The sequence below is a fragment of the Coregonus lavaretus genome (genome assembly GCF_964263955.1).
Source record: "Coregonus lavaretus genome assembly, contig: HAP1_SCAFFOLD_102, whole genome shotgun sequence".
NCBI classification, from domain to species: Eukaryota; Metazoa; Chordata; class Actinopteri; order Salmoniformes; family Salmonidae; genus Coregonus; species Coregonus lavaretus.
The window spans coordinates 376,606-448,694 of record NW_028159396.1 but is presented as its reverse complement, the minus strand read 5'-3'; the positions used below and the strand labels follow the sequence as shown (position 1 = coordinate 448,694).

Here is a 72,089-nt window from a genome sequence, read left to right as displayed (position 1 = left end):
GATGCTTTACTGTTGGCATGACACAGGACTGATGGTAGCGCTCACCTTGTCTTCTCCGGACAAGGTTTATTCCGGATGCCCCAAAAAATCGGAAAGGGGATTCATCAGAGAAAATTACTTTACCCCAGTCCTCAGCAGTTCAATCCCTGTACCTTTTGCAGAATATCAGTCTGTCCCTGATGTTTTTCCTGGAGAGAAGTGGCTTCCTCGCTGCCCTTCTTGACACCAGGCCATCCTCCAAAGTATTTGCCTCACTGTGCGTGTAGATGCACTCACACCTGCCTGCTGCCATTCCTGAGCAAGCTCTGCACTGGTGGTGCCCCGATCCAGCAGCTGAATCAACTTTAGGAGAAGGTCCTGGCGCTTGCTGGATTTTCTTGGGCGCCCTGAAGCTTTCTTCACACAATTGAACCTCTCTCCTTGAAGTTCTGGATGATCCGATAAATGGTTGATTTAGGTGCAATCTTACTAGCAGCAATATCCTTGCCTGTGAAGCCCTTTTTGTGCAAAGCAATGATGACGGCACGTATTTCCTTGCAGGTAACCATGGTTAAAAGAGGAAGAACAATTATGATTTCAAGCACCACCCTCCTTTTAAAGCTTCCAGTCTGTTATTCTAACTCAATCAGCATGACAGGGTGATCTCCAGCCTTGTCCTCGTCAACACTCACCTCTGTTAACGAGAGAATCACTGACATGATGTCAGCTGGTCCTTTTGTGGCAGGGCTGAAATGCAGTGGAAATGTTTTTGGGGGATTAAGTTCATTTTCATGGCAAAGAGGGACTTTGCAATTAATTGCAATTCATCTGATCACTCTTCATAACATTCTGGAGTATATGCAAATTGCCATCATAAGAACTGAGGCAGCAGACTTTATGAAAATTAATATTTGTGTCATTCTCAAAACTTTTGACCACGACTTTATATTAACAGCAGGGTTTTAAACACAGTCTGTGTGCTAACCAGTTATTACATTTCATATACAGTTGAAGTCGGAAGTTTACATACACTTAGGTTGGAGTCATTAAAACTCGTTTTTCAACCACTCCACAAATGTCTTGTTAACAAACTATAGTTTTGGCAAGTCGGTTAGGACATTACTTTGTGCATGACACAAGTAATTTTGCCAACAATTGTTTACAGGCAGATTATTTCACTTATAATTCACTAAATCACAATTCCAGTGAGGTGTACCAGTGGGTGTATTTCCAGGCCTACCTTCAAACTCAGTGCCTCTTTGCTTGACATCATGGGAAAATGAAAAGAAATCAGCCAAAAAATTGTAGACCTCCACAGGTCTGGTTCATCCTAAGGAGCAATTTCGAAACACCTGAAGGTACCACGTTAATCTGTACAAACAATAGTATGCAAGTATAAACACCATGGGACCACGCAGCCGTCATACCGCTCAGGAAGGAGACACGCGTTCTGTCTCAAAGAGATTAACATACTTTGGTGCGAAAAGTGCAAATCAATCCCAGAAAAACAGCAAAGGACCTTGTGAAGATGCTGGAGGAAACGGGTACAAAAGTATCTATATCCACAGTAAAACGAGTCCTATATCAACATAACCTGAAAGGCCGCTCGGCAAGGAAGAAGCCACTGCTCCAAAACCGTCATAAAAAAAGCCAGACTACGGTTTGCAACTGCACATGGGGACAAAGATCGTACTTTTTGGAGAAATGTCCCCTGGTCTGATGAAACAAAAATAGAACTGTTTGGCCATAATGCCCATCGTTATGTTTGGAGGAAAAAGGGGGTAGGGGGGTCGCTTGCAAGCCGATGAACACCATCCCAACTGTGAAGCACGGGGGTGGCAGCATCATGCTGTGGGGGTGATTTGCTGAAGGAGGGACTGGTGCACTTCACAAAATAGATGGCATCATGAGGAAGGAACATTATGTGGCTATATTGAAGCAACATCTCAAGACATCAGTCAGGAAGTTAAAGCTTGGTCGCAAATAGGTCTTCCAAATGGACAATGACCCCAAGCATACATCCAACGTTGTGGCAAAATGGCTTAAGGACAACAAAGTCAAGGAATTTGAGTGGCCATCACAAAGCCCTGACCTCAATCCTATAGACCATTTGTGGGCAGAACTGAAAAAGCATTTTGTGTATATTATAATTAATAATAATATGCCATTTAGCAGACGCTTTTATCCAAAGCGACTTAGTCATGTGCGCATACATTTTTACATATGGGTGGTCCCGGTGATCGAACCCACTACCCTGGCGTTACAAGCGCCATGCTCTACCAATTGAGCTACAGAGGACCACTATTAACAGCAGGGTTATAAACACACAGTCTGTGTGCTTACTAGTCATATATATATGTTGTTATTCAGTTAGCTTGTTGAGATAATTAGCATTAGCGTAGTGCTAGTCTATCTCGCCCCGTACAAAAGAAGATGTGTGCTGGTTGGAGAAAGAAGCTCTGGGGCTGAACATTGTCGTGAAAGAGGAAGAGGAGGTTATCACAGTGAAAGGGGAGGAGGGGGATGGATATCTGATTAACAGCAGTGAGTTTTGTCTTGGGGAGAGGCAGAAAGCTCTGATTAGAGAAAAGGCCTGCAGTGTCACTGGCCTTTTTAACTATCCCAAAGCCTAGGACCAAGAGGCATGGAGAGGCAGCCTTTAGTTACTATGCCTCCCAGCCTCTGGAATAGCCAGAGAACCTGAGGAGGAACGAAACTGTGGCATTTAAAAAAAATAGATCTTAAAACACACCTTTTTAGTGGTGCTTTTCCTCAGAATGCTTTTTAGTCGTGCAGTTTTTATTGTAATTCTTTGGTTTTTTATCCTCTTATATTTGTGTAGTAAATATTTAGTTTTATTTTAATTGTTTTTATTAGTTTTTTTCCTGTGAAGCACATTGTGTTCCATTCCATGTCTGAAATGTGCTGTATAAATAAAGCTTGATTTGATTCTCTATGGTGTTATTAGGTCCCTAATATTGAGTTAGGCCTATAAGGTAAGATAGACTGATATGATTGAAATCTCTATGGTGTTATTGAATTTAAACAACAAGGCACTCAACCCCGTGGATTATTGTGAACAACTAATAGCTGTTCTCTAACATGAGGTGAAGAGGAGTGAATAACACAACTAAGAGCTGTTCTCTAACATGACGTGAAGAGGAGTGAATAACACAACTAAGAGCTGTTCGTATTGGATATTTTAGTTACTACTTAGACAACGTAACAAACCAATTATATGATTTATAAAAATGTTGTAGAATGAAACGCCTATATGCCCTAAATAGCCGCTAAATACTGTATATACAGTGCCTTCAGAAAGTATTTATACCCCTTCCACTTTTTCACATTTTGTTGTTACAACCCTGAATTTAAAATTGATTAAATTGAGATTAATTTAGTCACTGGCATACACACAATACCCCAAAATGTCAAAGTGGAATCATGTTTTTCGAAACAAATTAATTAAAAATGAAAAGCTGAAATGTCTTGAGTTAATAAGAATTCAACCTATTTGTTATGACAAGCCTAAGAATGTTCAGGAGTAAAAATCTTCTCAACAAGTCACATAATAAGTTGCATGGACTCACTCTGTGTGCAATAATAGTGTTTAACATGATTTTTGAATGACTACCTCATCTCCGTACCCCAGACATACTGTACAATTATCTGTACGGTCCCTCAGTCAAGCAGTGAATTTCAAACACAGATTCAACCACAAAGACCAGGGAAGTTTTCCAATGCCTCGCAAAGAAGGGCACCTATGGGTAGACGACATTGAATATCCCTTCATTCATTACATTTTGGATGGTGTATCAATATACCCAGCCTCTACAAAGATAGAGACATCCTTCCTAACTCAGTTGCCGGAGAGGAAGGAAACCGCTCAGGGATTTCACCATGAGGCGAATGCTGACTTTTAAACAGTTACAGAGTTTAATGGCTGTGATAGGAGAAAACTGAGAATGGATCAACATTGTAGTTACTCCACAATACTAACCTAAATGACAGAGTGAAAAGAAGGAAGCCTGTACAGAATAAAGTTATTCCAAAACATGCATCCTGTTTGAAACAAGGAACTAAAGTAATAATGCAAAAAAATGTGGCAAAGCAATTAACTTTTTGTCCTGAATACAAAGTGTTATGTTAGGGACAAATCCAATCCAACACATTACTGAGTACCACTCTTGAAATTTCCAAGCTTAGTGGTGGCTGCATCATGTTATGGGTATGCTTGTAATCGTTAAGGACTGGGGAGTTTTTCAGGATAAAAATTAATGGAATGGAGCTAAGCACAGGCAAAAATCCTAGAGGAAAACCTGGTTCAGTCTGCTTTCCACCAGACATTGTGAGATGCATTCACCTTTCAGCAGGACAATAACCTAAAACACAAGGCCAAATCTACGCTGGAGTTGCGTACCAAGAAGATAATGAATGTTCCTGAGTGGCCGAGTTCCAGTTTTGACTTAATTCTACTTGATAATCTATGGCAATTCCTGAAAATGGTTGTCTAGCAGTGGAGGCTCCTCTGAGTAGGAATGAGAACCATCTTCCTCAGTGAATTTCATTTTTTTTTTTAAATGTTAAAACATTGAAAACGTTATAATTTTTAGATAAAACTGTATTAAATATATTCACCTGTCACTAAATAATTGATTAAAACACACTGTTTTGCAATGAAGGTCTACAGTAGCCTCAACAGCACTCTGTACGATAGCACAACTCCCTTCCATAGACTTACACAGTAATTATGACAACTTCCGGAGGACGTCCTCTGGGATGCTATGTTAGCTAGCTGGCTAGTTTAGTTACGCAAACACCCGGCTCAAACAGAGGGATGCTATGTTAGCTAGCTGGCTAGTTTAGTTACTCAAACACCCTGCTCCAAAAGAGGGATGCTATGTTAGCTAGCTGGCTAGTTTAGTTACTCAAACACCCGGCTCAAACATAAACATATCTGAATTTGTCCATTAGAAACTCTTGTTTGCAACTGTGGGACAAATTATTCTATAAAGTATTGACTCGGGTGTGAATACTTACACTACCGTTCAAAGGTTTTAGAACACCTACTCATTCAAGGGTTTTTCTTTATTTTGACAATTTTCTACATTGTAGACTAATAGTGAAGACATCAGAACTATGAAATAACACATGTGGAATCATGTAGTAACCAAAAAAGTGTTAAACAATTCAAAACATGTTTTATATTTGAGATTCTTTAAAGTAGCCACCCTTTGCCTTGATGACAGCTTTGCACACTCTTGCCATTCTCTCTACCAGCTTCACCTGGAATGCTTTTCCAACAGTCTTGAAGGAGTTCCCACATAAGCTGAGCACTTGTTGGCTGCTTTTCCTTCACTCTGCGGTCCGACTCATCCGAAACCATCTCAATTTGTTTTAGGTCGGGGGATTGTGGATGCCAGGTCATCTGATGCAGCACTCCATCACTCTCCTTCTTGGTAACATAGCCCTTACACAGCCTGGCGGTGTGTTGGGTCATTGTCCTGTTGAAAAACAAATGATAGTCCCACTAAGCCCAAACCAGATGGGATGGCGTATCGCTGCAGAATTCTGTGGTAGCCATGTTGGTTAAGTGTGCCTTGAATTCTAAATAAATCACAGACAGTGTCACCAGCAAAGCACCTCCTCCTCCATGCTTTACGGTGGGAAATACACATGTGATCATCCGTTCACCCACACCGCGGTTGGAACCAAAAATCTCAAATTTGGACTCCAGACCAAAGGACCCATTTCCACCGGTCTAATGTCCATGGCTTGTGTTTCTTGGCCCAAGCAAGTCTTTTCTTCTTATTGGTGTCCTTTAGTAGTGGTTTCTTTGCAGCAATTCGACCATGAAGGCCTGATTCACACAGTCTTCTCTGAACAGTTGATGTTGTGATGTGTCTGTTACTTGAACTCTGTGAAGCATTTATTTGGGCTGCCATTTCTGAGGCTGGTAACTCTAATGAACGTATCCTCTGCAGCAGAAGTAACTCTGGGTCTTCCATTCTTGTGTCGGTAGTTATGAGAGCCAGTTTCATCATAGCGCTTGATGGTTTTTGCAACTGCACTTGAAGAAACTTAAAAAAATTCTTGAAATTTTCTGGAGTGACTTACCTTAATGTCTTAAAGTAATGATGGACTGTAGTTTCTCTTTGCTTATTTGAGCTGTTCTTGCCATAATATGGACTTGGTCTTTTACCAAATAAGGCTATCTTCTGTATACCCCCCCCCCACACACACACTTTTTTGGTTACTACATGATTCCATATGTGTTATTTCATAGATTTGACTTCTTCACTATTATTCTACAATGTAGAACATAGTAAAAATGAAGAAAACCCCTTGAATGAGTAGGTGTTCTAAAACATTTGACCGGTAGTGTATGTAAATGAGATATTTCTGTATTTCAATAGATTAGCATTTTTAACAACATGTTTTCACCTAGCCATCATGGGGTATTGTGTAAGGGGGGGGGGGAATAATTTAATTCATTTTGAATTCAGGCTGTAACACAACAACATGTGGAGTAAGTCTAGGGGTATGAATCCATTCGATAATAATATGCCACTTTCATCCATACATTATTTGTGTATGGGTGGTCCCGGGGGATCGAACCAACTACCCTGGCGTTACAAGCACCGTGCTCTACCAGCTGAGCTACAGAGGACCACAATTCTGAAGGCACAGTAGCTATAGATAGTACACGGAATAATGAAACAATCCCTAGTAAGCTAATGTTTCGAGGGCGTGCTGACAGTATTATTTGGCATTAATAGACTGGTTTTACGCACAACAGCGTTCTATCCAAGCTGGGCGAGAGCACGAGGAGGGTTCATGACATGCAGGTTCAGGTAGCAGCTACAGGACAGTTGTATATTATTTTAAACATCAATTGGTAGCTGATTAGTATGCATGGATAATTTATTTTAAAATCTGCAATGTTTGAATGTCCAGCTTTAATTACTGAACAAGTAATGACATTATTGCCACCAGCCAGCAGTCTAAAGAAATTGCAGCATTATGACACCGTGTATAGATTTCGTGAAACTTTAGGCCCCGTGTAGTTCAGTTGGTAGAGCATGGCGTTTGCAACGCCAGGGTTGTGGGTTCGATTCCCACGGGGGCCAGTATATACAAAAAAAATGCACTCAGTAACTGTAAGTTTTTCTGGATAAGAGCGTCTGCTAAATTACTAAAATGTAAACATGAGAAAATGACGACCAAATAGAGGCCTACCAATAAACCTTTATCCATTAGCTAAAGCAAAGCTTTACATGCTCTTGCACCACAGGAACCCTATCATCGATTAATTAGGCATGCAGCCGCATAGACATGTCGCTATTTCAGCACGATGTACAGCGATCGGTTTGTGAGTGGATATCTGGCTGAAACATTCAATGTTATTTTATATATAGAGGCCCAAAGTCCAACCTTGCGGGGTCCAGAGAAACTGCGTTAACTTTAGAAAATGAGTTACTAAAAGCAGAAGGCTTCCTACGACTGGAGTATTATTTGAATGTTGGCCGAATCCCAACGTTTCAGTTGAACGGAAGTGAAGGCGGAGCCTGGCTCTTTTCTCTTGTGACTTTCCGCTCCGTGCAGAGTAGAACACCAGACAACATGATTGAACAAAGGAGGAATGTTAAAATGATATCGGACGGTAACTTTTGAAAATGAGCTAAGCAGACTACTGCTGTATTATTATTTGTATGTTGGCGGAAGTCCTATTTTTCAGTCGAACGGAAGTGAAGGTGGAGTTACATGTTCTCTATTCTCCATTTTGTCTTTAGGCAGAGAGTCGCATGTTGAAATATACCGTCTCGGTCCTCTACCTCCCTGATCTAAAAGGTCCGTAGACTAGAGATAAACATCTAGTTAACTTCGCCTGAACTCTGCAATCGACCATAAACACACGTTTCTACAATTAATCAGGTGAGTTTAGATTAATTTAATCATTTTTATAACGGGTCTTTGTGGCCTACTTTCTGCTTTTACACTGGGCGCATTTAATGGTCCTTGATTTTTGGAAAATCATTTGTGTAGTTTAGCTAGTTACTCGTAGCCAGGCCCGGCGGCAGGATGAACTGGGCAAGGGGGCATCAGAAATGACAAAGGGGGCACAACTATTTTCGCTTGCTGATAACACAGGATAAATAATAATCGATAGTACAATTACACACAATGTATTTGCAGCCACGCACGGCTGTCTTGCAGCAAGAATACAGGATACTGCACCGCTTTACAAACATGGACAATCCATAAATAGCAATTTATGACAACGCTACACAGCTACATGCACAATACCCAACAATCCAATGCAAAACAGTTGCTAATTACCGTAATAACACTTCCTCATGCCAATACAATGCATTTCCAATCGCGGAAAGCAAACAATAATGGACAATGCACTACCAACGACTTATCGGTACAATGCAGCTTGGACGCAGCTACCAAGCTGTCTTCCCACAAGAGTGCCGTCCTACGCTGCGTGTGATAACAGATAAATTAGTATTCCATAGCTATGAGTAGTTTATTTAACATTTTTTTTTGTCATTTAGTAGATGCTGTTATCCAGAACGACAATGCTGCCGTTGTGCCCCGTCAAAGCCACTTTGTAATATCCATCATACCATCAGCTACCTACCTAACTGTTAACATTAGCTAAATTCCATCCAGATGTGCCTGAATGTTTTTCTTCTTCTTCGTAGTATGTAACTTTGAAAGTAAACCTAAACCGTCACATTTTTCAACCAGTAAAATGTGTATGACGTTTTGATGTCTTCAGTATTATTCTACAATGTAAAACCTTTTCAAAATAAAGAAAAACCCTTGAATGAGTAGGTGAGTCCAAACTTGATAAAGAAATGTGTGAGTAAGATATGACTAAAATGTCACACCCTCAGTTAAACTAATAATAGTACTAAAATGTAATACTCCTCCAATTTAGCCATGTGCAGAGTCAATGTCACGTTTGCCTCGTCAAGCTGAAAGCTATTGTAAACAATGCATTCGGAAAGTATTCAGACCCCTTGACTTTTTCCAGATTTTGTTATGTTACAGCCTTATTCTAAAATTGATATAATTATTTTTTCCCCTCATCAATCTACACAGAATACCCCATAATGACAAAGCGAAAACATAAGTATTCAGAACCTTTGCTATGAGACTAAAAATTGAGCTCAGGTGCATCCTGTTTCCATTGATCATCCTTTAGATGTTTCAACAACTTGATTGGAGTCCACCTGTGGTAAATTCAATTGATTGGACATGATTTGGAAAGGCACACACCTGTCTATATAAGGTCCCACAGTTGACAGTGCATGTCAGAGAAAGAACCAAGCCATGAGGTCGAAGGAGTTGTCCGTAGAGCTCCGAGACAGGATTGTGTCGAGGTACAGATCTGGGGAAGGTACCAAAAAAATTCTGCAGCATTGAAGGTTCCCATGAACACAGTGGCCTCCATCATTCTTAAATATAAAAAGTTTGGAACCACCAAGACTCTTCCTAGAGCTGGCAGCCCCGCCAAACTGAGCAATCAGGGGAGAAGGGCCTTGGTCAGGGAGGTGACCAAGAACCCGATGGTCACTCTGGCAGAGCTCCAGAGTTCCTCTGTGGAGATCAGAGAACCTTCCAGAAGTACAACCATCTCTGCAGCACTCCACCAATCAGGCCTTTATGGTAGAGTGGCCAGACGGAAGCCACTCCTCAGTAAAGGGCACGACAGCCCGCTTGGAGTTCTGGGCTGATTCCTCACTGTTCTCATGATCATTGCAACTCCACAAGGTGAGATCTTGCATGGAGCCCCAGGCCGAGGGAGACTGACAGTTATTTTGTGTTTCTTCCATTTGCGAATAATGGCACCAACTGTTGTCACCTTCTCACCAAGCTGCTTGGCGATGGTCTTGTAGCCCATTCCAGCCTTGTGTAGGTCTACATCTTGTCCCTGCCATCCTTGGAGAGCTCTTTGGTCTTGGCCATGGTGGAGAGTTTGGAATCTGATTGATTGCTTCTGTGGACAGGTGTCTTTTATACAGGTAACAAGCTGAGATTAGGAGCACTCCCTTTAAGAGTGTGCTCCTAATCTCAGCTCGTTACCTGTATAAAAGACACCTGGGAGCCAGAAATCTTTCTGATTGAGAGGGGGTCAAATACTTATTTCCCTCATTAAAATGCAAATCAATTTATAACATTTTTGACATGCGTTTTTCTGGATTTTTTTGTTGTTATTCTGTCTCTCACTGTTCAAATAAACCTACCATTAAAATTATAGACTGATCATTTCTTTGTCAGTGGGCAAACGTACAAAATCAGCAGGGGATCAAATACTTTTTTCCCTCACCTTACACTGTAACGTTACTGCATGATATAATAATAATAATATGCCATTTAGCAGACGCTTTTATCCAAAGCGACTTACAGTCATGCGTGCATAAATTTTTGTGTATGGGTGGTCCCGGGGATCGAACCCACTACCTTGGCGTTACAAGCGCCGTGCTCTACTAGCTGAGCTACAGAGGACCACATGATTATAGCGGGTTTACTAACGCATTAGTTTTTTCTTTTTTTTTTGGTCTTTTTTTTTTTTTGTCATTTAGCAGACGCTCTTATCCAGAGCGACTTACAGTTAGTGCATACATATTATATATATATTTTTTCATACCCCCTGTGGGAAACGAACCCACAACCCAGGCGTTGCAAACGCCATGCTCTATCTACTGAGCTACGTCCCTGCCGGCCATTCCCTCCCCTACCCTGGACGACGCTGGGCCAATTGCGCGCCGCCCCATGGGTCTCCCGGTCGCGGCCGGCTACGACAGAGCCTGGATTCGAACCAGGATCTCTAGTGGCACAGCTAGCACTGCGATGCAGTGCCTTAGACCACTGCTATGTTGACTAGGACGTTACTTTAGCTAATATGGGGACAACGATGTAGGCTGTGTGTAGCGGTAATGACATGGTTTGGCTTGGAAAGGTTTTTTAGCCTGGTCACATACAGCTGATGTTGTTCATTGAAGTCCACAAACGAAGGGAGAAGGTGAGAGGAGGAGAGTGCATAGAGGCTAGAATGAATACAACGTAGCTGCTATGAACGTAAACTCTGTTTATGCATGATCAGGGGTGTATTCATTCCGCCGATTTCTGTTGAAAAAACATTTCTTAAACGGAAGCAAACGAAACGGGGATAAACATACCTGAATTTGTCCATTAGAAACTTGTTTGCAACTATTGGACAAATGATTACACCCTAGATTAGATGCAGGCAAGAGTGTGCAAGGCGGTATTGAAAGTGTCACTGTCTGTCCATGTGTCACTGTCTGTCATCTCAAATGTTTCTCTCGACCTGTGTGCACCTACGTTGTAAACTTTCATTCATAGACTAGGTTGTAGCAACCTCATGATGGGAATAGGGAACATTTGAGTATCATGTAGTAGCCTAAACCTATCGACGTTACATTGAACTGGGTGAATGGAATATGAATGACAGTCATCCAACATGCTGTAATAGAAATAAGGCCATGCTCATAAAAAATATAAAAAAGTGTCCTCCCTCATCATAAACGGCACTTACCGCCACTGTTGTCTAGCAACAATCAACAACCAATTTGACGGAGCTTGAAGAATTTGTAAAATAATAATGGGGAAATGTTGTACAATCCAGGTTTAGAAAGCTCTTAGAGACTTACCCAGAAACACTCAGCTGTAACCGCTGCTAAAAGGTGCTTCTATAAAGTATTGACTCAGGTGTGAATACTTACACTACCGGTCTAAGGTTTTAGAACACCTACTCATTCAAGGGTTTTTCTTTATTTTGACTATTTTCTATATTGTAGACTCATGTAGTAACCAAAAAAGTGTTAAACAAATCAAAATATATTTTACATTTGAGATTCAAATAGCCACCCTTTGCCTTGATGACAGCTTTGCACACTCTTGGCATTCTCTCAAGCAGCTTCACCTGGAATACTTTTCCAACAGTCTTGAAGGGGTTCCCACATATGCTGAGCACTTGTTGCTGCTTTTCCTTCACTCTGCGGTCTTACTCATCCCAAACCATCTCAATTTGGTTGAGGTAGGGGGATTGTGGAGGCCAGGTCATCTGATGTAGCACTCCATCACTCTCCTTCTTAGTAACATAGCCCTTACACAGCCTGAATGTGTGTTGGGTCATTGTCCTGTTGAAAAACAAATGATAGTTCCACTAAGCCCAAACCAGATGTGATGGCGTATCGCTGCAGAATTCTGTGGTAGCCATGCTGGTTAAGTGTGCCTTGAATTCTAAATAAATCACAGACAGTGTCACCAGCAAAGTACCCCCACACCATAACACCTCCTCCTCCATGCTTTACGGTGGGAAATACACATGCGATCATCCGTTAACCCACACCACGTCTCACAAAGACATGGCGGTTGGAACCAAAAATCTCAAATTTGGAATCCAGACCAAAGGACAAATTCCCACCGGTCTAATGTCCATTGCTCGTGTTTCTTGGCCCAAGCAAGTCTCTTCTTCTTATTGGTGTTCTTTAGTAGTGGTTTCTTTTCAGCAATTCAACCATGAAGGACTGATTCACACAGTCCCCTCTGAACAGTTGATGTTGAGGTGTGTATGTGACTTGAACTCTGAAGCATTTATTTGGGCTGCAATTTCTGAGGCTGGTAACTCTAATGAACGATTAGTTACCGGAGTGTAACTCCAGTTCTATGAGTGGAGCGGAGCCCCATAGGGGAGCTCTGCTCCTAGTGGTTTACCCTCTGCCCTAAGGCAGCAACAGCCTGAGACAAAATTATGCACACACCTGCAGCCAATTGGAGCACAGGTGTCCCTATAAGAGGGGATGCCTACCCTCAATCAGCCTCCCGAGATATTTATCTTCAGCGAGACTAGAGAGGGTCGGCAGGGCCTTAAGTCCTATGGGGCTCCGCTCCACTCATAGAACTGGAGTTACACTCCGGTAACTAATCGTTCTATATCGTGGAGCTCCGCCCCATAGGGGAGCTCTGCTCCTAGTGGTTTAAGGCGGAGCGTAGCGCTCCAAAATGTACTCCCTGCCGAACCTAACACTTCCCATCGAAACGAAAAGGTCAGGCCTGGCAATGGCTGCAACCAAGTCCCGCAGTACTGCAACTAAAAACCCCTACAGGCGTCACAATATACCGCGTCATCGGTTAAAGACCCGCCCCACCTAGTCCAATGGCAATGCCAATGACTAGTGGGCAGATCACCAGAATAGAAGCCATACTAATCTGTACTAGCAGATAGATGTGCCTCAATATCCTGTGAAAACACTACCAACCACTAATGGAATGACACCAAATGTCACTCTACATTTGTGAACGCGGTAGACCGCCTCACTCACTCAATGGAATCCCAGAGATTAGTGTGCAGGAACAAAACATGAGTCATACTAAACTGAACAAGCAGATAGATGACCTCACATTCTTTCAATCAACGCATGCTTCTACTGTACTGAACCTGTCAGTCAGGAGTCATGCTACAAAATATGTTTTCTTATCCAAAGCGGACCTGATGGAAACCTTGTCCATAGTCCTGATTTTTCCTCTCTTCCTAGCTCAAGATCTCCCTTCAGCTATGCTGAGTACAGACCGAGCCAAAGAGTTAGAAAACACATCTGTCCAAAAACACGTCTTCCTAACCAAAGCGGACCTGATGGAAACCTGTGTCCACAGTCCTGCTTCTCCTCTCTTTTCTTGCTCAAGATCTCCCTTCAGCCACGCTGAGTACAGATTGAGCCAGAGAGTTAGAAGACATATCTAAGAGATAGAAACGGATAAATGGAGACGGCGTCGACCATGATGCTGCTCTACAGATATCCTCTACCCCTGTTCCTCTGAAAAGGGCAGTAGAAGCCGCTACCCCACGAGTGGAGTGAGCTCTGAAACCCTGAGGCAATTGCTGCCCGCTGCCTCATAAGCTGTCTCAATGCCTTCACAAAGCCAGTGAGACAACGGCTGTTTTGAAAGTGGTCTACCTAGTGCAGCCGCACCGTGACACACAAACAACTGAGGCGATGACCTAATCGCTGCTGTGTGCTCGATGTAACACGCCAAAGCGCGTACCGGGCACAGGCGATGGAGCTTCTCCTCACTCCTCTCTCTATGAGGAGGAGGAGAAAAAGCCCACAGCTCCACGGTCTGTGACCTATATGAACTCTTAATAACCTTCGGCACAAATGCCGGGTTAGGACGTAACACTGCTCTGCTCAGGTCACCATTGATGGCCAAGCAGTCAGGTATCGTCGAAAAAGCACACAAATCACTGATCCGCTTAGCTGTAGTCAAAGCGAGCAACAGTGCTGTCTTAATAGACAGCATCTTGAGGGGTATTTTATTCAATGGCTCGAACGGCGACTTACATAGCGCTTCGAGTACCAAAGCCAAATCCCACTGAGGAAGCGTGACTCTAGGTGTTGGCTTAAGTCGCCGCGTTCCTAATAGGAAGCGTTTCACTAGAGGGTGGCTAAAGACATTGTCTCTGCCAAACCCCTCATGACAAGCTGAAATCGCTGCTGCAAACACCCTAATAATGGCCGGCGATTTTTGCTTATCAAACATGAGCTGTAGAAAAGAAAGAATACTCTCCACCTGACAGCTCATGGGGTCTACACCTTGTGTAACACACCATCGTGAAAACACGTTCCATCTACTGGCATACATCTTAGAAGTGGAACTGGCACGTGAACCCTGTATGGTCCTGATGACTGCATCAGATAACCCACGGCGCTCTAGCCTGTCCCTCTCAGCAGCCAGGCCTTCAGTGGTTGGCCGATTATGGGCAACTTCCCTATCGTGCCTTCCGCCTGAGCCAACGCGTCCCGTCGATGTGGAATTGGCCAAGGTGGCGCAATCAACATCTGACTCATCTCCGCAAACCAAGGAGCCCCCGGGCGATCGGGCGCTATCAGTATCACTGACAGCCCCCCTGACCTCACCCTGGCTAGCAGTGGGAGAATGCAGGACAGCGGAGGGAATGCATACAGGAGAACTCTCGGCCACGGTTGGTGCGCAAAGGCGTCCCTTCCCAGTGGCGGTTTGTCCTGTTCCCTCAGAGAGAACCACAGGGGACATTGCGCGTTCACGCGTGACGCGAATAGGTCCACCTCGGCTCTCCCGAATTGTTCCCAAATCTGGAGAACAATGTCCGGATGCAGACACCACTCGTCGTCTCGAGGACCCCCTCTTGACATGAGGTCTGCTCCTACATTCAAGTAGCCCGGAATGTGTGCTGCTCTCAATGAGCGAAGGTGCTCGTGAGCCCACAGCCACAATTCCTCTGCCGCCCGATGGAGAGCAGGAGACCTGACTCCTCCCTGGCGATTTATGTGAGCTACTGTGGTCCGGTTGTCTGACCAGACCAGAACATCGCGACATCGAAGGGTTGATATGACGACCTGATTGAGGCCACACACCTTTAGATTTATAGATTTATTCCTGATTATTATTTGACCATGCTTGTCACTTATGAACATTTTTGAACATCTTGGCATGGTTCTGTTATAATCTCCACCCGGCACAGCCAGAAGAGGACTGGCCACCCCTCATAGCCTGGTTCCTCTCTAGGTTTCTTCCTAGGTTTTGCCTTTCTAGGGAGTTTTTCCTAGCCACCGTGCTTCTACACCTGCATTACTAGCTGTTTGGGGTTTTAGGCTGGGTTTCTGTACAGCACTTCGAGATATTAGCTGATGTAAGAAGGGCTATATAAAATAAAATTGATTGATTGATTGATTGTGCTAGTGCGCCATCCCCAAATAGCGGCTGCGTCCTCATGTCAGAATCTGACCGGGACTGCTGCCTTCTATGTAAAGCACTTCTTATACGTGAAGTGTGATGTGATGACCTGATTGAGGTCTTATGGATACCTACTCTAAGTGCCTGTTCAGCAACGCACCCTCGGTGGGCTGAACGGCTCTTAGAGTGGTAAGGAAGAGAGGGTGAGATTTGAACGCTCTCGGACGTATTATGGAAAAGAGGCTATTTTTTGACAAAGTCAGGTGGAGCCAACTCTTTATTAAATACATCAACAAAGGCTTTTACATCAACACCCATCCCTTCAACCGAAGGGTGGGGGGGAACAGTGGGCACGTTCGACACCATCGATGCGTCCTCTATCCACTCCCCCGCGTCCCGTCACGTACGCCTCCTCTTGCCTCCCTTGGAGGGCCAGGTCGGCGTCCTCTTCACCTCCCTCGCCGGCTGTAGTGGGGCTACCGTAGCTGCTGGAAGGGCGGGGCCCGTTCCCTTGCTGCTCGTGGCCGCCGGATGACGCCGATTATGCCGCCTCGCCGTAGACCCCGGTCTACTTGGAGGGGCGGAGGTAGATGGCCTTTGGGATGGAGCGGTGCCGAATCGTCCTGCCAACGGCAGGTGCTTGGCCAGCTGTTACTTCTCCTCCTCTAGCTTAGAAAAACGCTCCGTCGCCTCTTTGACTGCGACCCCAAAGAGGCCGTCGTCAGAGAGGGGGGCATTGAAGAGAGACGTCCTGTCTGCCTCTTTCATGGCTGTCAAGGACAACCAGAGGTGTCGTTCCCCGACCACCGAAGTGGCCATGGACCTCCCCGCGCAGACTGCTGACGCCTGTGTCAGGTGGAGTATGGCGCCAGAAATTCTGGACGCCTCCTCCACCTCCTCCGGTGCCAGCTCTGTCTTGCCCGTGGTTAAACGGGACAGAGAGGCCGCCAAGAGGGCAATGTTGTTAGCTGCTGCTACAGCTTGGGCTCCCAACCCAAAGGACTTCTCTAACAGCGACGCTGTGAGTCGGTCCTTCTGGGATGGCAATGTGGCCTTCTTGGAAGAGGGCCAAGGGCTCGAACCCGGTACGAGATACGCCGCCATGGCGCTCTCTAACCTGGGGATTCCCTGACCCTGGAATCTTCCTTCCACTCTCGTGAATGGGAGATACGCTTTTACTGGCGAACGCGCCGCTAAAGGTGCCTCCCACGAGCCCTCAACGTACATAGCCAAAGAAGGCATGGCAGGAGCCACTGGCTCTGCCGCCTTCCTTGGCCTGGAATAAGGACCGCCCTCCATCATATCAGCCTCCGGTGCGGAGGGAAGAGGGGGCAGCCCTATCTCCAGACGTTGTGCAGCTCTCTCAATGAGACCCGGAAAATCCGCTCTCAGAGAGGCTGCAGCAAAAGAGAGAGCTTCTGATCTCTCAGAGCTCGTATCCCTTTCGCTATAGGGACTACAAGCCCTCTCGCTCTCCAAAGGAAAGGGGGGCTTGAAAATATGAGGGATGGGGTCCGACTGTTCCATTGGAATGCCAGACCCCTCCTCAAAGTCCCTATCTTCCCCCGAGTCTGCACTGTCGGACGACGCCTCTGAAGCAGAGGCTAGTATCGACAGCACGTCCTCAAGGGGGATGTCCTCCCTGAAAAACGCCCAACGCTGCTTCCTCTCCTTTAAAGAAAGGAGGGCGCAGGAGGCGCAATTCGGGGGACTGCAGACGCCTTCCTTGGCATGCTGGGATCCCAAACACACGAAACACAGGTCGTGGTGGTCACCGGCCGCCATGGAAGTGCATCTGCACTGATCTCTGAAAAGAGCTTTTGGGGGTGGAAAATCTCCCGGTGTGCTCATTTAGACGACGTTGATGACTGGAATATCAACAGCGTTTTTTCGTCCTGAGTCTTCGTGCTTCGTCTCTTCTTGGCTCTTCAGTCTAGTCATCCAGTCGCTGAAGATAAAGGGAGGCTGATTGAGGGGAGGCATCCCCTCTTATAGGGACACCTGTGCTCCTATTGGCTGCAGGTGTGTGCATAATTTTGTCTCAGGCTGTTGATGCCTTAGGGCAGAGGGTAAACCACTAGGAGCAGAGCTCCCCTATGGGGCGGAGCTCCACGATATATAACTTATCCTCTGCAGCAGAGGTAACTGGGTCTTCCATTCCTGTGGCGGTCCTCATGAGAGCCAGTTTCATCATAGAGCTTGATGGTTTTTGCGACTGCACTTTAAGAAACTTTAAAAGTTCTTGAAATGTTCCGTATTGACTTAAAGTAATGATGGACTGTCGTTCCTCTTTGCTTATTTGAGCTGTTCTTAATATGGACTTGGTATTTTTCTAAATAGGGCTATCTTCTGTATACCCCCCTTACAAATTAACTTTTAAGAAGGCACACCTGTTAATTGAAATGCATTACAGGTGACTACCTCATGAAGCTGGTTGAGAGAATGCAAAGAGTGTGCAAAGCTGTCATCAAGGCAAAGGGTGGCTTTTGAAGAATCTCAAATATAAAATATATTTTGATTTGTTTTGATTTTTGGACCCCAGGAAAAGTAGCTGCTGCTTTGGCAGGAACTAACGGGGGATCCCTAATAAATACAAATACAAACACTTTTTTGGTTACTACATGATTCCATTTCTGTTATTTCATAGTTTTGATGTCTTCACTATTCTTCTACAATGTAGAACATAGTAAAAATGAAGAAAAACCCTTGAATGAGTAGGTGTTCTAAAACTTTTGACCGGTAGTGTATGTAAATTAGATATTTCTGTATTTAATTTAAAATGTATTTATGCACAACAGTGTTCTATCCAAGCTGGGAGAGACACAACAAAATGTGGAATAAGTCAAGGGGTATGGATCCATTCTGAAGGCACAGTAGCTATAGATAGTACACTGAATAATGAAACAATCCCTAGTAAGCTAATGTTTCGAGGGCATGTCTTATTAATTTTCATCATAGGTACACGTCAACTATGACAGACAAAATGAGAAAAAAAAATCCAGAAAATCACATTGTAGGATTTTTTATGAATTTATTTGCAAATTAAGTATACAAATACTTTTTTGGTTACTACATGATTCCATATGTGTTATTTCATAGTTTTGATGTCTTCACTATTATTCTACAATGTAGAGCATAGTAAAAATGAAGAAAAACCCTTGAATGAGCAGGTGTTCTAAAACTTTTGACCGGTAGTGTATGTAAATTAGATATTTCTGTATTTAATTTAAATAGATTTACGCACAAGGAGGGTTCATGTCATGCTGGTTCAGGTAGCAGCTACAGGACAGTTGTATATTATTTTAAAAATCAATTTGTAGCTGATTAGTATACATGGACAATTTATTTTAAAATCTGCAATGTTTGAATGTCCAGCTTTAATTACTGAACAATAATGGCATTATTGTAACCAGCCAGCAGTCTAAAGAAATTGCAGCATTATGACACTGTGTATAGATTTCGTGAAACGTTAGGCCCCGTGTAGTTCAGTTGGTAGAGCATGGCGTTTGCAACGCCAGGGTTGTGGGTTCGATTCCCACGGGGGCCAGTATATACAAAAAAAATGCACTCAGTAACTGTACGTTTTTCTGGATAAGAGCGTCTGCTAAATTACTAAAATGTAAACATGAGAAAATGACGACCAAATAGAGGCCTACCAATAAACCTTTATCCATTAGCTAAAGCAAAGCTTTACATGCTCTTGCACCACAGGAACTATCATCAATTAATTAGGCACGAAGCCGCATAGACATGTCGCTATTTCAGCACGATGTACAGCGATCGGTTTGTGAGTGGATATCTGGCTGAAACATTCGATTTTATTTTAATATTAGGGAGAAGCCCAAAGTCCAACCTTGCGGGGTCCAGAGAAACTGCGTTAACTTTAGAAAATGAGTTGCTAAAAGCAGAAGGCTTCCTACGACTGGAGTATTATTTGAATATTGGCCGAATCCCAACGTTTCAGTTGAACGGAAGTGAAGGCGGAGCCTGGCTCTTTTCTCTTGTGACTTTACGCTCCGTGCAGAGTAGAACACCAGACAACATGATTGAACAAAGGAGGAATGTTAAAATGATATCGGACGGTAACTTTTGAAAATGAGCTAAGCAGACTACTGCTGTATTATTATTTGTATGTTGGCGGAAGTCCTATTTTTCATTCGAACGGAAGTGAAGGTGGAGTCACATGTTCTCTATTCTCCATTTTGTCTTGTGACTTTAGGCAGAGAGTCACATGTTGAAATATAACGTCTCGGTCCTCTACCTCCCTGATCTAAAAGGTCCGTAGACTAGAGATAAACATCTAGTTAACTTCGCCTGAACTCTGCAATCGACCATAAACACACGTTTCTACAATGAATCAGGTGAGTTTAGATTAATTTAATCATTTTTATAACGGGTCTTTGTGGCCTACTTTCTGCTTTTACACTGCGCGCATTTAATGGTCCTTGACTTTTGGAAAATCATTTGTGTAGTTTAGCTGGTTACTCGTAGCCAGGCCCGGCGGCAGGATGAACTCGGCAAGGGGGCATCAGAAATGACTAAGGGGGCACAACTATTTTCGCTTGCTGATAACACAGGATAAATAATAATCGATAGTACAATTACACACAATGTATTTGCAGCCACGCACGGCTGTCTTGCAGCAAGAATACAGGCTACTGCACCGCTTTACAAACATGGTCAATTCATAAATAGCAAGTTATGACAACGCTACACAGCTACATGCACAATACCCAACAATCCAATGCAAAACAGTTGCTAATTACCGTAATAACACTTCCTCATGCCAATACAATGCATTTCCAATCGCGGAAAGCAAACAATAATGTACAATGCACTACCAACGACTTATCGGTACAATGCAGCTTGGACGCAGCTACCAAGCTGTCTTCCCACAAGAGTGCCGTCCTACGCTGCGTGTGATAACAGATAAATTAGTATTCCATAGCTACCAGTTGTTTATTTAACATTGTTTTAGTCATTTAGTAGATGCTGTTATCCAGAACGACAATGCTGCCGTTGTGCCCCGTCAAAGCCACTTGATCCCTGACCAAGTTGTTGATACCAGACATTTGCTTAATATCTATCGGTTCTTTTGGTACTTGTTGCGTAGGCCTACTGTAGCATATTATAATTAGTCTCTGACATCCCTGACCTAGGGAAACAGCACGTGGCCTGGGTAAAGTGGGGGGTTAAGGCCAATCCAGAGATCACTCTGTTTTTTTGTTTTTTTTGGTGTGGGCATGTGCTTGGGCGGACTGAGATCTTTTGGAGCAATATGCACCTATTGGTAACATGATATCCTCACCGTTCCATGTGTGCCTAGACCCCCGAATAGCAATATTCACAATGGGGATAGCAGTGACTCTCCATTTGGGATAAAAGGTTTTAATGTGTTTGCCGATGCATGGCATCAGTGCCCAGTCCTATAGATGACAGCTTACTCAAAAGGATAGCATGGTCTACAGTGTCAAAAGCTTTTGACAAATCTACAAACAACGCAGCACAGTGCTTTCTATCATCTAAGGCATTTGCAATATCATTTACAACAAGCATAGTGGCCGATGTGGTACTGTGTTTAGATCTAAAACCAGATTGATTGGGGCTAAAAATACTGTTAACAGAAAGAAAAGATTGTAACTGTTTGTTGACTATAGATTCTAGGATCTTTGCCAGACAAGGGAGCCTAGAGATGGGTCGATAGTTATCCAAATCACTACCGTCACCTCCCTTATGTAATGGCAGAACAAAAGCTGCTTTCCACACCTTAGGGATATTTCCTGTGCTATTTTTTTTTTTCCTGTGCAACGATAGGTGCAGCATACCTAAGTAAGTGGCTGTAGGCTACTCCACTAGCAGCTTACCTGTTGGCTGTAGGCTACTCCACTAGAAGCTTGCCAGTTGGCTGTAGGCTACTCCACTAGCAGTTTGCTAAAAACTGTAATCAAGCTAGCCTTTTAGCTTCCCACAGATTTAGATGTGGCTTAGTGTTGTATGTTACGGTCTTGCTGAAAGGTGAATTCCTCTCCCGGTGTCTGGTGTAATGCAGAATGAAGCAGTCTTTCCTCTAGGAAATCCTGTTTCTTTTCATCTTGTAAAACTCCCCAGTCTTTGACAACGTCAAGCATTCCTTTACCATGATGCAGCCATCACCATGCTTGGAAATAAGGAGGCAGTTACTCAGTGATGTTATGTTGGATTTGACCCAAACTTAAGGCTTTGCATTTAGGCCCAATAAGTGTGTTCATTTGCGTGTAAATGTTTTAACAGTATTACTAAGATGGATGTTCTGGAATATTTATATTCTCCTTTCACTCTGTCATTTAGGTCATTATTGGGGATTATTGTGAATAGTCACATGTACAGGGTTGCAGGTGGTCATTATTGGGGATTATTGTGAATAGTCACATGTACAGGGTTGCAGGTGGTCATTATTGGGGATTATTGTGAATAGTCACATTTACAGGGTTGCAGGTGGTCATTATTGGGGATTATTGTGAACATCTTTGATGTGTCTGGGTGGCTTAATACACCATACACAATATCATTATTAACATAGGAAGGGTTAGTCATTCAAAAAAATATGTTAACTGCTATTATTTTACAGTCCATATCACTTATTATGTGATTTCTTAACACCAACTTTACTTATGAACTAATGTAAGGTTACCTAAACAAAGGGGGTGAATACTTATGCAATGACTATATTTTAGATTTTTGTTTGTACAAATTTGTAGAATTTTGTTTTCACTTTCACATGATGGAGTATTTTGTGTAGATCAATTACAAAAAATTATAATCAAATCTATTTCAATCGTACTTTTTAAAGCAACAAAATGTGAAAGAAGTTATAGTGGGTGTAGACTTTCCATAGGAACTGTATAGCCTAATAATATTTACGAAGTTAATTTCCTTGGGAAGATAACTGCCCGTGCTTCTCCATCCATTCATATATAGACTACTGTATTTAATTGAGACCAAACACTCACCTAATCTGGCACGCCCAACTAGGAGAGGAGAGGAGAGGAGAGGACTCTGAACTAGGAGAGGAGAGCTATGGCTGCTGAACTAGGAGAGGAGAGGTATGGCTGCTGAACTAGGAGAGGAGAGGTATGGCTGCTGAACTAGGAGAGGAGAGGAGAGGCTGCAGAACGAGGAGAGGTATGCCTGCTGAACTAGGAGAGGTATGGCTGCCGAACTAGGAGAGGAGAGGTATGGCTGCTGAACTTGAAACGGCAAGAAAGATGAGCGGTCCGTTGCACTTTCTCTTGACCTACGTTTTGCACGTAGGATATAGCCTGTCTTTTAGGAGCGGGAATATTTTCAGTCAGAGACAAATAAATGGATAATTAATATATATTGAGAAGGAGAGGACTCAACGCTCGATCCCCATGTTGCGCCTTTTGCTTTATATTGATAATCACATTTTGGGATTTCACCTCGACTCACGTTGGTTGAGCGTCCCCAACTTCTTTCTATTAACAGACACTGTAGTAAACTATAGCCTAATTATATTTAAGTGAATTTCCTTGGAAAGATAACTGCCACGTGATTTATTCGCCCATTCATAGGTAGCCTGGTAGGCTAGTGTGTGAATAATTTGACAGAGGTGCTTTTAGTACAATAGCTAGGCTAACGCATACACAGCAGAAAGACACCGTTTCCAAATAATCTGCGGAACAAGTATATTTATCACAACATTTTCTGTCTGACTGCCCTCAAAGTGAAAAATATGGACCGCGCTGCAATGATCTCTGTCAGAGCCCGCAGCCCTCTACCTCCAAACATCTTTGTTGTACCATTTGAAAGTGGAAAGAAATATATACTGTACCAGTCAAAAGTTTGGACACACCTACTCATTCAAGGGTTTTTCATTTACATTTACATTTTAGTCATTTAGCAGACGCTCTTATCCAGAGCGACTTACAGTTAGTGGATACATTATTTTATATTTTTCATACTGGCCCCCCATGGGAATCGAACCCACAACCCTGGCGTTGCAAACTCCAAGCTCTACCAACTGAGCTACATCCCTGCCGGCCATTCCCTCCCCTACCCTGGACGACGCTGGGCCAATTGTGCACCGCCCCATGGGTCTCCCGGTCACGGCCGGCTACAACAGAGCCTGGATTCGAACCAGGATCTCTAGTGGCACAGCTAGCACTGCGATGCAGTGCCTTAGACCACTGCGCCACTCGGGAGTACACTCGGGAGTTTTCTTTATTTTTACGTTGTAGAATAATAGTGAAGACATCAAAACTATGAAATAACACATATGGAATCATGTAGTAACCAAGAAAGTGTTAAACAAATCAAAATATATTTTATATTTGAGATGCTTCAAAGTAGCCACCCTTTGCCTTGACGACAGCTTTGCACACTCTTGGCATTCTCTCAACCATCTTCATGAGGTAGTCACCTGGAATATATTCTGATTTGTTTAACACTTTGTTGGTTACAACATTATTCCATATGTGTTATTTCATAGTTTGGATGTTATTACATTTTAGTACATTTGTCAGCCAAAACATGACACCCACCCTTTTTTTTATGTGTTCTATCGCAAACAGTCATAAACATAAAGCTTTCCAACGTAACATCAGCTATCCAATTGTGGTATCGCGTCGAATGCTGGTGGGTATTGCTGTCAATCAAAGAATCCACTTAAGCTGCACCGTGTTTTAGAGGCTTACAGCATAAGTTACAGACACGCGAAGCCTGGAGAAGCAGTCCCAAATGAATCTCAATGCTTTCTGACCCTCCTTCGTTTTTCCCCCAGTATATATAAACTCCCAAGATGTGGGTGGCTCCCCCTACTGTCCAATCCCCTGTCTACAACACACTTCCTGTCTATTGTATGTGGCGTTACACTAAAACATTCCCTCTTGATACTAAAATCAACATTCTTTCAGTTCCACTTAAAAACATTTAACAACGTCATAATCTCAATACACGACATATCCCCCCTTCGAGACGAACAGTCTCAAAAAAAAAAAACAGAATAGGATTATGACTAGTAACAATTTATCTTATTGAGTATCTTTAACATTAAACCAAAAACATTCTTCTCTAGAGTGTAAATACCTTTCTATGAAATATGAATAACTGTTTATGAAGTGTGAATACATTACTATGAAATATGAACAAATCTTTATGGAGTGTAAGAGCGAAAAACTGTCCGGCAGCCATCTTTTCAGATATCCATCCATCAATCAAGACAGTAAAATTATCATAATCTCAATACACTACACAATCAAAGCCAGATTGACAATTAAGAAATTAGCACATCGATTACAAAAAAATTCAATTGAATATATTTAAATCCCACATTGTAACGTAACAAAATGTGAAAAAGGTTCAAGGGAGTGCAGACGTTCTAAAGGCAATGTGTATATTAGGTTAACGTTTCAAAATAGTCTGATGCATATCCTGTAGATCAGTTCAAATAGCCTGAAGATCAGTTCAAATAGCCTGAAGCCTGTAGCGCTGCAAATCTGTGTAGCAAGCAAACAGACTGTGTATTATTTTTAACATGCTGTGAAAGTAGTACTCACTTTTAGGAATGGGTAATCGTTTACAAGTTGCAAGCTATATCATAAGCCCATTGTTGAAAACCACATTTTTTGTTTGGTAACTTCCTGTTGTTCAACGGACCGGAATGAAGAAGCAGAGTTTGGAAAAAATTTATTTGGTGTCCATTAAATCTTAAACAGCAAGGGGGCATTGTTTCCACTCCGTTGTGGCCGTCCCCATTTAAATGCAAGACCTCGACAGACCATTGTTGTGTTGTTTTACCCTCAGTGTACTAACATGAGTACTCCACTACCCTCTTTTTGGGATTTACAGGAAACACCTATCCCACCCCTCTCCTCCCTCTCCCTCCAACCCTCCTCCCCCCTCCCCCTCTTGGGGTCCCCAGGTCGTGCCTCTCCTGGTAACTTACTGCTGGGTCTGAAGAGGGTGTCTGTGCTGCTGGTCGACTGCAGGAAAACACCGGAACGGAGTGGGTTTATGCTCTTACATACATTTATTTTGGGACACTCCCTAGATGTCCTTAATTACCATTAAATACAATCACTAACCTTCTTAAAATGTAGAATCATTCGAAGCACTCCTACCCCATTGGTTACATTGATGATTTTAACCCATCCAAAATGCTCAAATCTGATCACAAGAGTTTGGAAAGCTGGGCCTTGAACTAACTTCGATATGAAGAAGGAACCCTAACTGTCTGTCTTTGTTTCACAGGGGACAGCCCTAACCGTCGCTCTCTCAGTAGAAGGGGCATATCATCTGGGGAGGCTAACCAACATCATGATGCTGACGAGGCAGAGAAGAGTCTCTCCAGATCAGAACACCTCAAGAAACACCAGCAGAGACTTACAGGGAAGAAACCTCACCGCTGCTTTGACTGTGGAAAGAGTTTCACCTCTTCAGCAAATCTTAAAACACACCAGAGAATTCATACTGGAGAGAAACCTTACCACTGCTCTGACTGTGGGAAGAGTTTTGCTCAGTTAGGGACCCTGAAAAAACACCAGCTGAGACACACAGGAGAGAAACGTTTTAGCTGTGAACAATATGGGAGGAGATTCACTGTGTCAGGAGCCCTGACAGTTCACTAACGAATACACACAGGAGCAAAACCTTTTCACTGCACTGACTGTGGGATGAGTTTTGCCCATTCAAGTAGTCTGAAAACACACCAGCAGAAACACAAAGGAGAGAAGCCTTACCACTGCTCCCTGTGTGGAGCAAGTTTTACCCAGTTAGGGAAGCTGAAAATGCATGAGAGAATACACACAGGAGAGAAGCCTCATCACTGTTCCCTGTGCGGAACGAGTTTTACCCAGTTATGGAACCTGAAAATGCATGAGAGAATACACACAGGAGAAAAGCCTTACTACTGCTCCCAGTGCGGAAAGAGTTTTACCAGCTTATGGAACCTGAAAATGCATGAGAGAATACACACAGGAGAAAAGCCTTACTACTGCTCCCAGTGCGGAAAGAGTTTTACCCAGTTAGGGAACCTGAAAATGCATGCGAGAATGCACACAGGAGAGAAGCCTCATCACTACTCTTAAAGCGTAGAATACTGCTCCCACTTTTTGACTGTGAAATTGTGATTTTGTTCATGCCACATGAAATCGAATTGTATAAAGCAGACTCAAAAAAGACATCACCTGAATATGAAGCAGGCTATGTCAGTTTGAATGTATCCGAGTAAAGAACGTCATGCTGCTTACTTAGCGATCACTACTTTCTCTCAATTAGACACATACACTACCAGTCAAATGTTTTACTATTTTCTACATTGTAGAATAATAGTGAAGACATCAAAACTATGAAATAACACATATGGAATTATTTAGTGACCCCAAAAAAATTTAAGCACAGTTCCCGCTCAGCCCAGTCAAAACTGTTCGCTGCTCTGACACCCCAATGGTGGAACAAGCTCCCTCACGACGCCAGGACAGCGGAGTCACTCACCACCTTCCGGAGACATTTGAAACCCCACCTCTTTAAGGAATACCTGGGATAGGATAAAGTAATCCTTCTACCCCCCCAAAAAAAACAAAAAAAAAAAAACATTGTAAAGTGGTTATCCCACTGGCTATAAGGTGAATGCACCAATTTGTAAGTCGCTCTGGATAAGAGCGTCTGCTAAATGACGTAAATGTTTTGCAAATTTGTGATACTGAATGTTATCAGATCTTCAACCAATACCTAATATTAGATAAAGGGAACATAAGTGAACAAATAACACAACTATTTCATAAACAAAGTTATGCAACACCCAATTCCCCTGTGTGAAAAAGTAATTGCCCCCTTACACTCAATAACTGGTTGTGCCACCTTTAGCTGCAATGACTCCAACCAAATGCTTCCTGTAGTTGTTGATCAGTCTCTCACGTCGCTGTGGAGGAATTTTGGCCCACTCTTCCATGCGGAACTGCTTTATCTCAGTGACATTTGGGTTTTCAAGCATGAACTGCTCGTTTCAAGTCCTGCCACAACATCTCAATTGGGATTAGGTCTGGACTTTGACTAGGCCATTCCAAAACTTCCAATTTGTTGCTTTTTAGCTATTTTCATGTAGACTTGATTGTGTGTTTTGGATCATTGTCTTGCTGCATGACCCAGCTGCACTTCAGCTTCAGCTCACAGACAGATGGTCTGACATTCTCCTGTAGAATTATCTGATACAGAGCAGAATTCATGGTTCCTTCTATTAAGGCAAGTCGTCCAGGTCCTGAGGCAGCAAAGCATCCCCAAACCATCACACCACCACCACCATGCTTGACCACGGTATGTAGTCTACCTTACTAGTTATAGATGGTCTCTATGGTAACAAGGGCCCTTATACACCACCATGCTTGACCTTTGGTATGATGTTCTCACTGTGGAATGCAGTGTTTGGTTTTCTCCAGGCATAATGGGACCCATCTCGTCCGAAAAGTTGACTCAGGTTTGCCAAAAAGCACCTGGATGATCATCAAGACTCATGGAAGAACGTTCTATGGACAGATTCAAAAGTATAACTTTTTGGACGACATGGTTCCAGTAATGCCTGGCGAAAACCAAACTCTGCATTCAAACTCCATTCAACACCACCCATCTATCTCTTAACACCATCCATATAGGATTTCTATTTGCCATATATTTTTCAACTGTACTGTGATGTTTTACAAATGTTCTGAACCTTTCTATTCTCATTGTTTCTACAGATTGTAAATTGAAAATAAACATTTTTGCTAAAAGTATTATTATATTATTGATCGATTGACTATGACTTTTCAGATCACCCAGTAATGCTACAGTGGGGGAAAAAAAGTATTTAGTCAGCCACCAATTGTGCAAGTTCTCCCACTTAAAAAGATGAGAGAGGCCTGTAATTTTCATCATAGGTACACGTCAACTATGACAGACAAATTTAGATGTTTTTTCTCCAGAAAATCACATTGTAGGATTTTTAATGAATTTATTTGCAAATTATGGTGGAAAATAAGTATTTGGTCAGCTACAAACAAGCAAGATTTCTGGCTCTCACAGACCTGTAACTTCTTCTTTAAGAGGCTCCTCTCGTTACCTGTATTAATGGCACCTGTTTGAACTTGTTATCAGTATAAAAGACACCTGTCCACAACCTCAAACAGTCACACTCCAAACTCCACTATGGCCAAGACCAAAGAGCTGTCAAAGGACACCTGAAACAAAATTGTAGACCTGCACCAGGCTGGGAAGACTGAATCTGCAATAGGTAAGCAGCTTGGTTTGAAGAAATCAACTGTGGGAGCAATTATTAGGAAATGGAAGACATACAAGACCACTGATAATCTCCCTCGATCTGGGGCTCCACGCAAGATCTCACCCCGTGGGGTCAAAATGATCACAAGAACGGTGAGCAAAAATCCCAGAACCACACGGGGGGACCTAGTGAATGACCTGCAGAGAGCTGGGACCAAAGTAACAAAGCCTACCATCAGTAACACACTACGCCGCCAGGAGTGCCAGACGTGTCCCCCTGCTTAAGCCAGTACATGTCCAGGCCCGTCTGAAGTTTGCTAGAGTGCATTTGGATGATCCAGAAGAGGATTGGGAGAATGCCATATGGTCAGATGAAACCAAAATATAACTTTTTGGTAAAAACTAAACTCGTCGTGTTTGGAGGACAAAGAATGCTGAGTTGCATCCAAAGAACACCATACCTACTGTGAAGCATGGGGGTGGAAACATCATGCTTTGGGGCTGTTTTTCTGCAAAGGGACCAGGATGACTGATCCGTGTAAAGGAAAGAATGAATGGGGCCATGTATCGTCAGATTTTGAGTGAAAACCTCCTTCCATCAGCAAGGGCATTGAAGATGAAACGTGGCTGGGTCTTTCAGCATGACAATGATCCCAAACACACCGCCCGGGCAACGAAGGAGTGGCTTCGTAAGAAGCATTTCAAGGTCCTGGAGTGGCCTAGCCAGTCTCCAGATCTCAACCCCATAGAAAATCTGTGGAGGGAGTTGAAAGTCCGTGTTGCCCAGCGACAGCCCCAAAACATCACTGCTCTAGAGGAGATCTGCATGGAGGAATGGGCCAAAATACCAGCAACAGTGTGTGAAAACCTTGTGAAGACTTACAGAAAACGTTTGACCTGTGTCATTGCCAACAAAGGGTATATAACAAAGTATTGAGAAACTTTTGTTATTGACCAAATACTTATTTTCCACCATAATTTGCAAATAAATTCATTAAAAATCCTACAATGTGATTTTCTGGATTATTTTTTCTCATTTTGTATGTCATAGTTGACGTGTACCTATGATGAAAATTACAGGCCTCTCTCATCTTTTTAAGTGGGAGAACTTGCAAAATTGGTGGCTGACTAAATACTTTTTTCCCCCACTGTATCTGCAAGGTTAGCTCCAGGTAAATATTGCAATCCTTTAGCCATTCCTGAATCCGGTGTCGTTTTGCGTATCACTTCATAAACACTCTGCCATGGGATCGGTACGTCAAAAATCTCTTCCCAACTATTTTGCAATCTATATGGGACGGCTGTCAATCCTTTGGTCCTTAAATGAAACTGGTATACTTTTTTTTATTTATCACAGTTTTCTTTAACCAATTATGTTCTTTAATGAAAGGCCGACAGACAAGTTCCTTACTTTCCTCTTCCATTTTTTGCGTTAGGGCTGCAATTATTTGGTTGTAATTTTGGGTAGAGCAGACATTTCCATATGTTTTTTGTTAGCTGCATGTGCGACATAACTCCACCAGTCCTACCGATGATATCATTTACGAAGATTATACCTTTTTTAAACATTCTGTCAAAAAATAAAGGTTTTTTGTCAATTAGTATATTTGAATTTAACCACAATATTTGTTGCATTATTTGTTCTGTCGTTTCTGGAGGATTAAATTGAAATTGCAACCAACTTTCTATGGCTTGTTTTAGAAATAGTGATATTAGGGAGATGATTTCCTTTTCAAATAACTGCAAATGAGTTGTTGTAATCTGAATAAAGGGAAAAAAGGCCTTTCTTGAACATTGGGTGAGACAATCTTACTAATTTGCTTGAGAACCAGTTTGGATTTAAGTATAACTTTTGTATGACTGAAGCTTTTAGTGATAGGTCTAATGCTTTAATATTTAATAATTTCTGTCTTCCGAATTCATATTCATTATATAAATATGCCCTTTTAATTTTGTCTGGCTTGCCGTTCCAAATAAAATTGAATCTTTTTTTCTCATATAATTTTAAAAACTGTTCGCTAGGCGTAGGCAAGACCATAAGCAAATAGGTAAACTGGGATAATACTAAAGAGTTAATCAGGGTGATTTTTCCACAAAGTGACAGATTATACCTTTATCATTTACGAAGATTATACCTTTTTAAAACATTTTGGTTTATTATCCATACATGGTTCATTATAACAGGTAACAGTGGAACTATTCATGTGAAAAAAGAACAAACAGAGGATTCCTTTTATTAATAATGTACAGTTGAAGTCGGAAGTTTACATACACCTTAGCCAAATATATTTAAACTCAGTTTTTCACAATTCCTGACATTTAATCCTAGTAAAAATTCCCTGTTTTAGGTCAGTTAGGATCACCACTTTTATTTTAAGAATGTGAAATGTCAGAATAGTGGTAGAGAGAATGATTTATTTCAGCTTTTATTTATTTAATCACATTCCCAGTGGGTCAGAAGTTTACATACACTCAATTTAGTATTTGGTAGCATTGCCTTTAAATTGTTTTAACTTGGGTCAAACGTTTCGGGTAGCCTTCCACAAGCTTCCTACAATAAGTTGGGTGAATTTTGGCCCATTCCTCTTGACAGAGTTGGTGTAACTGAGTCAGGTTTGTAGGCCTCCTTGCTCGCACACACTTTTTCAGTTCTGCCCACACATTTTCTATAGGATTGAGGTCAGGGCTTTGTGGTGGCCACTCCAATACGTTGACTTTGTTGTCCTTAAGCCATTTTGCAACAACTTTGGAAGTATGCCAGTCCCTCCTGCAGCAATGCACCCCCACAGCATGATGCTGGCACCCTCGTGCTTCACGGTTGGGATGGTGTTCTTCGGCTTGCAATGACCCCCTTTTTTTTTTCCTCCTCCAAACATAACGATGGTCATTATGGCAAAACAGTTCTATTTTTGTTTCATCAGACCAGAGGACATTTCTCCAAAAAGTAAGATCTTTGTCCCCATGTGCAGTTGCAAACCGTAGTCTTGCTTTTTTATGGCTGTTTTGGAGCAGTGGCTTCTTCCTTGCCGAGCGGCCTTTCAGGTTATGTCGATATAGGACTCGTTTTACTGTGGATATAGATACTTTTGTACCTGTTTCCTCCAGCATCTTCACAAGGTCCTTTGCTGTTGTTCTGGGATTGATTTGCACTTTTCGCACCAAAGTACGTTCATCTCTAGGAGACAGAACGCGTCTCCTTCCTGAGCGGTATGACGGCTGCCTGGTCCCATGGTATTTATACTTGCATACTATTGTTTGTACAGATGAATGTGGTACCTTCAGGCATTTGGAAATTGCTCCCAATGATGAACCAGACATGTGGAGGTCTACAAAAAAAAATTCTGAGGTCTTTGCTGATTTCTTTTGATTTTCCCATGATGTCAAGCAAAGAGGCACTGAGTTTGAAGGTAGGCCTTGAAATACATCCACAGGTACACCTCCAATTGACTCAAATAGTTACATTTGGGATAATGCACCAAATGTAACTATTGAACAGCCAAGCCACATCTGTAGCCTATTGGCTGGTCTTGACTGAGTCTGCTTCTGGCACCAATAACATCCCTTCTCCTTCTATAGCAGCTCCTTTATTGGTCACTTAGCAGGATGTTACAGCTCTATGTCTAACTATCTATACCTTTCAGTGCCAATAAGACTGTGATGACAATTTGTAAGTCGCTCTGGATAAGAGCGTCTGCTAAATGACGAAAATGTAAATGTAAATAATATACATATGGCCTATTCATAAAAGGGTTGATTCATAATGTACAAATCCCTATTCAGCTTCTACATCTGCGTAGAGGAAATTATTATCTGTAAGAAGTAAGAGAACTGGTTATTTACCAATTATTTGTTTACATTGTTTGCCAGAATATAGTTTTTGTTCAACTGCGTCACTCCAGTCAGCAGATGGCGATGTGTGTCTTTCAGGTGATGATTCTTGCGTGACGTATATTCTAGTGGACGGGACAGGAGGCTTTTTCAACAACAACAATTCAGCCGCCTTGGTAGCTTGCTAGCCAACATAAAACCAAAACATTGAAGCTCTTTAGACCATTTTTGTGTATATTAACATCAGTGTTTTAAACACACTGTCTGTGTATTGACCAGTTACTCCATTTGATTTCATATTTACGTTATTAGCTATCTGGCTAATGTAACACTAGGCTAATGCTAACTAGCTAGATAACATCCCCGACCATGAGCTCACTAAGCTACTCTCCTCCTGCTAAAGAAGAGGTCTGCTGGACGGAGAAAGAAGCTCTCATGAAAGAGGAGAGGGAAGAGGAGGCTGTTACAGTTAAAACAGAAGTAGAGGATGAAGCTGTTACCGTGAAAGAAGAGGAAGAAGTTACAGTGAAAGAAGAGGAAGAAGGTTTCAGAGTGAAAGAGGAGGAGGCAGTTTTTGGAGTGAAGGAGGAGGGGGAGATTACTGTCACATTGGAGGAAGAAGAGGAGACTGGAGAGCTGATTAACACCAGTAAGTAGTATTTTAAAAACAGTGGCACAAACTCTGTAGTTGTTGAACTATTGAACTAATGTGTCGTCTTAAAGACTGCGGTCAAGTGATCCGTCATTCTCAAAACGTGGTCAAGCCACCCTTCCTTCTGTTTCCGCCTGAATTTTCTTACGGAATAGATACCACTTAACTGTACCGCGTGTTTTCTGTGAAGGAAACTGAGTCGGATGCTCTCTAATGCTCCGACAGAAACAATAGCTACAAATCATTCTAAAAATTACTTTGATATCACGGGTAGAGTGAGGCTGCAGAGGTTGCAGTAGCCTAACGTTGGTGCTGTTTAGGAAATGTTAAATTGTCAAAGCAAGATGTGTTTACGGTCATGACACACACACAGGACGATCTAAATGAGCTTGATATGTTTTTAGTAAATCATGAATCCAGTGTGATGACCGTTGCTTACCATACGATCTCCATATTAAAATAAATATGGGTTAATATAATTACTTATTCTATATTACAGTTAACTTTGAAGTAAAATTGGATTGTAAACATTTTGTCATGTCTGCCACTAGTACGTCACTAATCCATTTTCATTAACATTAACATTAGACTGTAAACTCTCCTTCCAGACTCACATTAAGAATCTCCAATCTAAAGTTAAATCTAGAATCGGTTTCCTATTTCGCAACAAAGCCTCCTTCACTCATGCTGCCAAACATGCCCTCGTAAAACTGACTATCCTACCGATCCTTGACTTCGGCGATGTCATTTACAAAATAGCCTCCAACACTCTACTCAGCAAATTAGATGTAGTTTATCACAGCGCCATCCGTTTTGTCTCCAAAGCCCCATATACTACCCACCACTGTGACCTGTACGCTCTTGTTGGCTGGTCCTCACTACATATTCGTTGCCAAACCCACTGGCTCCAGGCCATCTATAAATCGCTGCTAGGCAAATCCCCGCCTTATCTTAGCTCATTGGTCACCATAGCAACCCCACCCGTAGTCTGCGCTCCAGCACGTATATCGCACTGGTCATCCCCAAAGCCAACACCTCCTTTGGCCGCAATTCCTTCCAGTTCTCTGCTGCCAATGACTGGAACAAATTGCAAAAATCTCTGAAGCTGGAGACTCTTATCTCCCTCACTAACTTTAAGCATCAGTTGTCAGAGCAGCTTACCGATCACTGCACCTGTACACAGCCCATCTGAAATTAGCCCACCCAACTACATCATCCCCATATTGTTATTTATTTTGCTCATTTGCACCCCAGTATCTCTATTTGCACATCATCTCTTGCACATCTATCATTCCAGTGTTAATACTAATTGTAATTATTTTGCACTATGGCCTATTTATTGCCTTATCTCCATAACTTATTACATTTGCACACACTGTATATATATTTTCTGTTGTATTTTTGACTTTATGTTTTGTTTTACCCCATATGTAACTCTGGGTTGTTGTTTTTATCGCACTGCTTTGCTTTATCTTGGCCAGGTCGCAGTTGTAAATGAGAACTTGTTCTCAACTGGCTTACCTGGTTAAATAAACGTTAAATAAAATAAAAAAATAAAAATGATTTGTATGTTGGCCGAATCCCAACGTTTCAGTTGAATGGAAGTGAAGGCGGAGCCTGGCTCTTTTCTCTTGTGACTTTACTCTCCTTGCAGAGTAGAACACCAGACAACATGATTGAACAAAGGAGGAATGTTAAAATTATGTCGGACGGTAACTTTTGAAAATGAGCTAAACAGAAGCCTCCTGCTGTATTATTATTTGTATGTTGGCGGAAGTCCCATTTTTCAGTCCAACGGAAGTGAAGGTGGAGTCACATGTTCTCTATTCTCCATTTTGTCTTCTGACTTTAGGCAGAGTCACATGTTGAAATATAACGTCTCGGTCCTCTACCTCCCTGATCTAAAAGGTCCGTAGACTAGAGATAAACATCTAGTTAACTTCGCCTGAACTCTGCAATCGACCATAAACACACGTTTCTACAATGAATCAGGTGAGTTTAGATTAATTTAATCATTTTTATAACGGGTCTTTGTGGCCTACTTCCTGCTTTTACACTGGGCGCATTTAATGGTCCTTGACTTTTGGAAAATCATTTTTGTAGTTTAGCTGGTTACTCGTAGCCAGGCCCGGCGGCAGGATGAACTCGGCAAAGGGGCATCAGAAATGACTAAGGGGGCACAACTATTTTCGCTTGCTGATAACACAGGATGGATAATAATCAATAGTACATTTACCCACAATGTATTTGCAGCCACGCACGGCTGTCTTGCAGCAAGAATACAGGCTACTGCACCGCTTTACAAACATGGACAATTCATAAATAGCAAGTCATGACAACGCTACACAGCTACATGCACAATCCCCAACAATCCAATGCAAAACAGTGGCTAATTACCGTAATAACACTTTCTCATGCCAATACAATGCATTTCCAATCGTGGAAAGCAAACAATAATGCACTACCAATGACTTGTCGGTACAATGCAGTTAGTTGGAGCTTGCCAGTTGGCTGTAGGCTACTCCACAAGCAGCTTGCCAGTTGGCTGTAGGCTACTCCACTAGCAGCTTGCCAGTTGGCTGTAGGCTACTCCACTAGCAGCTTACCAGTTGGCTGTAGGCTACTCCACTAGCAGCTTGCCAGTTGGCTGTAGGCTACTCCACTAGCAGCTTGCCAGTTGGCTGTAGGCTACTCTACTAGCAGCTTACCAGTTGGCTGTAGGCTACTCTACTAGCAGCTTGCCAGTTGGCTGTAGGCTACTCCACTAGCAGCTTGCCAGTTGGCTGTAGGCTACTCCACTAGCAGCTTACCAGTTGGCTGTAGGCTACTCTACTAGCAGCTTGCCAGTTGGCTGTAGGCTACTCCACTAGCAGCTTGCCAGTTGGCTGTAGGCTACTCCACTAGCAGCTTGTTAAAAACTGTAAGCAAGCTATCCTTTTCCTTCAAGCAAGATCTGAAATATTTATATTCTCCTTTCACTCTGTCATTTAGGTCATTATTGTGGATTATTGTGAATAGTCACATGTACAGGGTTGCAGGTGGTCACTGTGGTCTAAGGCACTGCATCGCACTGCACTGCACAGCGTCGTCCAGGGTAGGGGAGGGAATGGCCGGCAGGGATGTAGCTCCGTTGGTAGAGCATGGCGTTTGCAACGGCAGGGTTGTGGGTTCGATTCCCATGGGGGGCCAGTATGAAAAACTAGTCACATGTACAGGGTTGCAGGTCATTATTGTGAATAGTCACATGTACAGGGTTGCAGGTGGTCATTATTGTGGATTATTGCGAATAGTCAAATGTACAGGGTTGCAGGTGGTCATTATTGTGGATTATTGTGAATAGTCACATGTACAGGGTTGCAGGTGGTCATTATTGTGGATTATTGTGAATAGTCACATGTACAGGGTTGCAGGTGGTCATTATTGGGGATTATTGTGAACATCTTTGACGTGTCTGGGTGGCTTAATACACCATACACAACATCATTATTAACAGAGGAAGGATTAGTCATTCATATCACACAATTACTATTTTAGTTATTGTTTTGTATTTGTTTGTACAAATTTGTAGAATTTTGTTTTTACTTTCACATTATTTTGTGTAGATGAATTACGAAAAATTATAATCAAATCTATTTCAATCCCACTTTTTAAAGCAACAAAATGTGAAAAAAGTTATAGTGGGTGTAGACTTTCCATAGGAACTGTATAGCCTAATAATATTTAGGAAGTTAATTTCCTTGGGAAGATAACTGCCCGTGCTTCTCCGTCCATTCATATATAGTCTACTCTATTTAATTGAGACCAAACGCTCACCTGATCTGGCACGCCCAACTAGGAGAGGAGAGGTATGGCTGCTGAACTAGGAGAGGAGAGGTATGGCTGCTGAACTAGGACAGGAGAGGTATGGCTGCTGAACTAGGAGAGGAGAGGTATGGCTGCTGAACTAGGACAGGAGAGGCTGCTGAACTAGGACAGGAGAGGTATGGCTGCTGAACTAGGAGAGGAGAGGTATGGCTGCTGAACTAGGACAGGAGAGGTATGGCTGCTGAACTAGGACAGGAGAGGTATGGCTGCTGAACTAGGAGAGGAGAGGTATGGCTGCTGAACTAGGAGAGGAGAGGTATGGCTGCTGAACTAGGACAGGAGAGGTATGGCTGCTGAACTAGGACATGAGAGGTATGGCTGCTGAACTAGGACAGGACAGGTATGGCTGCTGAACTAGGACAGGAGAGGTATGGCTGCTGAACTAGGACAGGAGAGGTATGGCTGCTGAACTAGGACGGGAGAGGTATGGCTGCTGAACTAGGACGGGAGAGGTATGGCTTCTGAACTAGGAGAGGAGAGGCTGCTGAACTAGGAGAGGAGAGGTATGGCTGCTGAACTAGGACAGGAGAGGTATGGCTGCTGAACTAGGACATGAGAGGTATGGCTGCTGAACTAGGACAGGACAGGTATGGCTGCTGAACTAGGACAGGAGAGGTATGGCTGCTGAACTAGCAGAGGAGAGGTATGGCTGCTGAACTAGCAGAGGAGAGGTATGGCTGCTGAACTAGGAGAGGAGAGGTATGGCTGCTGAACTAGGAGAGGAGAGGTATGGCTGCTGAACTAGGAGAGGAGAGGTATGGCTGCTGAACTAGGAGAGGAGAGGTATGGCTGCTGAACTAGGAGAGGAGAGGTATGGCTGCTGAACTAGGAGAAGAGAGGCTGCTGAACTAGGAGAGGAGAGGTATGGCTGCTGAACTAGGAGAGGAGAGGAGAGGTATGGCTGCTGAACTTGAAACAGCAAGAAAGATGAGCAGTCTGTTGCACTTTCTCTTGACCTACGTTTTGCACGTAGGATATAGCCTGTCTTTTAGGAGCGGGAATATTTTCAGTCAGAGACAAATGGATAATTAATATATATTGAGAAGGAGAAGACTCAACGCTCGATCCCCATGTTGCGCCTTTTGCTTTATATTGATAATTACATTTTGGGATTTCACCTCGACTCACGTTGGTTGAGCGTCCCCAACTTCTTTCTATTAACAGACACTGTAGTAAACTATAGCCTAATTATATTTAAGTGAATTTCCTTGGAAAGATAACTGCCATGTGATTTATTCGCCCATTCATAGGTAGCCTGGTAGGCTAGTGTGTGAATAATGTGACAGAGGTGCTTTTAGTACAATAGCTAGGCTAACGCATACACAGCAGAAAGACACCGTTTCCAAATAATCTGCGGAAGAAGTATATTTATCACAGCGTTTTCTGTCTGACCGCCCTTAACATGAAAAATACGGACCGCGCTGCAATGATCTCTGTCGGAGCCCGCAGCCCTCTACCTCCAAACATCTTTGTTGTACCATTTGAAAGTGGAAAGAAATATATACAGTACCAGTCAAAAGTTTGGACACACCTACTCATTCAAGGGTTTTTCTTTATTTTTACGTTGTAGAATAATAGTGAAGACGTCAAAACTATGAAATAACACATATGGAATGATGTAGTAACCAAGAAAGTGTTAAACAATCAAAATATGTGGTGTTTGAGATTCTTCAAATAGCCACCCTTTGCCTTGAAGACAGCTTTGCCCAGTCTTGGCATTCTCTCAACCAGCTTCATGAGGTAGTCACCTGGAATATATTCTGATTTGTTTAACACTTTGTTGGTTACAACATTATTCCATATGTGTTATTTCATAGTTTGGATGTTATTACATTTTAGTACATTTGTCAGCCAAAACATGACACTCACCCTTTTTTTATGTGTTCTATCGCAAACTGTCATCAACATGAAGCTTTCCAACGTAACATCAACTATCCAATCAAAGCCACATTGACAATTTGAAATTAGCACATCAATTACAAATAATTACAATTTAATATATTTAAATCCCACTTTGTAACGTAACAAAATTTGAAAAAGGTTCAAGGGAGTGCAGACGTTCTAAAGGCAATGTATTACATTAGGTTAAGATTTCAAAATAGTCTGATGCATATCCTGTAGATCAGATCAAATAGCCTGAAGATCAGATCAAGGAACGCTGTCTATACTTCCATCGCTTTTGTTATTGGCTGATTCCATCGCCAGCAATGCCCAAAAATATTCTTGGAATTCTCACATAGAAACGTAATTGGGGTCTAAAATAAAAATAAGCTAAATCAATTTGCCCTTTTTCCCGATAGGGAATGTCTTATTGGTCTGAAGTGTAAGATATTGGTTTCTCCCGTGGGAGCCCCGGGTTCATATCGTGCGTGTTACATACAGTTACAATATTTGAGCGCTGCAAATCTGCGTAGCAAGCAAACAGACGATGTGTATTATTTTTAACATGCTGTGAAAGTGGTACTCACTTTTAGGAATGGGTAATCGTTTACAAGTTACAAGCTATATCATAAACCCATCGTTGAAAACCACATTTTTCATCTTCTGTGGTTTGGTAACTTCCTGTTGTTCAACGGACCGGAATGAAGAAGCAGAGTTTGGAAAACAATTTTTTGGTGTCCATTAAGTCTTAAACAGCAAGGGGGCATTGTTTCCACTCCGTTGTGGCCGTCCCCATTTAAATGCAAGACCTCGACATACCATTGTTGTGTTGTTTTACCCTTAGTGTACTAACTTGAACTCCACTACCCTCTTTTTGGGATTTACAGGAAACACCTATTCCACCCCCCTCCTCCTTCTTCCTCCAACCCTCCTCCCCCTCCCCCTCTTGGGGTCCCCAGGTCGTGCCTCTCCTGGTAACTTACTGCTGGGTCTGAAGAGGGTGTCTGTGCTGCTGGTCAACTGCAGGAAAACACCGGGACGGAGTGGGTTTATGCTCTTACATACATTTATTTTGGGACACTCCCTAGATGTCCTTAATTACCATTAAATACAATCACTAACCTTCTTAAAATGTAGAATCATTAGAAGCACTCCTACCCCATTGGTTACATTGATGATTTTAACCCATCCAAAATGCTCAAATCTGATCACAAGAGTTTGGAAAGCTGGGCCTTGAACTAACTTCGATATGAAGAAGGAACCCTAACTGTCTGTCTTTGTTTCACAGGGGACAGCCCTAACTGTCGCTCTCTCAGTAGAAGGGGCATATCATCTGGGGAGGCTAACCAACATCATGATGCTGATGAGGCAGAGAAGAGTCTCTCCAGATCAGAACACCTCAAGAAACACCAGCAGAGACTTACAGGGAAGAAACCTCACCGCTGCTTTGACTGTGGAAAGAGTTTCACCTCTTCAGCAAATCTTAAAACACACCAGAGAATTCATACTGGAGAGAAACCTTACCACTGCTCTGACTGTGGGAAGAGTTTTGCTCAGTTAGGGACCCTGAAAAAACACCAGCTGAGACACACAGGAGAGAAACCTTTTAGCTGTGAACAATGTGGGAGGAGATTCACTGTGTCAGGAGCCCTGACAGTTCACCAACGAATACACACAGGAGAAAAACCTTTTCACTGCACTGACTGTGGGATGAGTTTTGCCCATTCAAGTAGTCTGAAAACACACCAGCAGAAACACAAAGGAGAGAAGCCTTACCACTGCTCCCTGTGTGGAACGAGTTTTACCCAGTTAGGGAAGCTGAAAATGCATGAGAGAATACACACAGGAGAGAAGCCTCTTCACTGCTCCCTGTGCGGAACGAGTTTTACCCAGTTATGGAACCTGAAAATGCATGAGAGAATACACACAGGAGAAAAGCCTTACTACTGCTCCCAGTGCGGAAAGAGTTTTACCAGCTTATGGAACCTGAAAATGCATGCGAGAATACACACAGGAGAAAAGCCTTACCACTGCTCCCTGTGTGAGAAGAGTTTTACCCAGTTAGGGAACCTGAAAATGCATGCGAGAATGCACACAGGAGAGAAGCCTCATCACTGCTCTTAAAGCGTAGAATACTGCTCCCACTTTTTGACTGTGAAATTGTGATTTTGTTCATGCCACATGAAATCGAATTGTATAAAGCAGACTCAAAAAAGACATCACCTGAATATGAAGCAGGCTATGTCAGTTTGAATGTATCCGAGTAAAGAACGTCATGCTGCTTACTTAGCGATCACTACTTTCAATTAGACACATACAGTACCAGTCAAATGTTTTACTATTTTCTACATTGTAGAATAATAGTGAAGACATCAAAACTATGAAATAACACATATGGAATTATTTAGTGACCCCAAAAAAATGTAAGCACAGTTCCCGCTCAGCCCAGTCAAAACTGTTCGCTGCTCTGGCACCCCAATGGTGGAACAAGCTCCCTCACGACGCCAGGACAGCGGAGTCACTCACCACCTTCCGGAGACATTTGAAACCCCACCTCTTTAAGGAATACCTGGGATAGGATAAAGTAATCCTTCTACCCCCCCCCCCAAAAAAAAAAAAAAAAAAACATTGTAAAGTGGTTATCCCACTGGCTATAAGGTGAATGCACCAATTTGTAAGTCGCTCTGGATAAGAGCGTCTGCTAAATGACGTAAATGTTTTGCAAATTTGTGATACTGAATGTTATCAGATCTTCAACCAAAACCTAATATTAGATAAAGGGAACATAAGTGAACAAATAACACAACTATTTCATAAACAAAGTTATGCAACACCCAATTCCCCTGTGTGAAAAAGTAATTGCCCCCTTACACTCAATAACTGGTTGTGCCACCTTTAGCTGCAATGACTCCAACCAAATGCTTCCTGTAGTTGTTGATCAGTCTCTCACGTCGCTGTGGAGGAATTTTGGCCCACTCTTCCATGCGGAACTGCTTTATCTCAGTGACATTTGGGTTTTCAAGCATGAACTGCTCGTTTCAAGTCCTGCCACAACATCTCAATTGGGAGTAGGTCTGGACTTTGACTAGGCCATTCCAAAACTTCCAATTTGTTGCTTTTTAGCTATTTTCATGTAGACTTGATTGTGTGTTTTGGATCATTGTCTTGCTGCATGACCCAGCTGCACTTCAGCTTCAGCTCACAGACAGATGGTCTGACATTCTCCTGTAGAATTCTCTGATACAGAGCAGAATTCATGGTTCCTTCTATTAAGGCAAGTCGTCCAGGTCCTGAGGCAGCAAAGCATCCCCAAACCATCACACCACCACCACCATGCTTGACCACGGTATGTAGTCTACCTTACTAGTTATAGATGGTCTCTATGGTAACAAGGGCCCTTATACACCACCATGCTTGACCTTTGGTATGATGTTCTCACTGTGGAATGCAGTGTTTGGTTTTCTCCAGGCATAATGGGACCCATCTCGTCCGAAAAGTTGACTCAGGTTTGCCAAAAAGCACCTGGATGATCATCAAGACTCATGGAAGAACGTTCTATGGACAGATTCAAAAGTATAACTTTTTGGACGACATGGTTCCAGTAATGCCTGGCGAAAACCAAACTCTGCATTCAAACTCCATTCAACACCACCCATCTATCTCTTAACACCATCCATATAGGATTTCTATTTGCCATATATTTTTCAACTGTACTGTGATGTTTTACAAATGTTCTGAACCTTTCTATTCTCATTGTTTCTACAGATTGTAAATTGAAAATAAACATTTTTGCTAAAAGTATTATTATATTATTGATCGATTGACTATGACTTTTCAGATCACCCAGTAATGCTACAGTGGGGGAAAAAAAGTATTTAGTCAGCCACCAATTGTGCAAGTTCTCCCACTTAAAAAGATGAGAGAGGCCTGTAATTTTCATCATAGGTACACGTCAACTATGACAGACAAATTTAGATTTTTTTTCTCCAGAAAATCACATTGTAGGATTTTTTATGAATTTATTTGCAAATTATGGTGGAAAATAAGTATTTGGTCAGCTACAAACAAGCAAGATTTCTGGCTCTCACAGACCTGTAACTTCTTCTTTAAGAGGCTCCTTTCGTTACCTCTATTAATGGCACCTGTTTGAACTTGTTATCAGTATAAAAGACACCTGTCCACAACCTCAAACAGTCACACTCCAAACTCCACTATGGCCAAGACCAAAGAGCTGTCAAAGGACACCAGAAACAAAATTGTAGACCTGCACCAGGCTGGGAAGACTGAATCTGCAATAGGTAAGCAGCTTGGTTTGAAGAAATCAACTGTGGGAGCAATTATTAGGAAATGGAAGACATACAAGACCACTGATAATCTCCCTCGATCTGGGGCTCCACGCAAGATCTCACCCCGTGGGGTCAAAATGATCACAAGAACGGTGAGCAAAAATCCCAGAACCACACGGGGGGACCTAGTGAATGACCTGCAGAGAGCTGGGACCAAAGTAACAAAGCCTACCATCAGTAACACACTACGCCGCCAGGAGTGCCAGACGTGTCCCCCTGCTTAAGCCAGTACATGTCCAGGCCCGTCTGAAGTTTGCTAGAGTGCATTTGGATGATCCAGAAGAGGATTGGGAGAATGCCATATGGTCAGATGAAACCAAAATATAACTTTTTGGTAAAAACTAAACTCGTCGTGTTTGGAGGACAAAGAATGCTGAGTTGCATCCAAAGAACACCATACCTACTGTGAAGCATGGGGGTGGAAACATCATGCTTTGGGGCTGTTTTTCTGCAAAGGGACCAGGACGACTGATCCGTGTAAAGGAAAGAATGAATGGGGCCATGTATCGTCAGATTTTGAGTGAAAACCTCCTTCCATCAGCAAGGGCATTGAAGATGAAACGTGGCTGGGTCTTTCAGCATGACAATGATCCCAAACACACCGCCCGGGCAACGAAGGAGTGGCTTCGTAAGAAGCATTTCAAGGTCCTGGAGTGGCCTAGCCAGTCTCCAGATCTCAACCCCATAGAAAATCTTTGGAGGGAGTTGAAAGTCCGTGTTGCCCAGCGACAGCCCCAAAACATCACTGCTCTAGAGGAGATCTGCATGGAGGAATGGGCCAAAATACCAGCAACAGTGTGTGAAAACCTTATGAAGACTTACAGAAAACGTTTGACCTGTGTCATTGCCAACAAAGGGTATATAACAAAGTATTGAGAAACTTTTGTTATTGACCAAATACTTATTTTCCACCATAATTTGCAAATAAATTCATTAAAAATCCTACAATGTGATTTTCTGGATTATTTTTTCTCATTTTGTATGTCATAGTTGACGTGTACCTATGATGAAAATTACAGGCCTCTCTCATCTTTTTAAGTGGGAGAACTTGCAAAATTGGTGGCTGACTAAATACTTTTTTCCCCCACTGTATCTGCAAGGTTAGCTCCAGGTAAATATTGCAATCCTTTAGCCATTCCTGAATCCGGTGTCGTTTTGCGTATCACTTCATAAACACTCTGCCATGGGATCGGTACGTCAAAAATCTCTTCCCAACTATTTTGCAATCTATATGGGACGGCTGTCAATCCTTTGGTCCTTAAATGAAACTGGTATACTTTTTTTTATTTATCACAGTTTTCTTTAACCAATTATGTTCTTTAATGAAAGGCCGACAGACAAGTTCCTTACTTTCCTCTTCCATTTTTTGCGTTAAGGCTGCAATTATTTGGTTGTAATTTTGGGTAGAGCAGACATTTCCATATGTTTTTTGTTAGCTGCATGTGCGACATAACTCCACCAGTCCTACCGATTATATCATTTACGAAGATTATACCTTTTTTAAACATTCTGTCAAAAAATAAAGGTTTTTTGTCAATTAGTATATTTGAATTTAACCACAATATTTGTTGCATTATTTGTTCTGTCGTTTCTGGAGGATTAAATTGAAATTGCAACCAACTTTCTATGGCTTGTTTTAGAAATAGTGATATTTGGGAGATGATTTCCTTTTCAAATAACTGCAAATGAGTTGTTGTAATCTGAATAAAGGGAAAAAAGGCCTTTCTTGAACATTGGGTGAGACAATCTTACTAATTTGCTTGAGAACCAGTTCGGATTTAAGTATAACTTTTGTATGACTGAAGCTTTTAGTGATAGGTCTAATGCTTTAATATTTAATAATTTCTGTCCTCCGAATTCATATTCATTATATAAATATGCCCTTTTAATTTTGTCTGGCTTGCCGTTCCAAATAAAATTGAATCTTTTTTTCTCATATAATTTTAAAAACTGTTCGCTAGGCGTAGGCAAGACCATAAGCAAATAGGTAAACTGGGATAATACTAAAGAGTTAATCAGGGTGATTTTTCCACAAATTGACAGATTATACCTTTATCATTTACGAAGATTATACCTTTTTAAAACATTTTGGTTTATTATCCATACATGGTTCATTATAACAGGTAACAGTGGAACTATTCATGTGAAAAAAGAACAAACAGAGGATTCCTTTTATTAATAATGTACAGTTGAAGTCGGAAGTTTACATACACCTTAGCCAAATATATTTAAACTCAGTTTTTCACAATTCCTGACATTTAATCCTAGTAAAAATTCCCTGTTTTAGGTCAGTTAGGATCACCACTTTTATTTTAAGAATGTGAAATGTCAGAATAGTAGTAGAGAGAATGATTTATTTCAGCTTTTATTTATTTAATCACATTCCCAGTGGATCAGAAGTTTACATACACTCAATTTAGTATTTGGTAGCATTGCCTTTAAATTGTTTTAACTTGGGTCAAACGTTTCGGGTAGCCTTCCACAAGCTTCCTACAATAAGTTGGGTGAATTTTGGCCCATTCCTCTTGACAGAGTTGGTGTAACTGAGTCAGGTTTGTAGGCCTCCTTGCTCGCACACACTTTTTCAGTTCTGCCCACACATTTTCTATAGGATTGAGGTCAGGGCTTTGTGGTGGCCACTCCAATACCTTGACTTTGTTGTCCTTAAGCCATTTTGCAACAACTTTGGAAGTATGCCAGTCCCTCCTGCAGCAAAGCACCCCCACAGCATGATGCTGGCACCCTCGTGCTTCACGGTTGGGATGGTGTTCTTCGGCTTGCAATGACCCCCTTTTTTTTTCCTCCTCCAAACATAACGATGGTCATTATGGCAAAACAGTTCTATTTTTGTTTCATCAGACCAGAGGACATTTCTCCAAAAAGTAAGATCTTTGTCCCCATGTGCAGTTGCAAACCGTAGTCTTGCTTTTTTATGGCTGTTTTGGAGCAGTGGCTTCTTCCTTGCTGAGCGGCCTTTCAGGTTATGTCGATATAGGACTCGTTTTACTGTGGATATAGATACTTTTGTACCTGTTTCCTCCAGCATCTTCACAAGGTCCTTTGCTGTTGTTCTGGGATTGATTTGCACTTTTCGCACCAAAGTACGTTCATCTCTAGGAGACAGAACACGTCTCCTTCCTGAGCGGTATGACGGCTGCCTGGTCCCATGGTGTTTATACTTGCATACTATTGTTTGTACAGATGAATGTGGTACCTTCAGGCATTTGGAAATTGCTCCCAAGGATGAACCAGATGTGGAGGTCTAAAAAAAAAAATTCTGAGGTCTTTGCTGATTTCTTTTGATTTTCCCATGATGTCAAGCAAAGAGGCACTGAGTTTGAAGGTAGGCCTGGAAATACATCTACAGGTACACCTCCAATTGACTCATTTACATTTACATTTTAATCACTTAGCAGACGCTTTTATCCAGAGCGACTTACAGTTAGTGAGTAAATAAATTTTTCATACTGCCCCCCCGTGGGAAACGAACCCACAACCCTGTCATTGCAAGCGCCATGCTCTACCAACTGAGCTACAGGGGACTATGCTAATGACTCAAATTATGTCAATTAGCCTATCAGAAGCTTGTAAAGCCATGACATCAATTTCTGGAATCTTCCAAGCTGTTTAAAGGCACAGTCAACTTAGTGTATGTAAACTTCTGACCCACTGGAATTGTGATACAGTGAATTATAAGTGAAATAATCTGTCTGTAAACCATTGTTGGAAAAATTACTTGTGTCATGCATGTCAAAGTAGATGTCCTAACCGACTTGCCAAAATTATAGTTTGTTAACAAGAAATTAGTGGAGTGGTTGAAAAACGAGTTTGAATGACTCCAACCTAAGTATATGTAAACTTCCGACTTCAACTTTGTCATAAAAGGGTTTATTCATAAAATGGTTTACTATCAGATCCTCAAAAAATTCTACAGCTGCATCACCGAAAGCATCCTGACTGGTTGCATCACTGCCTGGTATGGCAACTGCTTGGCCTCCGACTGCAAGGCACGACAGAGGGTAGTGCGTACGGCCCAGTACATCACTGGGGCCAAGCTTCCTGCCATCCAGGACCTCTATACCAGGCGGTGTCAGAGGAAGGCCCTCAAAATTGTCAAAGACTCCAGCCACCCAAGTCATAGGCTGTTCTCTCTGCTACCGCATGGCAAGCAGTACCGGAGCGCCAAGTCTAGGTCCAAAAGGCTTCTCAACAGCTTCTACCCCCAAGCCATAAGACTCCTGAACAGCTAATCATGGCTACCCGGACTATTTGCACTGCCCCCCCACCCACCCCATCTTTTTACGCTGCTGCTACTCTGTTAATTATTTATGCATAGTCACTTTAACTCTACCCACATGTACATATTACTTCAACTACCTCAACTAGCCGGTGCCCCCGCACATTGACTCTGCACCGGTACCCCCCTGTATATATAGCTTCCCTACTGTTATTTTATTTTACTTCTGCTCTTTTTTTTCTCAACAATTTTTTTTTGTTTTATTTTACTTTTTTATAAAAAATAAATGCACTGTTGGTTAAGGGCTGTGAGTAAGCATTTCACTGTAATGTCTGCACCTGTTGTATTTGGCGCATGTGGCCAATAAAATTTGATTTGATTATGACAGGATTTATTTATAATATGGATTCACAAAACATTTCTTAAGGTTTTCAAAATCCAGACTCAATGCATGGCTCACCTAGTCTCAACCTGCTTCCAAACAGCAGTACAGGGGAAGGGGGGGGGGGGGTAATGCACCAAATGTAACTATTGAACAGCCAAGTCACATCTGTAGCCTATTGGCTGGTCTTGACTGAGTCTGCTTCTGGCACCAATAACATCCCTTCTCCTTCTATAGCAGCTCCTTTATTGGTCACTTAGCAGGATGTTACAGCTCTATGTCTAACTATCTATACCTTTCAGTGCCAATATGACTGTGATGACAATTTGTAAGTCGCTCTGGATAAGAGCGTCTGCTAAATGACGAAAATGTAAATGTAAATAATATACAAATCCCTATTCAGCTTCTACATCTGCGTGGAGGAAATTATTATCTGTAAGCAGTAAGAGAACTGGTTATTTACCAATTATTTGTTTACATTGTTTGCCAGAATATAGTTTTTGTTCAACTGTGTTACCCACTCCAGTCAGCAGATGGCGATGTGAGTCTTTCAGGTGATGATTCTTGCGTGACGTATATTCTAGTGGACGGGACGGGACGGGACGCTTTTTCAACAACAACAATTCAGCCGCCTTGGTAGCTTGCTAGCCAACATAAATCCAAAACATTGAAGCTCTTTAGACCATTTTTGTGTATATTAACATCAGTGTTTTAAACACACTGTCTGTGTATTTACCAGTTACTCCATTTGATTTCATATTTACGTTATTAGCTATCTGGCTAATGTAACACTAGGCTAATGCTAACTAGCTAGATAACATCCCCGACCATGAGCTCACTAAGCTACTCTCCTCCTGCTAAAGAAGAGGAGGTCTGCTGGACAGAGAAAGACGTTACAGTGAAAGAAGAGGAGGAAGAGGAGGATGTCACAGTTAAAACAGAAGTAGAGGGTGAAGCTGTTACAGTGAAAGAAGAGGAAGAAGTTACAGTGAAAGAAGAGGAAGAAGCTTTTAGAGTGAAAGAGGAGGATGCAGTTTTTGGAGTGAAGGAGGGGGAGATTACTGTCACATTGGAGGAAGAAGAGGAGACTGGAGAGCTGATTAACACCAGTAAGTAGTATTTTAAAAACAGTGGCACAAACTCTGTAGTTGTTGAACTAATGTGTCGTCTTAAAGACTGCGGTCAAGTGATCCGTCATTCGCAAAACGTGGTCAAGACACCCACCCTTCTGTTTCCGCCTGAATTTTCTTACCGAATAGATACCATGTAACTGTACCGCGTGTTTTCTGGGAGGGAAACTGAGTCGGATGCTCTCTAATGCTCCGACAGAAACGATAGCTACAAATCATTCCAAGCAAACAGTTTGAGCCAAACTTATTCAATCTTTCATAATCAAAATGATACCAAATCGTTAATTTTATTTTCGCACCTTATAAAAATGACTTTGATATCACGGGTAGAGTGAGGCTGCAGAGGTTGCAGTAGCCTAACCTTGGTGCTGTTTAGGAAATGTTAAATTGTCAAAACAAGATGTGTTTACGGTCATGATACACACACAGGACGATCTAAATGAGCTTGATATGTTTTTAGTAAATCATGAATCCAGTGTGATGACCGTTGCTTACCATACGATCTCCATATTAAAATATGGGTTAATATAATTACTTATTCTATATTACAGTTAACTTTGAAGTAAAATTGGATTGTAAACATTTTGTCATGTCTGCCACTAGTACGTCACTAATCCATTTTCATTAACATTAGACTGTAAACTCTCCTTCCAGACTCACATTAAGCATCTCCAATCCAATGTTAAATCTAGAATCGGTTTCCTATTTCGCAACAAAGCCTCCTTCACTCATGCTGCCAAACATGCCCTCGTAAAACTGACTATCCTACCGATCCTTGACTTTGGCGATGTCATTTACAAAATAGCCTCCAACACTCTACTCAGCAAATTGGATGTAGTCTATCACAGTGCCATCCGTTTTGTCTCCAAAGCCCCATACACTACCCACCACTGTGACCTGTACGCTCTTGTTGGCTGGTCCTCACTACATATTCGTCGCCAAACCCACTGGCTCCAGGCCATCTATAAATCACTGCTAGGCAAATCCCCGCCTTATCTTAGCTCATTGGTCACCATAGCAACACCCACCCGTAGTCTGCGCTCCAGCAGGTATATCTCACTGGTCATCCCCAAAGCCAACATCTCCTTTGGCCGCAATTCCTTCCAGTTCTCTGCTGCCAATGACTGGAACAAATTGCAAAAATCTCTGAAGCTGGAGACTCTTATCTCCCTCACTAACTTTAAGCATCAGTTGTCAGAGCACCTTACCGATCACTGCACCTGTACACAGCCCATCTGAAATTAGCCCACCCAACTACCTCATCCCCATATTGTTATTTATTTTGCTCATTTGCACCCCAGTATCTCTATTTGCACATCATCTCTTGCACATCTATCATTCCAGTGTTAATACTAATTGTAATTATTTTGCACTATGGCCTATTTATTGCCTTATCTCCATAACTTATTACATTTGCACACACTGTATATATATTTTCTGTTGTATTTTTGACTTTATGTTTTGTTTTACCCCATATGTAACTCTGGGTTATTGTTTTTATCGCACTGCTTTGCTTTATCTTGGCCAGGTCGCAGTTGTAAATGAGAACTTGTTCTCAACTGGCTTACCTGGTTAAATAAACATTAAATAAAATAAAAAAATAAAAAAGAATTGTATGTTGGCCGAATCCCAACGTTTCAGTTGAACGGAAGTGAAGGCGGAGCCTGGCTCTTTTCTCTTGTGACTTTACGCTCCTTGCAGAGTAGAACACCAGACAACATGATTGAACAAAGGAGGAATGTTAAAATGATGTCAGACGGTAACTTTTGAAAATGAGCTAAACAGAAGCCTCCTGCTGTATTATTATTTGTATGTTGGCGGAAGTCCCATTTTTCAGTCGAACGGAAGTGAAGGTGGAGTCACATGTTCTCTATTCTCCATTTTGTCTTCTGACTTTAGGCAGAGAGTCAAATGTTGAAATATAACGTCTCGGTCCTCTACCTCCCTGATCTAAAAGGTCCGTAGACTAGAGATAAACATCTAGTTAACTTCGCCTGAACTCTGCAATCGACCATAAACACACGTTTCTACAATGAATCAGGTGAGTTTAGATTAATTTAATAATTTTTATAACGGGTCTTTGTGGCCTACTTTCTGCTTTTACACTGCGCGTATTTAATGGTCCTTGACTTTTGGAAAATAATTTTTGTAGTTTAGCTGGTTACTCGTAGCCAGGCCCGGCGGCAGGATGAACTCGGCAAAGGGGCATCAGAAATGACTAAGGGGGCACAACTATTTTCGCTTGCTGATAACACAGGATCGATAATAATCGATAGTACATTTACCCACAATGTATTTGCAGCCACGCACGGCCGTCTTGCAGCAAGAATACAGGCTACTGCACCGCTTTACAAACATGGACAATTCATAAATAGCAAGTCATGACAACGCTACACAGCTGCATGCACAATACCCAACAATCCAATGCAAAACAGTTGCTAATTACCGTAATAACACTTCCTCATGCAATACAATGCATTTCCAATCGTGGAAAGCAAACAATAATGCACTACCAATGACTTATCGGTACAATGCAGCTAGTTGGAGCTTGCCAGTTGGCTGTAGGCTACTCCACTAGCATCTTGCCAGTTGGCTGTAGGCTACTCCACTAGCAGCTTGCCAGTTGACTGTAGGCTACTCCACTAGCAGCTTACCAGTTGGCTGTAGGCTACTCCACTAGCAGCTTGCCAGTTGGCTGTAGGCTACTCCACTAGCAGCTTACCAGTTGGCTGTAGGCTACTCTACTAGCAGCTTGCCAGTTGGCTGTAGGCTACTCCACTAGCAGCTTACCAGTTGGCTGTAGGCTACTCCACTAGCAGCTTGCCAGTTGGCTGTAGGCTACTCCACTAGCAGCTTGCCAGTTGGCTGTAGGCTACTCCACTAGCAGCTTACCAGTTGGCTGTAGGCTACTCTACTAGCAGCTTGGCAGTTGGCTGTAGGCTACTCCACTAGCAGCTTGCTAAAAACTAAGCAAGCTATCCTTTTCCTTCAAACAAGATCTGAAATATTTATATTCTCCTTTCACTCTGTCATTTAGGTCATTATTGTGGATTATTGTGAATAGTCACATGTACAGGGTTGCAGGTGGTCACTGTGGTCTAAGGCACTGCATCGCACTGCACTGCACAGCGTCGTCCAGGGTAGGGGAGGGAATGGCCAGCAGGGATGTAGCTCAGTTGGTAGAGCATGGCGTTTGCAACGGCAGGGTTGTGGGTTCGATTCCCATGGGGGGCCAGTATGAAAAACTAGTCACATGTACAGGGTTGCAGGTCATTATTGTGGATTATTGCGAATAGTCAAATGTACAGGGTTGCAGGTAGTCATTATTGGGGATTATTGTGAATAGTCACATGTACAGGGTTGCAGGTGGTCATTATTGTGGATTATTGTGAACATCTTTGACGTGTCTGGGTGGCTTAATACACCATACACAACATCATTATTAACAGAGGAAAGGTTAGTCATTCATATCACACAATTACTATTTTAGTTATTGTTTTGTATTTGTTTGTACAAATTTGTAGAATTTTGTTTTTACTTTCACATTATTTTGTGTAGATGATTTACGAAAAATTATAATCAAATCTATTTCAATCCCACTTTTTAAAGCAACAAAATGTGAAAAAAGTTATAGTGGGTGTAGACTTTCCATAGGAACTGTATAGCCTAATAATATTTAGGAAGTTCATTTCCTTGGGAAGATAACTGCTCTGCTTTTCCGTCCATTCATATATAGACTACTCTATTTAATTGAGACCAAACGCTCACCTGATCTGGCACGCCCAACTAGGAGAGGAGAGGTATGGCTGCTGAACCAGGAGAGGAGAGTTATTGCTGCTGAACTAGGAGAGGAGAGGTATGGCTGCTGAACTAGGACAGGAGAGGTATGGCTGCTGAACTAGGAAAGGAGAGGTATGGCTGCTGAACTAGGAGAGGAGAGGTATGGCTGCTGAAATAGGAGAGGAGAGGAGAGGTATGGCTGCTGAACTAGGACAGGAGAGGTATGGCTGCTGAACTAGGAGAGGAGAGGTATGGCTGCTGAACTAGGACAGGACAGGAGAGGTATGGCTGCTGAACTAGGACAGGAGAGGTATGGCTGCTGAACTAGGAGAGGAGAGGTATGGCTGCTGAACTAGGAGAGGAGAGGTATGGCTGCTGAACTAGGACAGGAGAGGAGAGGTATGGCTGCTGAACTAGGACAGGAGAGGTATGGCTGCTGAACTAGGAGAGGAGAGGTATGGCTGCTGAACTAGGAGAGGAGAGGTATGGCTGCTGAACTTGAAACAGCAAGAAAGATGAGCGGTCCGTTGCACTTTGGGGAGGCTAACCAACATCATGATGCTGATGAGGCAGAGAAGAGTCTCTCCAGATCAGAACACCTCAAGAAACACCAGCAGAGACTTACAGGGAAGAAACCTCACTGCTGCTTTGACTGTGGAAAGAGTTTTACCTCTTCAACAAATCTTAATACACACAAGAGAATACACACAGGAGAGAAACCTTATAGCTGTGATCAGTGTGGGAAGAGTTTCACTCAGTTAGGACACCTGGCTTTACACAAGAGAATACACACAGGAGAGAAACCTTCTAGCTGTGATCAATGTGGGAAGAGATTCACTAAGTCAGGAAACCTGGCTGTACACAAGATAATACACACAGGAGAGAAGCCTTTTGGTTGTGATCAGTGTGGGAAGAGATTCACTCATTCAGGAAGCCTGGAGTTACACAAGAGAATACACACAGGAGAGAAACCTTACCACTGCTCAGACTGTGGAATGAGCTTAACCACTTCAAACGGACTTCTAGTACACAGGAGAATACACACAGGAGAGAAGCCTTATCACTGCTCACACTGTGGAATGAGTTGGACTACTTCAGGGGATTTAAAAGATCACCAGCGAACACACACTGGAGAGAAGCCTTATAGCTGTGATCAGTGTGGGAAGAGATTCACTCAGTCAGGAAGCCTGGTTGTACACAAGAGAATACACACAGGAGAGAAGCCTTTTGGTTGTGATCAATGTGGGAAGAGATTCACTAAGTCAGGAAGCCTGGCTGAACACAAGAGAATACACACAGGAGAGAAGCCTTACCACTGCTCAGACTGTGGGCATAGTTGTACTACTTCAGGGGATTTAAAAGTTCACCAGAGAATACACACTGGAGAGAAGCCTTATAGCTGTTATCAGTGTGGGAAGAGATTCACTAAGTCAGGAAACCTGGCTGAACACAAGAGAATACACACAGGAGAGAAGCCTTTTGGTTGTGATCAGTGTGGGAAGAGATTCACTCTGTCAGGAAACCTGGCTGTACACAAGAGAATACACACAGGAGAGAAGCCTTATCACTGCTCAGACTGTGGAATGAGCTTAACCACTTCACGTGGACTTGTACTACACAGGAGAATACACACAGGAGAGAAGCCTTACCACTGACTGTGGGCTGAGATTCACTCAGTCAGGAAGCCTGGCTTTACACAAGAGAAAACACCACACTGTTGGGTAACCTTTCCACATTTGGTAGCTCAATCCAGTTAATGGTAGACTAGTGTACACACACCGGAGAGAAGCCCTACAGGGTGAGTTTTGCCACCTCAAGCGTTCTTAATGTGGCCTTCCTTAGTGTAATTTGATGTACTGTCAACAAGGGGTCCACCCTCTGATAACTGTAACTATCCATTATTTCCAGATTTCTATTAATTGCAATGTGAGTGAAATAGTCTGTGTTTGAATGGTGTGGGCGTACGTACCCCAACAACAGAATGGTGTGGGTGTTTCCCAACAACAGGATTGGTCAGCTCAGAGAAAGCAGTGCGGTAGCTCCTCCCCCTCTCTCTGCAAGTCTATTGTTAGGGTTAAGGCAAGGGTCCGTTTAACATGTTGACTAGTTGGGATGTGGTCAGAAAAGTCCCTTAAGTCGCTGCCGTCCCACAGTCTGTTGACAGATGCTATGATACCAGGAGTTTACAGAAATGTTGGCAAGTCGATTTATTTGGTTTGCTTAGCGAGCAAGCTAGAGGGATCTGAAGACTGATAACTATGTCTGAGGACAATTCACCATCCTCATGATCAACCCTGTCTACCAGCCAACTCACCATCACCATGATCAACCCTGTCTACCATCCAACTCACCATGATCAACCCTGTCTACCATCCAACTCACCATGATCAACCCTGTCTAGTGGTCCTCTGTAGCTCAGCTGGTAGAGCACGGCGCTTGTAACGCCAAGGTAGTGGGTTCGATCCCCGGGACCACCCATACACAAAAAATGTATGCATGCATGACTGTAAGTCGCTTTGGATAAAAGCGTCTGCTAAATGGCATATTATTATTATTATTACCATCCAACTCACCATGATCAACCCCGTCTACCATCCAACTCACCTTATTTTGAAATGACATGATATTGTTTGGCAGATTGAACACAGTGTAGTGAATATTTTCCCAAACTGCGTTACCCACTCCAGTCAGCAGAGGACGATGTGAGTCTTTCAAGAGCTGTTTCCTCCAGTGGACAGGACGCTTTTTCAACAACAACACGGACTCATCAGCCGCCTCGGTAGCTTGCTAGCAAACAAACAAACCACAAAGTTTGCTGCTTCAGTGTTTTTAGATATTTTTCTCAGATGTTACTATGGTATACTGAAGTATAATTACAAGCATTCCATAAGTGTCAAAGGCTTTTATTGACAATAACGTTAAGTTCATGCAATGAGTTAATATTTGCAGTGTTCACCCTTCTATTTCAAGACCTCTGCAATGGCATGCTGTCAATTAACTTCTGGGCCACATCCTGACTGATGGCAGCCCGTTCTTGCCTAATCAGTGCTTGGAGTTTGTCAGAATTGGTGGGTTTTTGTTTGTCCACCCGCCTCTTGAGGATTGACCACAAGTTCTCAATGGGATTAAGGTCTGGGGAGTTTCCTGGCCCATGGACCCAACATTTCGATGTTTTGTTCCCGGAGCCACTTAGTTATCACTTTTGCCTTATGGCAAGGTGCTCCTTCATGCTGGAAAAGGTATTGTTCGTCACCAAACTGTTCTTGGATGGTTGGGAGAAGATGCTCTCTGAGGATGTGTTGGTACCATTCTTTATTCATGGCTGTGTTCTTAGGCAAAATTGTGAGTGAGCCCACTCCCTTGGCTGAGTAGCAACCCCACACACGAATGGTCTCAGGATGCTTTACTGTTGGCATGACACAGGACTAATGGTAGCGCTCACCTTGTCTTGTCCGGACAAGCTTTTTTCCGGATGCCCCAAACAATCGGAAAGGTGGTTCATCAGAGAAAATGACTTTACCCTAGTCCTCAGCAGTTCAATCCCTGTACCTTTTGTAGAATATCAGTCTGTCCCTGATGTTTTTCCTGGAGAGTAGTGGCTTCCTCGCTGCCCTTCCTGACACCAGGCCATCCTCCAAAAGTCTTCGCCTCACTGTGCGTGCAGATGCACTCACACCTGTCTACTGCCGTTCCTGAGCAAGCTCTGCACTGGTGGTGCTTATGGAAGGCTACCCTTAACGTTAGACCAAAGTTAAACAATTTAAAGGCAATGTTAGTAAATACTAATTGAGTGTATGTAAACCTCTGACCCACTGGGAATGTGATGAAAGAAATAAAAGCTGAAATAAATCATTCTCTCTACTATTATTCTGACATTTCACATTCTTAAAATGAAGTGGTGATCCTAACTGACCTAAGACGGAATTTGTACTAGGATTAAATGACAGGAATTGTGAAAAACTGAGTTTAAATGCATTTGACTAAGGTGTATGTAAACTTCCGACTTCAACTGTATATGTTGTCAGTCAGCTAGCTTGTTAAGATAGCATTAGCGTAGTGCTAGGCTAGTTTTAAACACAACAAACATACAAACCAATACATTGGCGCTATTTTTACCATTTTGTGGCAGGGTTATAAACACACAGTCTGTGTGCTTACTAGTCATATATATATGTTGTTATTCAGCTAGCTTGTTGAGATAGCCTAGCACTGCGCTAATGCTAATTAACCAGCTAGCCAACTAACGTCCACAACCAGGAGCTCAATAAGCTACTCGCCCCGTACAAAAGAAGATGTGTGCTGGTTGGAGAAAGAAGCTCTGGGGCTGAACATTGTTGTGAAAGAGGAAGAGGAGGATATCACAGTGAAAGGGGAGGAGGGGGATATGACTGTCACCGTGAAAGGAGAGGAGGGGGAGATGACTGTCACAGTGAAAGGGGAGGAGGGGGAGATGACTGTCACAGTGAAAGGGGAGGAGGGGGAGATGACTGTCACAGTGAAAGGGGAGGAGGGGGAGATGACTGTCACAGTGAAAGGGGAGGAGGGGGATATGACTGTCACAGTGAAAGGAGAGGAGGGGGAGATGACTGTCACAGTGAAAGGGGAGGAGGGGGAGATGACTGTCACAGTGAAAGGAGAGGAGGGGGAGATGACTGTCACAGTGAAAGGGGAGGAGGGGGAGATGACTGTCACAGTGAAAGGGGATGAGGAGGATGGATATCTGATTAACAGCAGTGAGTTTTGTCTTGGGGAGAGGCAGAAAGCTCTGATTAGAGAAAAGGCCTGCAGTGTCACTGGCCTTTTTAACTATCTCAAAGCCTAGGACCAAGAGGCATGGAGAGGCAGCCTTTAGTTACTATGCCTCCCAGCCTCTGGAATAGCCAGAGAACCTGAGGGGGAACGAAACTGTGGCATTCGAAAAAATAGATCTTAAAACACACCTTTTTAGTGGTGCTTTTCCTCAGGGTGCTTTTTAGTCGTGCATTTTTTATTGTAATTCTTTAGTTTTTTATCCTCTTATATTTGTGTAGTAAATAATTTGTGTAGTAAATATTTAGTTTTATTTTAATTGTTTTTATTATTTTTTTTTCCTGTGAAGCACATTGTGTTCCATTCCATGTCTGAAATGTGCTGTATAAATAAAGCTTGATTTGATTCTCTATGGTGTTATTAGATCCCTAATATTTTAGTTAGGCCTATAAGGTAAGATAGACTGATCTGATTGAAATCTCTATGATGTTATTGAATTGAAACAACAAGACACTCAACCCCATGGATTATTGTACAACTAATAGCTGTTCTCTAACATGATGAATAACACACAACTAACGTTGCCGGAGAGATTCAACCACAAAGACCAGGGAAGTTTTCCAATGCCTCGCAAGGAAGGGCACCTATGGGTAGACGACATTGAATATTCCTTCATTCATTACACTTTGGATGGTGTATCAATATACCCAGCCTCTACAAAGATAGAGACATCCTTCCTAACTCAGTTGCCGGAGAGGAAGGAAACCATTCAGGGATTTCACAATGAGACTAATGCTGACTTTTAAACAGTTACAGAGTTTAATGGCTGTGATAGGAGAAAACTGAGAATGGATCAACAACATTGTAGTTACTCCACAATACTAACCTAAATGACAGAGTGAAAAGAATGAAGCCTGTACATAATAAAAATATTCCAAAACATGCATCCTGTTTGCAACAAGGAACTAAAGTAATAATGCAAAAAAATGTGGCAAAGCAATTAACTTTTTGTCCTGAATACAAAGTGTTATGTTAGGGGCAAATCCAATCGAACACATTACTGACTACCACTTTTCAAAAGTTCAAGCTTAGTGGTGGCTGCATCATTAAGGACTGGGGAGTTTTTCAGGATAAAAATAAATGGAATGTTGCTAAGCACAGGCAAAATCCTAGAGGGAAACCTGGTTCAGTCTGCTTCCATCAGACACTGGGAGATGCATTCACCTTTCAGCAGGACAATAACCTAAAACACAAGGCCAAATCTACGCTGGAGTTGCTTACCAAGAAGATAATGAATGTTCCTGAGTGGCCGAGTTACAATTTTGACTTAAATCTACTTGAAAATCTATGGCAAGACCTGAAAATGTTTGTCTAGCAGTGGAGGCTCCTCTGAGTAGGAAAGGGATGAGAACCATCCTCCTCAGTGAATTTCATAAAAATGGTAAAACATTGAAAAAGTCATCCTTTATAGATAAAACTATACTAAATATATTCACCTGTCACCAAATAATTGATTAAAACACACTGTTTTGCAATGAAGGTCTACAGTAGCCTCAACAGCACTCTGTACGATAGCACAACTCCCATCAAGCTAGCTGGCTAGTTTAGTTACTCAAACACGCTGCTCCAACAGAGTGATGCAATGTTAGCTAGCTGGCTAGTTTAGTTACTGAAACACCCTGCTCCAACAGAGGGATGCTATGTTAGCTAGCTGGCTAGTTTAGTTACTCAAACATCCTGCTCCAACAGAGGGATGCTATGTTAGCTAGCTGGCTAGTTTAGTTACTCAAACACCCTGCTCCAACAGAGGGATGCTATGTTAGCTAGCTGGCTAGTTGAGTTACTCAAACACCCGGCTCAAACATATAAACATATCTGAATTTGACCTTTAGAAACTCTTGTTTGCAACTGTTGGACAAATTATTACACCCTAGATAAGTTATTTGCAGGCAAGAGTGTGCAAGGCGGTATTGAGTCACTGTCCGTATGTCACCTACGTTGTAAACTTTCATTCATAGACTAGGTTGTAGCAACCTCATGATGGATATAGGGAAAATTTGAGTATCATATAGTAGCCTAAACCTATCGATGTTACATTGAACTGGGTGAATGGAATATGAATGACAGTCATCCAACATGCTGTAATAGAAATGAGGCCATGCTCATTAAAAAATAAATAATGGTCCTCCCTCATCTTAAACGGCATTTACGGCCACTGTTGTCTAGCAATGATCAACAACCAATTTGACGGAGCGTGAAGAATTTGTAAAATAATAATGGGGAAATTTTGCACAATCCAGGTTTAGAAAGCTCTTAGAGACTTACCCAGAAAGACTCAGCTGTAACTGCTGCTAAAAGGTGCTTCTATAAAGTATTGACTCTGGTGTGAATACTTACACTACCGGTCAAAGGTTTTAGAACACCTACTCATTCAAGGGTTTTTCTTTATTTTGACTATTTTCTACATTGTAGACTAATAGTGAAGACATCAAAACTATGAAATAACACATATGGAATCATGTAGTAACCAAAAAAGTGTTAAACAATTCAAAACATGTTTTATATTTGAGATTCTTCAAATAGCCACCCTTTGCCTTGATGACGGCTTTGCACACTCTTGCCATTCTGTCTACCAGCTTCACCTGGAATGCTTTTCCAACAGTCTTGAAGGAGTTCCCACATATGCTGAGCACTTGTTGGCTGCTTTTCCTTCACTCTGCGGTCCGACTCATCCAAAACCATCTTAATTTGTTTTAGGTCGGGGGATTGTGGAGGCCAGGTCATCTGATGCAGCACTACATCACTCTCCTTCTTGGTAACATAGCCCTTACACACCCTGGAGGTGTGTTGGGTCATTGTCCTGTTGAAAAACAAATGATAGTCCCACTAAGCCCAATCCAGATGGAATGGCGTATCGCAACAGAATTCTGTGGTAGCAATGCTGGTTAAGTGTGCCATGAAATCTAAATAAATAGAGACAGTGTCACCAGCCAAGCACCCCCACACCATAACACCTCCTCCTCCATGCTCTACGGTGGAAAATACACATGGTGAAATTTTCCAGAGTGACTAACCTTCATGTCTTAAAGTAATGATGGACTGTCGTTTCTCTTTGCTTATGTGAGCTGTTCTTGCCATAATATGGACTTGGTCTTTTACCAAATATGGCTATCTTCTGTATACCCCCCCTTACCTTGTCACAACAAAACTGATTGAATCAAACGCATTAAGAAGGAAAGAAATTCTACAAATTAACTTTGAAGAAGGCACACCTGTTTATTGAAATGCATTCCAGGTGACTACGTCATGAAGCTGGTTGAGAGATTGTCAAGAGTGTGCAAAGCTGTCATCAAGGCAAAGGGTGGCTATTTGAAGAATCACAAATATTTTTTTGACCCCAGGAAGAGTAGCTGCTGCCTTGGGAGCAGCTAATGGGGATCCCTAATGAATACAAATACTTTTTTGGTTACTACATGATTCCATATGTGTTATTTCATAGTTTTATGTCTTCACTATTATTCGATTTTTCTGTATTTAATTTAAATAGATTTACACACAACAGCATTCTATCCAAGTTGGGAGAGAGCACAAGGAGGGATCATGTCATGTAGGTTCAGGTAGCAGCTACAGTGGGAAAAAAAGTATTTAGTCAGCCACCAATTGTGCAAGTTCTCCCACTTAAAAAGATGAGAGAGGCCTGTAATTTTCATCATAGGTACACCTCAGCTATGACAGACAAAATGAGAAAAAAAAATCCAGAAAATCACATTGTATGAATTTATTAGCAAATTAAGTATACAAATACTTTTTTGGTTACTACATGATTCCATATGTGTTATTTCATAGTTTTGACGTCTTCACTATTATTCTACAATGTAGAACATAGTAAAAATTAAGAAAAACCCTTGAATGAGTAGGTGTTCTAAAACTTTTGACCGGTAGTGTATGTAAATGAGATTTTTCTTTATTTAATTTAAATAGATTTATGCACAACAGCATTCCATCCAAGCTTGGAGAGAGCACAAGGAGGGTTCATGTCATGCAGGTTCAGGTAGCAGCTACAGGACAGTTGTATATTATTTAAAACATCAATTGGTAGCTGATTAGTATGCATGGACAATTTATTTTAAAATCTGCAATGTTTGAATGTCCAGTTTTAATTACTGAACAATAAATGACATTATTACCACCAGCCAGCAGGCTATAAAATTGCAGCATTACAACACCATGTATAGATTTCGTGAAATGTTTGGCCCCGTGTAGCTCAGTTGGTAGAGCATGTCGTTTGCAACACCATGGTTGTGGGTTCGATTCCCACGGGGGCCAGTATGAAAAAATAAATAAAAAATATTCACTCACTAACTGTAAGTCGCTCTGGATAAGATCGTCTGCTAAATGACTAAAATGTTTAACATGAGAAAATGACGACCAAATAGAGGCCTACCAATAAAGCAAAGCTTTACATTCTCTTGCACCACAGGAACACTATAATCGATTAATTAGGCACGCAGCCGCATAGACATGTCTCTATTTCAGCACGATGCACAGCGATCGGTTTGTGAGTGGATATCTGGCTGAAACATTCAATGTTATTTTATATATAGAGGCCCAAAGTCCAACCTTGCGGGGTCCAGAGAAACTGCGTTAACTTTAGAAAATGAGCTACTAAAAGCAGAAGGCTTCCCACGACTGGAGTATTATTTGTATGTTGGCGGAATCCCAACGTTTCAGTTGAACGGAAGTGAAGGCGGAGCCTGGCTCTTTTCTCTTGTGACTTTACGCTCCGTGCAGAGTAGAACACCAGACAACATGATTGAACAAAGGAGGAATGTTAAAATGATATCGGACGGTAACTTTTGAAAATGAGCTAAACAGAAGCCTACTGCTGTATTATTATTTGTATGTTGGCAGAAGTCCAATTTTTCAGTCGAACGGAAGTGAAGTTGGAGTCACATGTTCTCTATTCTCCATTTTGTCTTTTGACTTTAGGCAGAGGATGACATGTTGGAATATAACGTCTCGGTCCTCTACCTCCCTGATCTAAAAGGTCCGTAGACTAGAGATAAACATCTAGTTAACCTCGCCTGAACTCTGCAATCGACCATAAACACACGTTTCTACAATGAATCAGGTGAGTTTAGATTAATTTAAAAATATATATATATAACGGGTCTTTGTAGCCTACTTCCTGCTTTTACACTGGGCGCATTTAATGGTTCTTCACTTTCGGAAAATCGTTTGTGTAGTTTAGCTGGTTACTCGTAGCCAGGCCCGGCGGCAGGATGAACTGGGCAAGGGGGCATCAGAAATGACTAAGGGGGCACAACTATTTTCGCTTGCTGGTAACACAGGATGGATAATAATCGATAGTATAATTACACACAATGTATTTGCAGCCACGCACGGCTGTCTTGCAGCAAGAATACAGGCTACTGCACCGCTTTACAAACTTGGTCAATTCATGACAACGCTACACAGCTACATGCACAATACCCAACAATCCAATACAAAACAGTTGCTAATTACCGTAATAACACTTCCTCATGCCAATGCAAATCAAATCAAATGAAATTGTATTGGTCACATGCGCCGAATACAACAGGTGCAGACATTACAGTGAAATGCTTACTTACAGCCCTTAACCAACAGTGCATTTATTTTAAACAAAAAAAGTAAGGATAAAACAACAACAAAAAAAGTGTTGATCTGAGGACCCATGCCAAATCTTTTTAGTCTCCTGAGGGGGAATAGGCTTTGTCGTGCCCTCTTCACGACTGTCTTGGTGTGTTTGGACCATGATAGTTCGTTGGTGATGTGGACACCAAGGAACTTGAAGCTCTCAACCTGTTCCACTACAGCCCCGTCGATGAGAATGGGGGCGTGCTCAGTCCTCTTTTTTTTCCTGTAGTCCACAATCATCTCCTTTGTCTTGGTCACGTTGAGGGAGAGGTTGTTGTCCTGGCACCACACGGCCAGATCTCTGACCTCCTCCCTATAGGCTGTCTCATCGTTGTCGGTGATCAGGCCTACCACTGTTGTGTCGTCGGCAAACTTAATGATGGTGTTGGAGTCGTGCCTGGCCATGCAGTCATGGGTGAACAGAGAGTACAGGAGGGGACTGAGCACGCACCCCTGAGGGGCCCCCGTGTTGAGGATCAGTGTGGCAGATGTGTTGTTACCTACCCTTACCACCTGGGGGCGGCCCGTCAGGAAGTCCAGGATCCAGTTGCAGAGGGAGGTGTTTAGTCCCAGGATCCTTAGCTTAGTGATTTTACATTTACATTTACATTTTAGTCATTTAGCAGACGCTCTTATCCAGAGCGACTTACAGAAGCAATTAGGGTTAAGTGCCTTGCTCAAGGGCACATCGACAGATTTTTCACCTAGTCGGCTCGGGGATTAGAACCAGCGACCTTTCGGTTACTGGCACAACGCTCTTACCCACTAAGCTACCTGCCGCGTGATGAGCTTAGAGGGCACTATGGTGTTGAATGCTGAGCTGTAGTCAATGAATAGCATTCTCACGTAGGTGTTCCTCTTGTCCAGGTGGGAAAGGGCAGTGTGGAGTGCGATAGAGATTGCATCATCTGTGGATCTGTTGGGGCGGTATGCAAATTGAGTGGGTCTAGGGTTTCTGGGATTATGCTGTTGATGTGAGCCATGACCAGTCTTTCAAAGCACTTCATGGCTACAGACGTCAGTGCTACGGGTCGGTAGTCATTTAGGCAGGTTATCTTAGAGTTCTTGGGCACGGGGACTATGGTGGTCTGCTTGAAACATGTTGGTATTACAGACTCAGTCAGGGACATGTTGAAAATGTCAGTGAAGACACTTGCCAGTTGGTCAGCACATGCTCGGAGTACACGTCCTGGTAATCCGTCTGGACCTGCGGCCTTGTGAATGTTGACCTGCTTAAAAGTCTTACTCACATCGGCTACTGAGAGCGTGATCACATAGTCATCCGGAACAGCTGGTGCTCTCATGCATGCTTCAGTGTTGCTTGCCTCGAAGCGAGCATAGAAGTGGTTTAGCTCGTCTGGTAGGCTTGTGTCACTGGGCAGCTCGCGGCTGTGCTTCCCTTTGTAGTCTGTAATAGTTTTCAAGCCCTGCCACATCCGACGAGCGTCAGAGCCAGTGTTTGCTTTCCAATCGCGGAAAGCAAACAATAATGCACTACCAATGACTTATCGGTACAATGCAGCTAGTTGGAGCTTGCCAGTTGGCTGTAGGCTACTCCACTAGCAGCTTGCTAGTTGGCTGTAGGCTACCCCACTAACATCTTGCCAGTTGGCTGTAGGCTACTCCACTAGCATCTTGCCAGTTGGCTGTAGGCTACTCCACTAGCACCTTGCCAGTTGGCTGTAGGCTACTCCACTAGCATCTTGCCAGTTGGCTGTAAGCTACTCCACTAGCATCTTGCCAGTTGGCTGTAGGCTACTCCACTAGCACCTTGCCAGTTGGCTGTAGGCTACTCCACTAGCATCTTGCCAGTTGGCTGTAAGCTACTCCACTAGCAGCTTGCCAGTTGGCTGTAGGCTACTCCACTAGCACCTTGCCAGTTGGCTGTAGGCTACTCCACTAGCAGCTTGCCAGTTGGCTGTAGGCTACTCCACTAGCAGCTTGCCAGTTGGCTGTAGGCTACTCCACTAGCAGCTTGCCAGTTGGCTGTAGGCTACTCCACTAGCAGCTTGCAGCTGGCTTTAGGCTACTCTACTAGCAGCTTGCCAGTTGGCTGTAGGCTACTCCACTAGCAGCTTGCCAGTTGGCTGTAGGCTACTCCACTAGCAGCTTGCTAAAAACTGTAAGCAAGCTAGCCTTTTAGCTTCCCACAGATTTAGATGTGGCTTAGTGTTGTAGGTTATAGTCTTGCTGAAAGGTGAGTTCCTCTCCCAGTGTCTGGTGTAAAGCAGACTGAAGCAGTCTTTCCTCTAGGATCTCCCGTTTCGTTTCATCCTGTAAAACTCCCCAGTCTTTGACGATGTCAAGCATTTCCTTACCATGATGCAGCCATCACCATGCTTGAAAATAAGGAGGCAGTTACTCAGTGATGTTATGTTGGATTTGACCCAAACTTAAAGCTTTGCATTTAGGCCCAAAAAGTGTGTTCATTTCCGTGTAAATTTTTTAGCAGTATTACTTTAGTGCCTTGTTGCAAACAAGATTGATGTTCTGGAATATTTATATTCTCCTTTCACTCTGTCATTTAGGTCATTATTGTGAATATTCACATGTACAGGGTTGCAGGTGGTCATTATTGGGGATTATTGTGAATAGTCACATGTACAGGGTTGCAGGTGGTCATTATTGGGGATTATTGTGAATAGTCACATGTACAGGTTTGCAGGTGGTCATTATTGTGGAATATTGTGAATAGTCAAATGTACAGGGTTGCAGGTGGTCATTATTGGGGATTATTGTGAATAGACACATGTACAGGGTTGCAGGTGGTTATTATTGTGAATAGTAAAATGTACAGGGTTGCAGGTGGTCATTTGTGAATAGTAAAATGTACAGGGATGCAGGTGGTCATTATTGTGAATAGTCACATGTACAGGGTTGCAGGTGGTCGTTATTGGGGATTATTGTGAATAGTCACATGTACAGGGTTGCAGGTGGTCATTATTGTGGAATATTGTGAATAGTCAAATGTACAGGGTTGCAGGTGGTCATTATTGGGGATTATTGTGAATAGACACATGTACAGGGTTGCAGGTGGTTATTATTGTGAATAGTAAAATGTACAGGGTTGCAGGTGGTCATTTGTGAATAGTAAAATGTACAGGGTTGCAGGTGGTCATTATTGTGAATAGTCACATGTACAGGGTTGCAGGTGGTCGTCATTGGGGATTATTGTGAATAGTTACATGTACAGGGTTGCAGGTGGTCATTATTGTGAATAGACACATGTACAGGGTTGCAGGTGGTCATTATTGTGAATAGTCAAATGTACAGGGTTGCAGGTGGTCATTATTGTGAATAGTCAAATGTACAGGGTTGCAGGTGGTCATTATTGTGAATAGTCAAATGTACAGGGTTGCAGGTGGTCATTATTGGGGATTATTGTGAACATCTTTGATGTGTCTGGGTGGCTTAATACACCATACACAATATCATTATTAACAGAGGAAGGGTTAGTCATTCAAATAAATCATGTTTACCGCTATTAGTTTACAGTCCATATCACTTATTATGTTATTTCTTAACACCAACTTTACTGACTATTTTAGTTATTGTTTTGTATTTGTTTGTACACATTTGTAGAATTTTGTTTTTACTTTCACATTATTTTGTGTAGATGAATTACGAAAAATTATAATCAAACCTATTTCAATCCCACTTTTTAAAGCCACAAATGTGAAAAAAGTTATAGTGGGTGTAGACTTTCCATAGGAACTGTATAGCCTAATAATATTTAGGAAGTTAATTTCCTTGGGAAGATAACTGCCTGTGCTTCTCCGTCCATTCATATATAGACTACTCTATTTAATTGAGACTATACGCTCACCTGATCTGGCACGCCCAACTAGGAGAGGAGAGGTATGGCTGCTGAACTAGGACAGGAGAGGAGAGGTATGGCTGCTGAACTAGGACAGGAGAGGAGAGGTATGGCTGCTGAACTAGGACAGGAGAGGAGAGGTATGGCTGCTGAACTAGGACAGGAGAGGAGAGGTATGGCTGCTGAACTAGGACAGGAGAGGAGAGGTATGGCTGCTGAACTAGGAGAGGAGAGGTATGGCTGCTGAACTAGGAGAGGAGAGGAGAGGTATGGCTGCTGAACTAGGAGAGGAGAGGAGAGGTATGGCTGCTGAACTAGGAGAGGAGAGGTATGACTGCTGAACTAGGACAGGAGAGGTATGGCTGTTGAACTAGGAGAGGAGAGGTATGGCTGCTGAAATGGGACAGGAGAGGTATGGCTGCTGAAATAGGACAGGAGAGGTATGGCTGCTGAACTAGGACAGGAGAGGTATGGCTGCTGAACTAGGACAGGAGAGGTATGGCTGCCGAACTAGGAGAGGAGAGGTATGGCTGCTGAACTAGGAGAGGAGAGGTATGGCTGCCGAACTAGGAGAGGAGAGGTATGGCTGCTGAACTAGGAGAGGAGAGGTATGGCTGCTGAACTAGGAGAGGAGAGGTATGGCTGCTGAACTAGGAGAGGAGAGGCTGATGAACTAGGAGAGGAGAGGTATGGCTGCTGAACTAGGACAGGACAGGACAGGAGAGGTATGCCTGCTGAACTAGGACAGGACAGGAGAGGTATGCCTGCTGAACTAGGAAAGGAGAGGTATGGCTGCTGAACTTGAAACAGCAAGAAAGATGAGCGGTGCGTTGCACTTTCTCTTGACCTATGTTTTGCACGTAGGATATAGCCTGTCTTTTAGGAGCGGGAATATTTTCAGTCAGAGACAAATAAATTGATAATTAATATATATTGAGAAGGAGAAGACTCAACGCTCGATCCCCATGTTGCGCCTTTTGCTTTATATTGATAATAACATTTTGGGATTTCACCTCGACTCACGTTGGTTGAGCGTCCCCAACTTTTTTCTATTAACAGACACTGTAGTAAACTATAGCCTAATTATGTTTAAGTGAATTTCCTTGGCAAGATAACTGCCACGTGATTTATTCGCCCATTCATAGGTAGCCTGGTAGGCTAGTGTGTGAATAATATGACAGAGGTGCTTTTAGTACAATAGCTAGGCTAACGCATACACAGCAGAAAGACACCGTTTCCAAATAATCTGCGGGACAAGTATATTTATCACAACGTTTTCTGTCTGACCGCCTTCAACATGAAAAATACGGACCGCGCTGCAATGATCTCTGTCGGAGCCCGCAGCCCTCTACCTCCAAACGTCTTTGTTGTACCATTTGAAAGTGGAAAGAAATATATACAGTTCCAGTCAAAAGTTTGGACACACCTACTCATTCAAGGGTTTTTCTTTATTTTTACGTTGTAGAATAATAGTGAAGACATCAAAACTATGAAATTACACATATGGAATCATGTAGTAACCAAGAAAGTGTTAAACAAATCAAAATATGATGTTTGAGATTCTTAAAATAGCTACCCTTTGCCTTGATGACAGCTTTGCACTCTCTTGGCATTCTCTCAATCAGCTTCATGAGGTTGTCACCTGGAATATATTCTGATTTGTTTTAACACTTTGTTGGTTACAACATGATTCCATATGTGTTATTTCATAGTTTGGATGTTATTACATTTTAGTACATTTGTCAGCCAAAACATGACACCCACCCTTTTTTTATGTGTTCTATCGCAAACTGTCATCAACATGAAGCTTTCCAACGTAACATCAACTATCCAATCTAAGCCACATTGACAATTTGAAATTAGCACATCAATTACAATTTAATATATTTCAATCCCACTTTGTAACGTAACAAAATGTGAAAAAGGTTCAAGGGAGTGCAGACGTTCTAAAGGCAATGTATTATATTAGGTTAACATTTCAAAATAGCCTGATGCATATCCTGTAGATCAGATCAAATAGCCTGTAGATCAGATCAAATAGCCTGTAGATCAGATCAGATCAAATAGCCTGTAGATCAGATCAAATAGCCTGTAGATCACAACAAATATCCTGTAGATCAGATCAAATAGCCTGAAGATCAGATCAAATAGCCTGTAGATCAGATCAAATAGCCTGTAGATCAGATCAGATCAAATAGCCTGTAGATCAGATCAAATAGCCTGTAGATCAGAACAAATATCCTGTAGATCAGATCAAATAGCCTGTAGATCAGATCAAATAGCCTGTAGATCAGAACAAATATCCTGTAGATCAGATCAAATATCCTGTAGATCAGATCAAATAGCCTGTAGATCAGATCAAGGAACGCTGTCTATACTTCCATCCCTTTTGTTATTGGCTGATTCCATCGTCAGCAATGGCCAAAAATATTCTTGGAATTCTCACATAGAAACGTAATTGGGGTCTAAAATAAAAATAAGCTAAATCAATTTGCCCTTTTTCCCGATAGGGAATGTCCTATTGGTCTGAAGTGTAAGATATTGGTTTCTCGCGTGGGAGCCCCGGGTTCATATCATGCGTGTTACATACAGTTACAATATTTGAGTGCTGCAAATCTGTGTAGCAAGCAAACAGACGATGTGTATTATTTTTAACATGCTGTGAAAGTAGTACTCACTTTTAGGAATGGGTAATCGTTTACAAGTTACAAGCTATATCATAAACCCATCGTTGAAAACCACATTTTTCATCTTCTGTGGTTTGGTAACTTCCTGTTGTTCAACGGACCGGAATGAAGAAGCAGAGTTTGGAAAAAATGTATTTGGTGTCCATTAAGTCTTAAACAGCAAGGGGGCATTGTTTCCACTCCGTTGTGGCCGTCCCCATTTAAATGCAAGACCTCATCATACCATTGTTGTGTTGTTTTACCCTTAGTGTACTAACTTGAACTCCACTACCCTCTTTTTGGGATTTACAGGAAACTCATATTCCACCCCCCTCCTCCCTCTCCCTCCAACTCTCCTCCCCCCTCCCCCTCTTGGGGTCCCCAGGTCGTGCCTCTCCTGGTAACTTACTGCTGGGTCTGAAGAGGGTGTCTGTGCTGCTGGTCGACTGCAGGAAAACACCGGGACGGAGTGGGTTTATGCTCTTAGATACATTTATTTTGGGACACTCCCTAGATGTCCTTAATTACCATTAAATACCTTCTTAAAATGTAGACTCATTAGAAGCACTCCTACCCCATTGGTTACATTGATGATTTTAACGCATCCAAAATGCTCAAATCTGATCACAAGAGTTGGAAAGCTGGGCCTTGAACTAACTTCGATATGAAGAAGAAACCCTAACTGTCTGTCTTTGTTTCACAGGGGACAGCCCTAACCGTCGCTCTTTCAGTAGAAGGGGCTTATCATCTGGGGAAGCTAACCGACATCATGATGCTGACGAGACAGAGACGAGTCTATCCAGATCAGAACACCTCAAGAAACACCAGCAGAGACTTCACTGCTGCTTTGACTGTGGAAAGAGTTTCAGCTCTTCAGCAAATCTTAAAACGCACAAGACAATACACACAGGAGAGAAGCCTTTTGGTTGTGATCAGTGTGGGAAGAGATTCACTCGGTCAGGACACCTGGCCAGACACCAGAGAATACACACAGGAGTGAAACATTTTGGTTGTGATCAGTGTGGGAAGAGATTCACTCAGTTAGGACACCTGGCTAGACACAAGAGAATACACACAGGAGAGAAGCTTTTTGGTTGTGATCAGTGTGGGAAGAGATTCACTCAGTCAGGACACCTGGTTGAACACAAGAGAATACACACAGGAGAGAAGCTTTTTGGTTGTGATCAGTGTGGGAAGAGATTCACTCAGTCAGGACACCTGGTTGAACACAAGAGAATACACACAGGCGAGAAGCCTTACCACTGCTCAGACTGTGGAATGAGCTTAACCACTTCACAGGGACTTCTACGACACAAGAGAACACACACAGGAGAGAAGCCTTTTGGTTGTGATCAGTGTGGGAAAAGATTCACTCATTCAGGAAACCTGGCTTTACACAAGAGAATACACACAGGAGAGAAGCCTTTTGGTTGTGATCAGTGTGGGAAGAGATTCACTCATTCAGGACACCTGGTTGAACACAAGAGAATACACACAGGAGAGAAGCCTTACCACTGCTCAGACTGTGGAATGAGCTTTACCACTTCACAGGGACTTCTACGACACAAGAGAACACACACAGGAGAGAAGCCTTTTGGTTGTGATCAGTGTGGGAAAAGATTCACTCATTCAGGAAACCTGGCTTTACACAAGAGAATACACACAGGAGAGAAGCCTTTTGGTTGTGATCAGTGTGGGAAGAGATTCACTCATTCAGGACACCTGGTTGAACACAAGAGATTACACACAGGAGAGAAGCCTTACCACTGCTCAGACTGTGGAATGAGCTTTACCACTTCAAGCAGACTTCTAGTACACCAGAGAACACACAGAGGAGAGAAGCCTTTTGGTTGTGATCAGTGTGGGAAGAGATTCACTTATTCAGGAAACCTGGCTGGACACAAGAGAATACACACAGGCGAGAAGCCTTACCACTGCTCAGACTGTGGAATGAGCTTAACCACTTCACATGGACTTCTACGACACAAGAGAACACACACAGGAGAGAAACCTTATAGCTGTGATCAGTGTGGGAAGAGATTCACTCAGTCAGGAAGCCTGGCTGAACACAAGAGAAAACACCACACTGTTGGGTAACCTT

General features: G+C 42.5%; 1 protein-coding gene across 1 annotated transcript; it reads left to right on the top strand.

Moving 5' to 3' along the window:
• The first annotated feature begins 32,935 nt into the window (after window positions 1-32,935).
• LOC311122916 (uncharacterized protein) lies at window positions 32,936-41,809 on the top strand. Its single transcript, XM_084197218.1, has 3 exons — window positions 32,936-33,454; window positions 40,090-40,245; window positions 40,491-41,809. The coding sequence occupies exons 1-3, from the start codon at window positions 33,175-33,177 to the stop codon at window positions 41,324-41,326; spliced, it is 1,272 nt and encodes a 423-aa protein (XP_084053344.1). The 5' UTR covers window positions 32,936-33,174; the 3' UTR covers window positions 41,327-41,809.
• The last annotated feature ends 30,280 nt before the right edge of the window (window positions 41,810-72,089 follow it).

Bases quoted from the DNA above. Each gene is read 5' to 3' on its own strand.
- LOC311122916 (XM_084197218.1), top strand. From the start codon at position 33,175: ATGAGCTCACTAAGCTACTCTCCTCCTGCTAAAGAAGAGGTCTGCTGG. The intron at 33,455-40,089 runs GTAAGTAGTATT...TGGGATTTACAG, and splicing joins TGGAGAGCTGATTAACACCA to GAAACACCTATTCCACCCCC. The intron at 40,246-40,490 runs GTGGGTTTATGC...TTTGTTTCACAG, and splicing joins CAGGAAAACACCGGGACGGA to GGGACAGCCCTAACTGTCGC.